We start from the raw sequence: 72,089 nt of genomic DNA on the forward strand, positions 1-72,089 counted from the left end.
TAATCTTGAGCAATACACACCCCTATTGCATGCCCTGGTGATTTTTGTTCAACATCATAAAGAAAAGTTCATTTCTATACACCTCACTTTTCTAATTTCATGTAATTTCGCTACATCCTTTGTTTATGATTTTGACAATATCTGTATCTTCTAATTAAAACAATTATAATTATGAAATGACATCCTAACTTCTTTTAAGTCTCAATAAGGATACAAGAAACCTTATTTCATCCATAACCATCTTGTTCTTTTCTTTATCATGAGCAAGCAACCTCTGAAATGAAAAACAATCAAAATAAATCTCACAACTTGCTGTTAAGTTGGTAACTATGAATATGGTAATAATCCACATGAGGCTCATAGGCCATAGTGCTCAGCTGTGCCACCCATCTCATACAAGGTTAAGGGCCAACAGCAGACATGGCTTCAACAAAATTGAATCTAAACTACAGGCATATAAATTAGAACAAGAGATATTTGTAAAACATATATATGCCCCCCATGGTGCAAAATTGAAAAGGGTTATACACATGCATCATTTAATTGATAGTATCACCAATTCAAAATATTGAGCAGACAATATCTTCCTATGTTAAGAGTGGATTGACCATGTGACCTAAAAACCAATAGGGGTCATCTACTCCTTATGCTGTACCAGTGTACCAAGTTTGGTGTCAATCAAGCAAATAATTCTTAAAATATAGGAAACAATATATTACTATTTTCAGTTTAACCCTTGACCTTTGACCATGTGGCATCAAAATCAATAGGTGTCATCTTCTCCTGAAGATGTACCACCACACTAAGTTTGATGTCTATCAAGCAAAGGGTTCTCAAGATATTGAGCGGACAGTATATACCTATGTCTAGTTTGACCCTTGACCATGTGACCTCAAAATCAAAAGAGGTCATCTTTTCCTAAAGTTATACAAGCTTACCAAGTTTGATGTCTGTCAAGCAAAGGGTTCTCAAGATATTGAGCAGACAGTATATACCTATGTCCAGTTTGACCCTTGACCTTTGACCATATGACCTCAAAATCAATAGGGGTCATCTTCTACTGAAAATATACAAGTTTACCAAGTTTGATGTCTATAAAGCAAAGGATTCTCAAGATATTGAGTGGACAGTATATTCCTATGTCCAGTTTGACCCTTGACTTTTGACCATGTGACCTCAAAATCAATAGGGTTCATCTTCTCCTGAAGATGTACCAGTGTATCAAGTTTGATGTCTGTCAAGTAAAGGGCTTTCTAGACATTGAGTGGTCAGTATATTCCTGTGTCCAGTGTGACCCTTGACCTTCGACCATGTGACCTCAAAATCAATAGGGGTCATCCACTTCTTAGGATGTACCAGTGTATGAAGTTTGATATCTATCAAGCAAAGGGTTCTCAAAATATTGAGCAGACAGTATATCCTAGGTCCAGACTAGATTGACCCTTGACTTTGACCATGTGGCCTGAAAAACAATAGCAGTCCTCTTCTACTCATAACCAACCCACATGTGAAATATCATTATGATCAAGTGAATGGTTCTCAAGATATTGAGCCGACAACATGTGGTCTACCAACTGACCGAGTTACAGGCGCAAAGCAATATGCCCCTCTTCTTTGAAGGGGGTATAAAAATTGAACCCTTGTAGTTCTTAAGAGGATTAAAAAGATTTCTTTAAAATTCTATATATTCCTATTTCAAACCCTTAATCCACCTCTTGTGGCCCCACCCTAGCTGTGGCAGTCATAGTGTGAACAAACTTGAACGTATATTACATAATGATGCTTACCTATGAATTTGAGGCATTATAATAGTCTGACAAACTCACCTTGAGGGCATAATCTTTCCCAGTCACTACATCTTGTGCAACATATACAAAAGCATAGCCACCTGAAAAAAGAAGTTTTATTCCAATTTAGAAATGCACCAAGGATTGTGATCACACTGTAAAATATTACATATTTAAGATTGATTGATTGAATCTTGCTAAAACGTCTCGCTCGAGAATTTTTCACTCATATGGAGACGTCACCAAGACCGGTGAAGGGCTTCATATTTAAGAAATGTCTTTCGGTTTTTGAAAGTTTATGAGATGATATACCTTGAACCTTTTCACATCAGCATATTGAAGGGAGCACATTAGCTCAGTCACTGACACCATTCAATGTTTATACACAGTCATTGTAAATACAAAGATTTGTGACCCTTTCAGACCCTGGGTACTCCTGGTAAATAGCACCGGGTTCCAAGTCATAAAATAAACAAGCTAACTTTTGACAGTCACCTTCTAACAAAAGTGAGCTTGTTTTAAGTTTCATTACCCTGACGTCTTTGCTGATTTGGCTACACCTGCTTCTCAATATTCCTACATTTAAGATAAATATCCAGACCACATCTTAATATTGAAAACTCTATAGATTTCTATGGATATCTTGCATATATATTTATTCTCAGGGATATATAATATAGGTGACTCTTTCAAATATATGGGACCACAATAAAACTTTGAGAGACTGAAAGATTTGAGTTTCTAAATGTCCAGAAATCGATACTTTGATCAACCAATAAGGGACAAGATCAAAAGATCGATGTCAGATAAATATCTAAATTCAATTAGTTAGGAAGAGGGGGGGGGGAGGGGGGGAGATAAAAAATTCCCGTAAGTTTCTGTGTCATCTGACATCAATTACACTTTAGTTGAAAAAGAAAAAAGACAAGTGACTTAAAAACCATATACTAATATTACATTTTGATGAACATTTAAGTTTTAATTTACACCTTCATTTGTGAATAAACAGTAGAAAAGGTATACAGAGTGTTATTCATACTCGTATGTTTTTACTTGTTAACTGAGTGGATTTGACATTCATCATATTTAGTTTTAAGGGGGTGGGGGTGCCTTGGTGAAAACTATGTGAATCTATTTTTTTGTCAGAATAAAAGAAAATTGAAGTGGGCTACATTATTGCAGCTACTTTATGGAATGTACTTTATTCTCATGATTTCTCGTAAGTCCAAAATAGTAAGGGGGGGGGGGGGGGGTTGTCACCGTCAGGAGTAATATACTTAACTTTTGAACATCATAGAAAATTGACAAGTCCCTTATTACTCGTTATAACAACAACTAAGCTAAAAAATATACATCAACCCACGCATTCATATTTTCTTTATTTGTATCAAGTTTCTTAATTTTTATATCACAGGGTTTGACATTTACTTTTTTGAGCACTAGATCAGTCAGGCTACTTGAAATGATTTTACTAGACCTGACTTTACATCCACTAGTCCTGACCAACTTTCCAGAAAAAAATGATAATTTCTCCATATTTAGATATTTAATTCAAATGACAAACGCTAAGTTTGAACTAAAATGTATTTAATTGTCTCAAAAAAATCTTTAGTCTCATCATTCGATTTGATGCTTTTATTTTCAAACACATTTTCTGTTTCTTTAAATTCTACCCAGCACGGAAATTTTTGAGTCCATTTAGAATAAAATGACCTCAATCGTTTTTTTTTTTATTTATATTTCATAAGCCCTGCTTTGTTTTTTCCCAACCTTTTCCTTTTTTTCTCTTGGGACATCTTTCCTTGAGGACCAGAATTCGTATTTAAATATAGAGACATTCCCGCACATATGTCAACCAAAAAAATGTCTGTTTACAACATAATTTATCAATTTGATAAACACTCTCTTATATTTAATTCACATAAACTGGTGGGTTTTTTAAAAATGAAAATAAATTCTATTTATATCTATTTATCCGAAACATAACTTTACACACATTAACATTGGGTAGATGTCGTAAAACATCACTTCCGACCGCGACTTATTTATAAGAACTACAAATAGAGATTATGTCATCACACGGTTCAAGATAGCTCGCAAACTCTTTACAGTTATTTTATAGTCAAGAATAAAATATCTATGGTTTAAAGTAAAGTTTCTCGTTTGTTTTTTCAATACGACCAGTCAGAGTAATAAATCGACATTTTACCCTACCGGACTGATCATTTAGTAGACTCAGTCGGTCGGACGTGCCTTAGTGTCAAATCCTTTATAAAATTCTGTTGTTTGGTTTGACAGGTTTGAAACAACCAGTTTCAATCAAACTATTTGTGTGTGTGTTTGTGGGATTTTTTTGTGTGTGTTTTTTTTTTGGGGGGGGGGTGTTATTTAGTTTTGTTTGTTGTTGCTGTTGTTGTTTTTTTAATGCATGTTTTCAAACTTACAAGCTGGGAACAAGCCCGTCTACTATACGGTCAAATAGATCTGTTATTTACTTCAATTCCACGAAGTTCATTGAACGTGTGATAATGTTCTTGACGCGCAGATAACGTTTCTTACGCTAGTTGACGTGGTATGGATATTACTTTAAGCCTAGGGGATGTATGGTGACTTGGTGGGAGGATTTTGATATCATTACGGGCTCACCTTCCGCTATAACTCTCCGTACTCGAAGTTTCTGTTGTCCCAGTTCCACAGTTTGACCAACAAAGTCATTTTCTGCTCCAGAAGTATTTCCGGTAAAAACACCTAAAGCGGATTTAAAGAAATCAGTCATTATTACATGATATCATATCCCCTTATCGATGTCGTATAGCCTAATGCATAAATGACGTCTATTACCGGAAGTTGATGTTACTTCGCTCACAGAATGGCAAGTTGATTTACCCAAATGAACCTAAATGGTACGGTGGCTGATTTATATATGTAACAGGTGGAATATATATATATATATATATATATATATATATATATATATATATATATATATATAATTCCTTCCCACGAAAACATCAATATGAATTTTCCCACAAGTAATGGAAATTAAGAACGTAAAACATGTAGCCTGCTCTTAATTTACTAAAAACGAATTTTTATTTCGAGGAAACAAATTTAATTTCGAGGAAACGCTTTTTACTTCGTGAGAAAGAATTTCATTACGATTAAACGAATTTTATTTTGTGGGAACGAATTTTTAACTAAAAAAAATTATTCCACCTGTTTTAAACCAGTCACCGTAAATGGAGAGGAGTTACTATTCGTTATTGCAAAGATCAAAGGAATGCCGCGGTCATTGTTCTGCGATATACCGATATGAACAAGCTCTTGCGTATCGAATCAGTTTGAGAGATGAAAACACCATATGCAGGTGATAATGGAATATTGATACATAAATATGGGAAGTTGACGATGGAGAAGCTGAAATCATCCCGTTTGTCATAAAGTTGGGTTGTCAGTTGGCCGTTAATATTTACTTTCAATGAAATATCCAAGTATGAAAGTGGACGACTCTGTGGTGTCTTTTATTTCGAGTTCTCTGGGATATATCGAATCGACATATGAATGAAAATTATCATTGTTAGATAATATGTCGTCGAGGTATCTAAATGTCGAATTGAAGGTCACAGCAAGATATTTTTTCTTCTCAGGTAGAAGTTTTTGAATAAATTTTGCTTCATAGGAATATAAAAAGGGTAAGCTAACAAAGGAGCACAATTCGTGCCCATGGGAATTCCAACAGACTGTCGGAAGACCTGATCACCGAAGATCACGAAGATATTGTCAGTGAGGAACTCCAGCATATTTTTTATTTCAACTTCAGAGTCCTTGTTCGTGGAATCAGAGTGGCGTTTAACAAAGTATTTTTATTTATTTTTAATTTTATTTTTTGATGACTGATCACTAGATAGAAATGTTTCCGTTTTCCTTTTTTCTTTTTCTTTTTTTTTTTTTTTTTTTGCGGAAAGGGCAACTGCCTATGACGTCAAAGGGTCTAGTCTTTAATTTATCGCGAGGAATGGTCGTGTAAAATGTTGAAAAGTCATACGTTTTGATGGTGTTGATTTGAGAAAAGTTTTGCGATTTCAAGTTTACTAAAAGTTCTTTAGATTTTTTTAGAATCCACAATTTATTTACATCACTTGTGGCATATGTAGTCGCACATTACGTTTGAAGTTTCTCCTTTACAGCTGTTAATATTTTCGCGAGGAGCAAAGATAGGGGTTTGGTAGAGCATTTACTCGATCTAGCAATGTATCTTTGTAAGGGTTTTTATGAAGTTTAGAAATCCAGTATAAGTACGGTAACTCATATTCATCCGACCCACTGACTGGGATATTAAATGTGTCGAAAACTGAAGCATGGTTTTGAAGAATTTCATCTTTTGAAAGGGTAGTTGGTGTATAAGTGCGATTACCAGAAGTGGACTTAATGCCAAGTTTGTATTAGTATCTCACAAGTGGTCGTCTCAAAAGCGTACAGGAGGTATATACTGACTATTCAGAACGACTTATGAGGGTGATCGGGTGGGGGGGGGGGGGTAACATATTTTGGATAAGTTATTGGTTCTGTATGAAAGGTGATGATAACGAACAGTGGTCAATCTCGTAACTCCTATAAGCAATACAAAATAGATAGCTGGGCAAACACGGGCCCCTGGACACACCAGAGGTGGGATCAGGTGTCTAGGAGGAGTAAGCATCCCCTATCGACCGGTCACACCCGCCGTGAGCCCTATAAATGGAGTTATCCGTAGTAAAAATCAATGTGCTAAGAACGGTCAAACAATTGGTATGGAACACGTCAGACAGCATTTGACCCAATGATAGGTGGTATTGACGAACTATAACGTTATAACGACCATAGAATTTGCGAAATGCTGACTTCAATCGAGACTGTTGAAACCCCTGTACTATCAACTTGTTTGTTAGTAGCTTGCCTCGATTTAAAAACTGACTATACGCAGAACAAGCTCTTGCGTATTGAGAGATATAAACACCATATGCAGGTGATAACGGGATATTGCTACATAAATATGGGAAGTTGACGATGGAAAAGTTCGTAACTGTATAGGCAAACGATCAGCTCTATTTTGTGGGTTATGCAGGTTTCAAAATGTTGTATGAAATAAAAACCTCGGCTTTTATATTTTAAAACAACATTTTTCGACCTCTTAGGTTATCCAGCAACATCCACGAACGCCATGGTTAAAATGACAACATAATTCGTACTTCCTAATCACACGCACTTGTGTCTGTAAATACGTTCTGACTATATACAGATGTATCTAGTGATCGGTCATCCAAAAATTTATACCACTCTTATTCCAAGCACAAGTATTATGAAGTTGAGATAAAAAAAAACATACTGGAGTTCCTCATTGACAATATCGTCGTAGTCTTTGTTGATCAGGTCTTCCAACAGTCTGTTTGGTATTCCCGTGGGTATGATTGTGCTCCTTTATTTGCTGACCTGGTTTTTTATTCGTATGAAGCAGAGTTTATTCAAAAGCTTGTACCTGAGAAGAAAAAAGCTCTTGCTGTGGCCTTTAACTCGACATTTAGATATATCGACAACGCTTTATGTATTAACAATTTAGTCATTTTCATCCGTATGTCGATTCGATATATCCCTGTATCCTCGGAATAAAAGACACCACAGAGTCCTCCACATCTACTTCATACTTAGATATTTTATTGAAAATAGATATTAACGACAAACTAACAACTCAACTTTATGACAAAGTGGATGATTTCGGCTTCTCCATCGTCAACTTGCCATATTTATGCAGTAATATTCCATTATCACCTACTTATATGGTGTTTATATCTCTCAACTTATTCGATATCCAAGAGCTTGTTCTACGTACGATCAGTTTTTGAATCGAGGCAGGCTACTGATAAAGAAGATGATGCTACAAGGGTTTCAACAGTCTCGTTTAAAGGCAGCATTTCACAAATTCTATGGTCGTTATAATGGTCTAGTTTGCCAATACAACCTATCTTTGGGTCAAATGCTATCTGATATGTTTCATACCAATTGTTAGGCCGTTCTTGGCTCACTGATTTTGACTACAGATTATTCCATTTATCTAATCAAGGTAGAGGACTCACGGCGGGTGTGAGCGGTCAAAAGGGAATGCTTCCTCCTCTTAGGCACCTGATCCCACCTCTGGGTCTGTGTTTGCCCAACTCTCTATCTTATATTCCTTAAAGGAGTTATGGGATTTACCACTGTTCGTAATCTTCACCTTTCATGTTGTAATTCTAAAATATTCTATGTGTATATTTGAGCGTAATTCTATTGGGAAAAAATTATAGACCAATGACTCGCGATAGCAAGATGAAAAATAGACATCGCTACATATCAACTCAAGTTGAAATGAAAGCTTTAAAACCGGATACTGAGTAACATTCAGAAAGATCACCGATCATACTGTTGTAATATTAAATACGTGAATTTGAGTGCGGGTCTCAATATTGGATTCTTTATTCGCTCAAAACTACATATATAAAAAAGGGTTACAGGTAAGGGTAACAATCTAATTAGATTGGTAAGGGTAACAAAATTTACAAGACTCAGTGAGCATTGTAAGATAAATAAACATAGTCATGTAGGTACATGTAGTCCAAGAAGAGCGGGCAGCTTGCCACATTGTTTGTATTCATAATTAGCTCATTAAACTTAATAATGTAGGGATTCTTACAAAATCGTTTGTAAAGAAATATTTTGCTTTCGTCTGAATATGTACAATTCACGACATAGTGAAATACATCACCAATACTATTGCATCACATATTGTACATGTCCTTAATTTGTTCATCTTCCAATTTTTGTTAGAAGACGACAATATTACAAGTACCGTTAGCCAGGTAAGGCTATGACATCTTTGATTCATCCATATGTAAGACAATCCGCAAGAATTAAATACCGGTATGTCTTGTATTCATACATTTTATCCCTAAGTGTATGAATGGTCCGTCAATATAACACCCACAAAACCACCACTAGATGACATTTGTAGGTTTATTCTCAAAATATAGGGGGGGGGGGGGGAATCCCTATACATAACCTTTCTTAAACATAACTGTCTTATTCTTATTAAGTTATCTTCCAGGTCATCGATAAACAATGAAAACAGTCGGGGTGATAAATTTCCCCCTTGTCTAATACCAACATTACGCATGGAAAATTTTGATACGTATTCATCTTTATTTGTATTTTTTATCAAATACCAATGTATAAATTTGTTATGAATCTGAAAATTTGTCTACCTATTCTATATATATATTTTTTAATTTTGCTCCATATAGGCCATTTCTCCAAACAGTATCGAATAATTCGAAATTACTTCATTTGAAGTCTCTAGACGAAACCTTTCTTACGTGTGAAAACCATATCGCCAGTGAAATACATATAGTAAGTGGTCCAAAATAGCTAGACAATCTCCATGGAGATCAGTAGCATGTTTAGGAATAAAACAGTTCTTTTTTCACACATAGTACTTTTATATCGTTTGCATATCATTTACGATGTCAAGATAGACAGTTAGAGAAATATATTTTTCGTAAAAAAAAAATATATATAATAATAATAATAATAAATAAGTCAATGAAATAACGATGAAAATATTAAATATCTTGATATGAAAAACAAATATTGCGTTGTATTTTGATGAATGTGGGGGGTGGGGTGGGGGTGTTTATTATGAATCGATGCATAGCGAAAGTATATATGTATAGTTGAGCCATTTTCAAGATTATTTTAATATATATGTACTTAGAATCTTATTCGGATTCCAATTTGAATATCAGAATTATCGTAGCAAATTTTATGTAGAATATCAAAATAAAGGTGTGACTTACCGCTCCTCTTCACGTATGTTGAATCGACACCATTATTTAGATATCAATAAGTAGTATCTAGAGTTCATGAAAACTGTACAAGGATCGAGGCAATGTAAAAATTAATAAACTGTATTGAAAACAATAAACGATAATCAAAATCTGAAAGACGGATATTTGATTTAATTTAGAAAAATAAATCACATGAAAACAGGATTCTTATGGAGAAATGATTATTCAAGAACAACCCTACATGTATTCCGGTCTGTCACACTACTAACATTATCATAAGCCCCTGCACCCAAATTCAGCACGATTTTTTACTGAATGGAAAAACGGTGTACTGTATACTGAATTAGTGATAGCGACTATGTTTACTTTCTTGTATCTCGCTGTGTATATCCATTTCGTCGTTTAATGCCTTCCAAGGGGATCTTTTGGGTAAATCGACGGACCCGCACACAGATGAGGAACGCCTCCACTCCAGTCAGTAAAAAGTAAATATTTTTAATGCTTGATGTTCGAAAATGACTTAAGTTTTTTATTATTTTAAGATAAACTAGAGGGGAGAGGACATTTAACGTTATCACATCTTGGTGTTAGAACTTTTATATTTTACGCTAGATAATAGATTTAGGCTAGATCTATATTTCATCAGAGACAAAAATACGACTACAGTAGATTTCACCAGGAAAAAAACCCCAAAAAACAAAACATGTTAAAAATCACATGTTTTATTTTGTGGGGGGAAAAAATATTTTGAAGTGGGTTTTTTTTCCAAAGTGTTAAATGTTGATGTTTTCGAGTGTTCGTCAAAACTTTTAGTAAATAAATAAATAAATAAACTGAAGAATTTATGTCCAGATGTTTCAAGGTGCTAGAACAGTTATGCGGTTATGTAATTATTGCATATGGTGTACGATTTAACCAATATTGTGAAAGTCATTGCAAAAAGTGGGGATGGATTCTTATTAGAAATTTTTGAGCAACATTCAACAGCATCAAATTTTAGCACTCTTTAATGTAATTAAGAACTTCAAATTATTTAATTTTCATAATAGGCGTATAAGTTGTTTTTCAATGGCATAAGAATTTTTAAAAAAAAGTCTTAACAATTTGTTAGGGGCGAGAACAAAAGTTCACCCCCCCCCCTCCCAAGAATGATGAGCCAAATTGATTATCATGTGATCATCACAACAGTACTAAATAACACTCTATTGTGTTTAATAACAAATGTAAGTGTAGTATGTAGGAGATAAGAGAAAATCTTTGGCTGGACTGGGAATCAAACCCGGGACCCCTGCATTACTAGTCAGGTGCTCTAACCACTGAGCTACCCATGCTGATACCCACGATCTGTTAGCCCTTAAACGACTACATTCCTTCCCTCCTAAATTTGTCTTCGCCCTCAAAGACACACACAACCCAGGTTCTTTTTGCCCCTGGCGGGACAACCTGCATTGCAGGAGTGGTCAACAGCACCAAATGTAGTATAGGAGAGAGGAGAAAATCTTTGGCTGGATCGGGAATTGAACCCGGGACCCCTGCATTATGAGTCAGGTGCTCTAACCACTGAACTACCCAGGCCAATACCCACGGTCCGTATAGCCCTAACTACTACAGCATTTTTTGAATATCACTTTAAATGTTCATTAAAATGTAATAAAATTAATGTTATTTCTAAACATTCAGGGAGTCACTTCAGTAATTATTTGTGTATTAAAATAAATTAGATGTCTGTTGTACTGAACAGCTTGCAGGAGTTTTTACCCACCCACACCCTCCCAAACTGTTTGAATTAAGTTTGATCTTTATCCTTAGAAATGTTACAACATTAACTTTTAGTACTTGACTATGGCATGTAAAATGTTGCAATATTATATACAAATCTTGATTCTTGATGTATAGGCCTATTTGATAATCTTGTTTTTTTATATTCGATAATCTTGTTATCTATATGCGAAAATTTGATTTATATTCTATAATCTTGATATTTATATGGTAAAATTTTGAATTGTATTCGATAACCTTTGATTTCTATTTGATAATCTTGTTATTCATATTCAATGTTCTTGTTATTTATATTCGATAATGTAAATTTGTTATTTATATTCGATAATGTTAATTGTTATTTATATTTGATAATTTTAATTGTTATTTATATTTGATAATGTTAATTGTTATTTATATTCGATAATGTTAATTGTTAGTTATTTTCGATAAATCTTGATTTATATGCGATCAAACTTGGTTCATATTCAATAAATCTAGTAGCATATATGTACATCAACACTGTCAAATATGAATGAAAATTTTATCAAATATGAATAAATAGATTATCAAATTGCATATAAATAAAGATTTATCATATATAAATCAAAATTTTGCATATAAACACCAACATGATCAAGACTATCAAATATAAATGAATCTATATCATTTCAGATGGCTATAACATACAGCTGTATATCTAGGGGGACTACAATCCTCTGCAGCCATCAGACTGGCGCTGGTTCCTTTGAGAAATTGGTCCAGTCAGTTCTATCAAATATTCCTACACGGAATGATGGCAAAACAACATACCAATCAGAGAGGTAATGTGGAAAATTCCCGTGTAAAGTATTAAGGCTAGGAGTATGTTAATTCATTCAAATGATAGTGAATCATCTCATGGAATCCATGTTCATATCAATGAGATATTACTGCAAATTTTGTTGAGTGTGTGTGTATGTGTGTGTGTGTGTGTGTGTATAATCATGGAATTTGTTCATTGTACATGTTATAATTGTTATAAAGTAAGGTATCATGTTATTGTTTTTTTTAATATTGCAAATCTCTGTACTGCATGGAGATCGAGTACTGAAAAAAAAATTATATTGCTATATTGCTAGGTTTATTCAAACCCTTGGTAAACTTTTCATATGTTGTTTGGATTGGATTGGTATTGATTGCAGTTCCTACAACGATTGATTGATTAGAAGCAACACCCTTGATACTTTGAAATAACTAATCTTTTGTTGGGGTTTTAGTATGTTCGATAAACTTGTATTATAATCATCCAAAGTAAGTAAAGATCTGAACATTTTCAAGGATTGTGAAAGTTTGATATATATAGTTTACATAACAGGATCTAGAAATACTCAAAAGTGAAACTTTCTGAGGTAGCTTCAGATGGGGTAGGAGGTCTGGGTTTATAATAAAACTGAAGTTATAGACAGACATAAGTACTTGTATATACACACACACTCTTTCTCAATCTCTCTCTCTCACTCTCTCTCTCCAGAAATTCTAAACCAATTTGGTTTCAATTTATAGATCAGTAGAAAGCTACAGTCTTAAAAGAGACTTAGAACTGGTTATATGACAATTTCATTGAATAGTATAATCAGATTTCATTCCTATCACAATTTCAAAAGTATTATTGATTCAGAAATAGAATTTTAATCAGACCAGACTTTATAGAAAAGATTTAGTTCACAGATTTTTCATCCATTATATCTATTAGATGGTTAAAAAATAAGACTAGAAAAAAACTAGAACTAATTTCAATATATTCTTTTAAAAGTGCACTTTCAATCTAACTAAATTAGCTGTTTTAAATTCCCTATACCCCTTCTCAAAGTTTGAGAAGCGGAAGCGGATTCAAAACAGCTAATTTTAATTAGATTGGTGCACTTTGATTGTGAAAGTATACACAGTAAAAATATTATTACATGGTTTAGTATGTGTTAAATAAACTTCTAAATTTTCAGAGAAGAGGGGCATATTGCTTAGCACCTGTCAGTATGTCGGTCAGTAGACCACATCTTGTCCGCTCAATACCTTGAGAACCATTCACTTGATTGTAATGATATTTCATAAGTGGGTTGGTTATAAGTAAAAGAGGACCCATATAAATTTTGAGGTCAAAGGTCAAGGGTCAATCCAATAGGAAGATAATATCTGCTCAATATCTTGCAAACCCTTTCCTTAACAGACATCAAACTTGGTACATTGTAAGGAGTAGATGACCTATTGATTTTGAGAACACATGGTCAAAGGTCAAGGGTCAAACTGGACATAAGAAGATATTGTCCACTCAATATCTTGAGAACCCTTTGCTTGACAGACATCAAACTTGATACACTGGTACACCTTAAAGAGTAGATAACCCCTATTGATTTTTAGGTCACATGGTCAAAAGTCAAATGTCAATCCACTCTGGACATAGGAAGATATTGTCCGCTCAATATCTTGAGAATCCTTTGCTTGACAGACACCGAACTTGGTAAACTGGTACATCCTAAGAAGTAGATGACCCCTATAGGTTTTGAAGTCACATGATCAAAGGGCAATCCTCTCTAGACATAGGAAGATATTGTCAAATGATTTTGTACTATCAATGAAATGATACATGTGTATAACCCTCTTCAATATTGCAACATGGGGGCATACGTATATCTGAAACATTTCTTGTTGTGATTGATTTTGTATTCATTATATAGGATTTATGAGATTGATCACTTTTTGTTATCTTCACCTTTTCATTAGAATTGCATGTTGCATCTGATAGATTGAACATGTTTTATACTGCTGGATATTCAATTTAACAAAACCTGTTCATGTAGTTTATTGTAGAAAGTAGCTTTAGCTAGTCTAGTGTAGAAGTAGTGCTATTTTTATTGTTTTCATTACTTTTACATGTTCTAATTAATTTCCTGAAAATGTCCTGATGAACAGATGGGTGGTCCTGGAAATTTGTCTGTTTTCATTGTTCAAATTAGTGTTTAGAGATCTAGGTAGAAGTATTGAAGATTTATAACACTACAGTTCAATATTCAGAAAAAAAATATCAGAATTCCTTAGGAATTTTAATCAGCACTTTCACCCATAGGGCTCTCCAAATTATACAATGCATGTGAATGACAATGGTTAACAAAGTAACATTTAAGAGTTCTTTAACACGATACCACCGTGATATAGTGTATATTACAGTATTATAATTGCATAGGAAATATGACTTCAGAAAATAGTATTATCAAATTGTAAATCTATCATACAGCTATTATCATAAACTGCAGTGTTATAAGGTAAATACAACTGGGACCGCAGATCTACTATAAAATGCCCTGGGTATTTGCCATATCCTAGTTTGAGATCAATACTGAGGGGCATTTAATGTATATGTATCATGTACCCGGTGTTGCTTATATATAATTTTGCATCTGCAAATATTTATTTAGAATTTTTTGGTTTATTTTTGTTTGCTTATTTTCAGTTATTCATTCCACTGTGTGATTGAAAATGGTATGATTTATTTGTGTGCTGCAAATGTAGATTTTGGAAAAAAGCAACCATATGCATTCCTTGCTGAGGTAAATCTGTTTTATTAAGTGTATGGTATAAATATGCAATCAAAGAGGAATAGCACTTTGTCAAAATGGCCAACCTCCTTTCCAACCATAAATGGAAAAAATAGATACAAGCAACATATTCCTTGTCCCTTTAAATCTTATTGTTTTGCTGGATATCTGGATAGCTCAGTGAGTTAAACTGTAAATCTGCTGATCTGTAGATAGTGAGTTCAAATATAGCAGGGGTTTTAATTTTCATTATTTAGGTTATTTTATACTAAACTGTATTTTTCACTAGAAATTGTAATAATTTTTTTTAAAGTGTTCAGTTTGGAAAACATTCATTTCAGCAATATTTCAACAATCATTGATCATTTAGACCAAGGTCTCTCAAGGTCATTTGGAAAGGTCAAGGTCACTCAGAACATATGAGGAAAAAATTCCTTATTTCAACTGCTTTTGAACTGGTATTGATCATATATCACACAAATAAGTAATAGGCAATTGATATTCAGACAAAGTTCACTCAAGGTCATTTTGTAAAGTTCAAGGTCACTCAACATATACCTAATGAATAAAAAAAACCTTCATTTCCTCAACAGTATTTCAAGAGTTATTGATCGTCGTGCAAGTCATTCATCATATGAAGTAGCTTATTGGTTAGTTGCAGTTCAGGGAGCATTCATCACCTTTACTGATATTCTTGTGGTGAAGGCCTGCACACTTATTACTACTCGGCACTCTATTTGGTAGTGTAATATCCAGGAGTGTTGAAGAAGATATTCAGACATGTTATGATAATTAATGTCAAGCTGAATAATTAACAACTACCAACCTATGCTCAGTGCTGGAAAAGTTTAGATGAATTTTCAGTTGGGCATGGATTAAAATTGCTTTGTCTATGTAATATTGAAATTAACACATTGGCTTGAAAATTTCAATAATATTATGTTCAGTCAGACAAACGGTAAAGACATATTTGTTGAAGTAGATTGCAGATTTTCAATGCAAGTGCCAGACATGCCAAGTTCTAAGTTTAGGGAAAACATCTTTTTAAACTGTAGCTTCTTTTGACCCGTGTGAATATCAGGAAAGACTGCTCTTGTGACGGTCTTCTCACTTTGGTAAACAATGGAGAAAAATGCTTTCACAGACATTACATTTTGTATTTGAACTTTTCCCCGCTTATTCTCCTAATAGTTCATTGTCAATACCTATGTCCTCGTCACAGAACCTAGTATCTACACTAAAATTAATTGTGTATTTGTGGTAAAAGTTCCGACAAAAGACCATCTGGATTTCCACTTTATCAATGCCAAGGGGAGGATCAGACAATTATAGATTATGACCAAATACAGTGAAGTCAATCATATTTTTCACACTTTGCAGTTTCAGCATGTTCAAAGGATTGTCGGCTTTGAAGAATCATTTTTCATTGTAGCATTCATGTACTAGTCTTCATATAGACAATGGCAGTACATGCTTGAAGGAGTTAGTTTTCTTTTAGCGTCATCTAACCCTTTTGAACATGCTCTAGTTCGTTTCTTCATACCAAAAGGGTGTACCCCCTTACATGAGCACATAATGAAATTATCATAAGAGTAGAGAAATAGAGAATTCTCTACCAAGCATACTGGCTGCATACAATTTTTTAACACACATCATTTGAATACTACTAACATTACTAAGGAGCAGTAACATTATATGATTGGGAAATTGGGTATATTTCATGGCAACCAGCTTCTGATATTTCTTAATGCTGAACAATTTTTTTTAATGATTTTCTTTTTAAGCTTTCCAGGACAAATGTCCAGGGAGCTGTTAACAGAGACCCTTGGTGTCACCAGTAGCATTGGTGTCATACTTTTAGGGAAATTATATAACCTTGTCTATATCTTTTGAACCAAGGGGGATAGGCCTTTTGTATTTTATATATAGATTCCTCATGACCAAGCCTTTCTATTGGTAACAAGACTTTTGAGCTCGTGACCTTGGACTTTGACCTGTCAGCATCAAGTGTAATGGTACATCTCACAGTACATATGTCATCCATTAGAATCACTTCATTAGAATCACTTCTATGAACATTATTAACATACATTTACATCTTCTTTATCAGGGAACATGGAGGTGAGCTCTTTCAATATCTCTTTTGTCTTCATCTTTAGATAACATTTATCAGAATCTGTTTAATTATCTTTTATTTACTCTCTCTCTCTCTCTCTGCCAAAACTTTGTATTGTAGAGACTCATGCTTGGCACAGGTGATATTTATGAGTCTTAATGTGTAATGATCATGAACCAAAACCTGAACTACGTAAAAGAGAGACTTACTACAGAAGAGCTTGGTTTCTGGATGATACATGTTTCTCAAATATCAGTTGAGCTTTAGCAATGAAACTTTACATAAAGAGTCTTTATGACTTTGATCAAAGTCTGCTAGCAATGTTTTATGACCCTCAGAACCAATGTCATTTGGGCAAGGCCAATGTCACTGGTAGTAGAAATTGATACTTGTTGCATTAGCCTGCTGATGATGATACAGTGTATTGTGACGTTGTCTGAAGATAAGTTTGTAATTTCAAGGTCATGGGGAAAATATCAAAAATATCTTTTCCAGGACACATCTTTGTAATGAAGTGACAGTAGAAGCTCAAAATGGTTTCTCACAACCAGATGGTGTGTTGTGACTTTGAACCATAGCCATTAGCGAAAGGTGACAGTCATCAATAATAAGAATACAATTAAGTAATTGTCCAGACCGTAGTTTTGATATGAAGCATAAAAAGTTGTGTTATACCATAGTGATCATTAAGGCCCATGGGCCTCTTGTTTCAATGTACATCCTGCAAAAACATGTGCATGTTGTGTTTTACATTAGATTTTATTTTACATTAAATTGCTGTAGTGTAGGTATATAGCAGTCATACTGATATGTCCAATTTTAGATCAAGCGAAAGTTCCAGAGTGGCACACTTGCAATGAAGGCTGTGAGTGCTGGATCGCATGAGCTGGACAGCGAGTTTGGATTCGTCATGGCCCAGGATATGGTAGATATCCCATCTGAGTTGTGAGAAGTTTAAGTTAAATGTTTTCCCTGTTTATGTCAGTCTGTCTGACACAGGCTTTGTCTAGTAAGTAGTTATATGCAGGCCTTTATACAGTAGGTAAGTTGTCCTGATCAGGTTGCATTTTTTCTAGTAATTAGGTTCTGCTTGTAATTGATTTCTATTAGTGATTAGGTTCTGCATGTGATTAGGTTCTACATGTGATTGGGTTCTGCTAGTGATTATGTTCTGCATGTGATTAGGTTCTGCATGTGATTAGGTTCTACATGTGATTGGGTTCTGCTAGTGATTAGGTTCTGCTGGTGATTGGGTTAAATTCTGCTAGTGATTAGATCCTGCATATAATTAGGTTCTGCTAGTGATTAGGTTCTGCTGGTGATTAGGTTCTGCTAGTGATTAGGTTCTGCTAGTGATTATGTTCTGCATGTGATTAGGTTCTGTATGCAATTAGGTTCTGCTGGTGATTAGGTTCTGCTAGTGATTAGGTTCTGCATGTGATTAGGTTCTGCATGTGATTAGGTTCTGGTGGTAATTGGGTTCTGCCCAAAGAACAACATGGAAAATGTGGGAGTGGGGGGCCTTACAGGATGGGAGATAAGGGACATAACTGTGGTTGATGTTGATACATCTATTATAGATATGTAGTGGTTTCAGCTATTTGGACTGTGAATATGGGTTTGAATAGCTCAGTAATTAAAGTGCCTGACTAGTAGTGCAGGTGTCCCAGGTTCATTTCCTGGTCCAGCCATAATTTTTCTCCTTTCCCCTTACATTCAGAACAGCTCGTGTAAGAAATAAATTTATTGAAAATTACCACATGAGTGATTGAGGGTATGAACTGCAATGCTTCTTAAATACATGTACATGTGCATTTTTTATATCCATCTTTGGCCTCAAACATCACAACATTTGTGTTTGTGGTGATGTTGTAAACTAACTGAACATTGCACTCTACTTCTAATGCCAGGGTGAATTTTTAATGTACAAAATAGGACATAAAGAGACTGTTCGTACTGAATTCATGTATTGCAACAAAATGTTTTTATTCACTGATCTAATTATCTTCAAGAATCTCAAAGTGTAGAAAATCAAAATTTTAAAAGATACTCAAGCTGAAGTGATAGAATGAGAATGGGTCACAGAGAATTTTAATTGTTAATAAAAATGTAACAAAATATATGTGATATTTTACATTACTATGTGAATTAATATACAGTTTATCATTTCACAGGAAAAGTTCTCCAAACCAGGTGCAGGGGATCATGTTACTGCTTTAAGGTCTCAAGTGGATGATGTCAAAAATGTTATGACACAAAACATTGAACGAGTTTTAGACAGAGGGGAAAGGCTAGAAAATCTAATTGACAAAACAGAGGAGCTGGAGGCCAGTGTAAGTTGTAGCCTTGATTGAAACCTTTTTTTGTAACAGGGGTCGGTTTGGTTAAAGAAACCACAAATTGATTTATATGTTGAATGTACATGGTATTACATGTACTAAACACCAATTTTGACAAAACCATGATGAAACATTGATAAAAAAACATTATAACACATCCAAGTCATGGTAACATTCTCAAAGAGATTACACAGTAAAATCATGGCCAAACTACACAATTACATGTGATATCTCCCAAGATCAGCCAGGAAGCTCCCAGAATCCGATCTCCTGGATCTCCTCACTAATACCAAAACTCGAAAAATAATCCTGATAAAATTCCATTTCTAAATTAATCCAAGCCCTGTGTTAAGAACATTTGATACAGAAAAAAAAAAGAATCCATGGGTTGATATATAATTTTTCACATACATGTAGTTTAGTTGTAATTAGTACAAATATAAATTTTCTTAAAAAAAAGATTGACTTGTAGAATTTCTATTATGTTCGAAAGTTGAAATATATTACCCCTCCCTATATACCTATACAAATATTCCCCAGTTTTGGACTCCATTGAGAAATCATGGGAATAAATACATTCCATATAGTAAATTGTATTTATTGCACCTATAAAAAATATAAATAGATAGTTTTCATTTTTGGAAAAAGTTTGTAGCAAGACTTTAGTGTTGTTAATTTGTTTTATGGGATTATACACACTTTAGTGTTCTCAAGCTGGTATAAAGCGACCTCCAACACAGTCTGATTGAAGCTGTGTAATAATCTATAATGGTTGAATTAACTAAAGTGATAAAGTGAAATTGATAATGATACCCATATATACACAATTATCAAACCTTTTCTAAGCTCACCTGAGCTATAATCGCAAGTGAGCTTTTCTGATCACTCATTGTCAGTCTGTCCATCAGTCTGTAAACTTTATATTTACATTTTTTACTTCTTCTCTAGAACCATTGGGCCAATTTCAACCAAACTTGGTACAAAGCATCCCTGGAAAAAGGGAATTTTAATAAAGATAAAACTTATGTTTAAATCATGGCCCCAGAGTATGATGAGGGCTCATATTTATATGCAAGCATCCTCAGGTAGTGCAGATTCCAGTTTATTCAAATCGTGGGTAGGGTGGGGCCTCCATAGAGGATCAAATGTAGATCAAGTTTGTTTAATCTCGACCTTCTTTGGGGGGGTGGGTGTTAAGATAGGGCTTCACTTAGGGAACGAAGTTTTACATAAGAATATATAGGAGAAAATCTTATTCCCAAGAGCATGCAGGGCTAGAAAGTGGAGATTCAAGCTGATTTAATAAATTTCCAGGAAATAGGTTTGGAACAAAATATAGATTCAAAGTTTTACATGGGAAAAAAGGGGGATTTTTAGGAAAATTATGAACCATGGGTTCAGAATGGGCTTACACAAAATTTTCTGTGGAAAGCATCATAATTTCTCCAATAGCAATGTTTAAAGTAATTACAGTTTGTCAAAATGTAATGCAAGCATCCCAAAACATGGAGAATATAGATACTTACTGACATGTTTTCCTTGTGTTCGGCGACACTTTTTAGTACTCCAGTTTATGAATTGCAGCTCTGTATGATCTAGCTTTGGGCATCTTGAATTTTTATAATGATTTTCAAACTTAAAGCGTAAAGTAGCGGTTATGTTTTTATTGAAGTGGATATTCATTTGTGATTTTGGAATATACATCTCTTTGTAGTCATCACAGTTCCAGAAGACTGCCAAAAAAATTCGTAAGAAATACTGGTGGAAGAACACGAAGATGATGATTATCGTTGGCATAGTGGTGACTGTTGTCCTCATTGTTGTCGTAATGTTAATCCTTTATGGATCAGGTGTGTTTAAAAAAGATGATTCAAAGGACACATCAAATACTAAAACAACTGTTAGTATACATTGAATTTGACACAATCTGACTATGATTCCTGTGAAATATGTTGGCTGTGAATGTAGTATTGAAAAGTAATAAAGTCTAGACAGAATATATTCAAACTGTTTTTGCTTTACTAGTTCCAAGAAAATGTGTTTTAATTAAAGGTCACTAATGTGATCTAAGGTATTATGAATATATGAACTTTTTCAGCTTTTTAAATCCCAATATGAAATCATCAAACAATTCAAACCTTTTTTAGCTCACCTGAGCTAAAAGCTCAAGTGAGCTTTTCTGATCACCTGTATTCCGGCGTCCGTCCGTCTGTCTGTCCGTCCGTCCGTCTGTAAACTTTAACATTTTTGACTTCTTCTCAAAAACCAATGGGCCAATTTCAACCAAAGTTGGCACAAGGCATCCTTAGGTAAAAGGAAATCTAAATTGGTGAAATAAAGGGCCAGGCCACCTTCCAAGGGGAGATAATCAAGAAAAGGTAAAAATAGAGTAGGGTAATTAAAAAATCTTCTTCTCAAGAACCACTAAGCTAGAAAAGATGAAATTTATAGATAAGCTTTATTTGGTAGTGCAGATTCTAAATTGTTAAAATCCTGGCCCCCGGGGGTCGGATGGGGCCACAATAGGGGATCAAAGTTTTACATACAAATATATAGGGGAAATCTTTAAAAATCTTCTCAAGAACCACTGAGCCAGAAAAGCTGATATTTACATGAAAACTTTCTGACATAGTGCAGATTCAAGTTTGTTTAAATCATGGCCCCTGGGGGTAGGATGGGGCCACAAGGGGGGATCAAAGTTTTACATACAAATATATAGGAAAAATCTTCTTCTCAAGAACCATTGGGCCAAAGAAGTTCACATTTACATGAAAGCTTTCTGACATAGTTTAGATTCAAGTTTGCAAAAACCATGGCCTCCAGGGGTATGTTGGGGCCATAATAGGGACTAGGGTTTTACATGCAAATATATATGGATAGTCTTCTGATATGGACCAAGGTGACTCAGCTGAGCAATGTGGCCCATGGGCCTCTTGTTTCTTTTTAACTTCTATGTGGATTTTGTGGAGCATGCAGAGTAGTTTACTTTTACATTTTTATCAAATAATAAAATTTACTCCAACGGTATTTATCTCAATGGACAAGGAATCCATTATATATTCCAGTAAATAATGTGTTTGAAAAGCACATCTGAAATATTCCAATATTAGTTCTGAGACAATACATGCCCTTACCTCAACATCCATATCTGAAAGTTAACCCTAATTGGCATATATGTTTTTATATCCCCCGAACGAAGTTCAGGGGAGTACATAGGAATCACTCTGTCTGTCTGTCCGTCTCTGTCTGTGCAGATTCGTGTCCGGGCCATAACTTTTTTGTTCTTTGACTTAGGCATACCATATTTGGCACACAGGTGGAGCACCATGAGACGATGTGTCGAGTACCTTCATGACCTCTATATGACCTTGACCTCAAGGTCAAAATTAAAGGTTTTTTTACAATGGATTCGTGTCCGGGCCATAACTTCTTTGTTCTTTGACATAGGACCATATTTGACACATGAGTGTATCACCATGAGACGATGTGTCATGTACCTTCATGACCTCCATATGACCTTGACCTCAAGGTCAAAATTAAAGGTTTTTACAATGGATTCGTGTCAGGGCCATGACTTCTTTGTTCTTTGACATAGACATACCATATTTGATACATGAGTGTATCACCATGAGACGATGTGTTGGGTACCTTCATGACCTCTATATGACCTTGAACTTTGACCTCAAGGTCAAAATTGATTATAAGGTTTTGACGTCATACCATAAGACATGGGTGTATCACAAGGAGACTATGTGTCATGTACATTCATGACCTTTTTATGACCTTGACCTTTGATCTCAAGGTCAAAATTATAGGTTTATGCCATGGATTTGTGTTCAGACTATATCTTCCATTCATACCATATTTTTACACTCAGGAAAGAGGTAATTTATACCTATTAACAACACCCTTTGGGAGATTGGGGTAAGCGGGGGGTATTCTTAGTGAGCATTGCTCACAGTACCTCTTGTTAAATTTTGAGGAAAGACATATTAAATTGTAATTTATGAGCAATTTTAAAAACTGACAATAATCCTAGCATGTTCTTTTAAACTCTCAAATTCAGTATGATGAATTTTTTCATATATCAGGTATAAAAAGATCATTTATTTTCAATCTGCTAGTATTAAACATTTTCATATCTGTATTGTTAGAAGAGGTGAGTATGTATTAATTTCATGTGATTGATTTGTGTTGCATATTTTGTGCAGACACCTACTTATAATAGTTTATGTGAATAAAGCAAAAGTAATTAAGTGCAAAGAGTTGAAGTTTAACACACTATAGCTAAATAACAAGCACTATGACTCCCATTTTTTCATTGTTACTTTCATAATTCCCCTTCAACATAGAAATTAACAATACTCTTCCAAAAGGATTGACAATACTACAAAACTCCTGATTGGAGTCTCTTTAAATGTTTTTTAATAATCCAAACAAAGTAGTCTTAACCTAGGACTTTTGATGAGGTTTAATTTGCACACGAGATTTGAATGTCAATTTTTTGGGAAGTGCATTTTTGATTTCTACATTGAAGGAGAATTAGGAAATTAAAAACAAAAACTGGGGTTGCCATTTGTTATTGAGCTACAGTGTTCTAAGCATGACCTTTTTGAACTTAAAATTTATTATGCCCCCCTTCAAAGAAGAGGGGCATATTGCTTTACACCGGTCGGTAGACCACATGTCTGCTCAATATCTTAAGAACCATTCACTTGATCGTAATGATATTTCATATTTGGGTTGTTTATGAGTAGAAGAGGACCCCTATTGTTTTTCAGGTCAAAAGGTCAAGGGACAATCTACTCTGGACATAGGAAGACATTGTCTGCTCAATATCTTGAGAACCCTTTGCTTGACAGACACCAAACTTAGTACATCCTAAGGAGTAGATAACCCCTATTGATTTTGAGGTCACATGGTCAAGGGTCAAACAGGACATAGGAATATACTGACCACTCAATGTCTAGAGAACCTTTTGCTTCATAGACATCAAACTTGGTACACTGGTACTTCTTCAGGAGAAGATGACCCCTATTCATTTTGAGGTCACACAGACAAAGGTCAAACTGGACATAGTAATATATTGTTTCCAATATTTTAAGAATTAGTTGCTTGATTGACACAAAACTTTGTATACTGGTACAGGATATATAAGGAGTAGATGACCCCTATTGATTTTTAGGTCACATGGTCTTGACATAGGAAGATTTTGTCTGCTCATCATTTTGAATTGGTGATACTACTTTCAGTTAAATGATGCATGTGTATAATTCTTTTCAATTTTGCACCATGGGGGCATATATCTCTTGTTCAATAAAAAAAACTTGATTTGTCTGTTGGTGTCAACACAACATAAGCAACACAAATCAATCAATACATAAAATAGATACATAATCATGTATTCTAACACTACAGATAAAAAAGTTTAATACTAGTAGTGGAAATAAATAATGACCTTTTTGCACTTGATCTACAGAAAAATTCATGATATCAAATTTGAGAGTTTAAAATTATACATATTAGGAGTAATGTCAATTTCTAAAATTTCACATAATTTTCAAGGTCTTGTATCAAAATTTAAAATGGCATTTTAAAAAGTGGGGACTGGAGACCAAAATTTTTAATTATTGGCAAAATTCCTAAATTTTGATACAAAATTTCAAGTAAATTCATTCAAACTTTTGCAAGAATCTGTGTTCTTTTTGGAAAAATATATCTACCAAATTAATAAATTACATGTACAACATTTGAACTAGTTCCAAGTCTCCACTAATTGTAGCATAAATTATAAAACTGAAATACACGTATAGGAATATAAAAATACAAGATATATTGGATATAACAGAAACTAATATCACGCAGATTTAAAACTTTTTGATTAATCAATCCTTCCGCCACAAAATATAGTCCCTGCAAAACCCTTTCAAAATTTGAATTGACACAAATTTTTTCAATTGGATAGGGTTCAGTAATAGATGTGCAATATGTTTGCACCAATGGGATCAGTATTTTGAACCAGTAAATACTTAGTTGTAGCATCCTGCGCAGTTGTGCTCAAAAGCTCAGGAGCTAACTTCCACAAATTTCAGTAGTAGATTCAGATTAGTTGTGCGATATCTAGGAATCAAGAGGGAAATAACATATTTTCAAGAATACTTGGTGCTAATTGACCAAGTAGTTTCAAGAAGAGGTTGTAAATGTGATGCTTAAGAAGACAGGCAAGGAATAAAAACTCACTTGAGCCTATGGCTCAGGCATACTAAAATGGCACCAAAATTTATGCAGCGGTCAGACGGGTTCGAACGCCAGTGGCCCAAATAGATCAGTTAATAGAGCACCTGACTTGAGAGTCAGGGGGGCCAGTTTTGAATCCCGGTCTGGTCCATTGCATTTTCTCCCTTCCTATTACATTTGGTGCCGTTGACCACCCCTAGACTTGCACTTGCAGGTGAAAGTTCTGCCAGGTGTAAAAAGAATGTGGGTTGTGTCTTCAAAGGCAAAGACAATTTAAGGAGGGAGGAATGTAGCAGTCAGATGGGTTCAATCACCGGTAGCCAGATAGCTCAGTTGGTAGAGAACCTGATTGGAGATTCAGGGGTCCGGGTTCGAATCCCAGTCTGGCCCGTTGCATGTTCACACTTCCTATAACATTTGTAAAGCTGAACATAAATTATAAGACTCCTAATCAATCTTCAAAGTTCATAGTGCAGGGTAAACCTGCAGCAAAAAAAAGAATTCTATCTATCAGAGACTTAACTATTGTAATTAGAGACTTAACTATTGCAATTATAGAGACTTTACTATTGTAATTAGAGACTTAACTATTGTACTTAGAGACTTAACATCCCCAATTCCTCCTCATGATTTATTCCTTTTCTTTTGATGCTAAAAGCATATACTGTATAGTGGGGTTTTTTCCGCGGATCTAAAATTTGGCGATTTCCTGGCTCAAAGGTATGTTAATAATTTTAGCAGAATAAATTTTAGCAAACAAGGAAGAGTTATCTCTCTTGCAAATACTGAAGTCGCAATTGGGTGCATATTTGGCAAGTAAAATTTTGGCAGAAAGTTATCTAACTGCGGAAAACCCCCACTATACGGTAAATACAGAGCATATATATACATGAACAAATAAGTCAGAACCTACATATATAAAAGTCAAAGTTAACTTTTGAATGGTTAACATACCAAACAAAGACATACAAAAGGCAAAGTAGAAAGCCTTTTCAGGACTATGTAGCAACTATTAATGATATAAAACCACTTAAGATACAATGTTGCTTCAGTGAATATCAATAAGCACCAAACCAACCATTCAATGTAGTTTGGATTATCCATCTACCTGGTTACAGCCCTTTTCTTCACAAGAATATACCAAACAAAGATAATGTATTTCTCATGTTTAATTACACAATATCTGGTCATTTCATTTGTAGAAAATAATGTCATCAGCTATATAAATATGTGCTACTGTCTATCAAACCAAACATGCTGGAAAGTACACAGAACTACGATAAGAGTTATAATAAAAAACTATAAATAACCCTTCAAATACAGTCATGTTTTCCTTCAAAATTAAGTACTCTTTGTGCATGAATCCCAATATAACTCAGTTTTTATTCCCCCATAATTACCTAAATTCAGAATTTAAAATATTCTGACATAAGATGGTTATTTTTCAGTAAACAAGTGAAGGCTTTCATATTATGACAAAGGTTCTCTTTCTAGTACACTTCAGTGACAGAAAATTTTTTGCTTGTCTATAGCTGCACTGACGTTTTCTCAAAAATTAGTTTAAATATTTCTTTCAAGCTTTGAAATTGGAGATTCACAGGACCGAAAATGGCCTTTATCATGCTTTTAAGGATGGATTCTTGTCATATTATGCAGACAAAATAAAAGATGTGCACTGTATGTGCCTATACATGTAGATGTATATATTTTCTTCATTCAGATTTCCCCTCTAGAGGACAATCTATTTCTTAAATGATCTGTTAATTCTACTTTATGTAGTTATTACATATATGTATTTTATTACACAAGCATTGCCATACAAAAACCTCTGAATTTTTTAAGCAAAAGATTGAAATACGACAAAATTTCATAGCTATCAGAGGAAATTTGGAATTATATCTTAATGAATTAGGCTGTATATTTGTTGCTAAGTTCTGTAACAACAGAAATATGTTTATATATAAAGTTTCTGGTGCACATCAGCAGAAGATTTGTAATAAACCACTAGAACATGAACTAATGTCTACTCTAATGAAATTCCAGGATCCTCTAGCATGACCTTGAACAAACCTTGACACTGAAACATCAACGGTGACCACCAGGTTTTGTGTGTCAAAAGAATGTATTCTAAAATGTTTGCATGCAAAGTATCACATCTCAACATCTCCAATAAACAGAAGAATCCATCTTTAAAGCAGAAAGCGTACACTTTTTATTTTTGGTGGGGGACATAACTCTTAAACTCTCCCTTTACATTTTATTACTCTAGCATGGGGGAAAGATATAAATTTGTATAACAAATTTACAAAGGTCAATGTTACATTGACATGCATATACAGTATGTACATTTGATTGTAAAAAGTACATTAGACATCAGGAGTCACGATCTTGTTTGAATTTCTTCTTAACCTTTTTGCTCCTTTCATATCGTATAGTTTCTGCCTCAAGTGCACTAAGTTCCATCAGTCTCTGTTGAAAAGATGCTGGAGCACCAATAACTGGATCAATGTACCTCGGTTCAACTGTGTAAAAAAAACACTAGATTTTAGGCTTCTGTCATGGTATACAATTTTGTTTAAAGTTTCATACTACAAACAACAGCAAGCTACGTGAGCATCAGACAATCACAAGTGTTGCATGTTGATGGTGTAACTGTAACAACTATACAGTCTGTACCTTTCAAACCTCTGAGAACAAGTTGTAGTCAGACCTTTATCAAATCCTTCATTACAAATTTTTACCTTGATCTTGACCAAAAGTATCACTTTGCCAAATTGTAATGATTTGTTCTGATACACCTTTACTCTCAACTTTAGCTTTGAAGATGTGTGTGAAATTTCTGTGCTCAGAGGCAAAATCACATGACACTGATTTGATGATTTCATGATAAATCTAAAACTACTTCAGATACTGTATGTGTATTTTGTACTTACTGTAAATTAATTATATAAACACTTTCATCTCTGGAAATGATTATAAAAACATTTGGCATCAATAGTTTACGCTTACACGTGGACTATCATATACCTGTGATTATTATTACATTATCTAAGCCACCACCTGTATACAAGTGATTTATATACACACAAGTCCATGATGACTATGTCATCTAATTTTAGGCAAATTCTCTACATAAAAATATACATATTTACATCTACTACTGATATTGCCTCAGTGTAATGAGACTGGGCTCGGTAGAGATGTTAATGACTTCATGCTGCCATGTGTATTGTACTTTATCATGCATCCGAAAAGATATCATTTCTGTTCATTGATACTTTTATGCTGATCATAAATAAACCCATTTGCAACTTTGCCAAAATCACCAAATTTTTTTAAAATGCTGCTAATATAAGTACACATTCAGTATATAATGAAACTAAATGGTATCCTTGTACTAATGAAATTATTTTTATCTGCTTTATACACATGTATGACCTTTTTATATTCAATTCCAATACAAAGTTAAATGGGCAAAACGGGAGGACCCCTGATGTGCAAGTTTGGTATAGAAAAATCTGAAGGGTACAGTGGTTCTTCATCAGAAGATACTTTCAGTGACTACAATATTTCTATAAGTTTTTTCTTTTTAAATCATCTCTCCATTATTTAGGATTATCTCCTGAATTCTTTTTATAGTATCTGTGAAAGCCCTTGGCTAACAAATACTTTGGAACAAATTCGATTAAAATTGGTACAGAGTTTTGAAGATATTGTCCGAATTCAGACAGTTTTCACACTATACAATGCACCAGCTTGTGGACTGCTTATATTAAGTTCATGAAGCCTTTGGTTTAGGTGAGCTAAAATATGTATGTATGTTATAGACAGAACCACAATGTAAACTAGTTTATACAACTAATTGTGCAATCCTGTATAAATAAAGGATATTATTAAATATCTCTTATCAAATTCAAACACATTACATTAATGATTCTGTAGATTCATTTTTTAAGGGATTTCCAATATCAGAATTAGGCCATCATTAAAAAAAATTTTGTTTGATGTACTCCGACCAACATTTTTCAAGTCGGGTAGGTAGGTCGGTATTTTTAAAAAAAATTTTTTAATGTCATGAAAATCAGATTTACAAACTTACTGATGTTTTCATTAAACACGTAACGCTGCCAGACAGAATATAGTTTAGAACATTCATTTTGTACACATTGTATATGATACACGTAAATCTTCCAATGTCGTCTGAAATTTTCTCAGGACATTTTGTATTCGTCACGGATGAGGACCTCTACAGTTGTTAATAAATAAATTAACACCCCTTTTTATTACCACCAATTGATTCTACTATTTGTGGTTTGACATTCATAATAGTAATCACTTAAACACTTTAATGTGATCCATTAATATCCAAGTGAAATACATGATGACGGCAATTTACAATCAGTTTTAATATTGCCCAATATAATTTTAATGCCAACTTCCCCGCATCGTTCAATTTGTTGTGATGATCATGTTCCATTCATGTGTCTCAGTTTAAGAGCAAAGTAAAAGTGCCTTTCACCTATTAAATCGTCATAACATTTAAATAATCCCATATCAAAATCTTTTGCGTGCTTTTTCAGAAATATATATCACGCAGACTCGTGGTCCGCCATAATTTCGGTGCGCTATCTCACGTGATTTTTTATTTAAGTAACATGGCTTTCAAACTTTTGTACACAAATACAATCAGGCCTCGACGGGGGAGTTCGTAGCTTCTTGCTCTATCTTGTTGGTAGATAATGTGGTAATTTGGAGCAGGGATGCGGTATATTTGATCGTTCATATAGAAAAGTGTTTGAAAAGTTCCCGGATTAACAAATGGTCATTATCAAAGTGAAAGTAGAACCAAAAGACACCCAAAGAACATTTTGATACAGTGTAACAAAAATTCTGTAAAACAACTAGTCAAAAAAAAAAAAAGGCATCAACTTTAAAACTAGTTTGAAGAATGTCTACTTTCCAGGGAGCAAAAAAAAAAATTAATTAAAATTTCTAAGTGTGGAAAAAACGATTGGGTCGGGACAAATTTCACAGGTCGGTCGGAGTACATCAAACAAATCAATTTTTATTTTAAGCCTTACTTTGTCTTGTATCATGCATGTATTATGATTGTTCATTTAACTTGCAAAGAATAGCATTGTAGGCCCTGTACAAAGCATGTAAATATTTACCTTACACCTTCACCTTTAATTTTAAGGAACTTATAAAGATATTTGTGTAAGCTGGTAAGTACACATGTCATTGAAAACAGATTCTACAAAATCCTTTACAATTACAGCAAAATCCCTCCCCAGTGTAGACCTTTACATTTAACTTAAAAACCAAACGAAACATGAAAGACAGCACTCGTAGGAAGTTTGATAAAAATTTCATGTTTAACATCTTTACATAACACTAAATGAATTAATACTAGACATACATGCATGTGAAATCTTACATGCCAATTGCATTTAGAGAGAGAAAAACAGAGAGAGATACCATCTTTCATATTGGAGATTTTCGATGATTGAACCAGAATTGGTTTCATCCCAGCTATATTGTAGCGCCCTCTGTTAGTCTGAGGTAATCCTGTAGAATTAGATGTTCCTTGTGATGTAGAGATGTGCATATTTCTGCCTGTAACATTGGTGATGGAATTGTTTGTAAGAGAACTAGCACTACTTGTGCTACTGTTCAACTGCTTAACAGAAGTTTGAGCATTTGGACTCCATATTGTTCCCATGGCAATCAAATCCTCCGTCTCTCTTCCTGTAAAGGCAAATGAGGTTTTTAGAAATACTAACACTGTTATGCATATGCATTCAATAATTAAGTAAAACTAGATTCTACCCTGTCAGGAGAAGTAAAAACTCAGATTTGGTGAAAACAGGACTTTTCAGATGATTATTTTCCATTAACATTAAACATAACCAGTAATTACAATACCATTATTGCCAGTCAGGGTGAGGCAACAACAAAACACTGGCTGTATCAATATTGCCAGTCAGTCAACACACTGGCTGTATCAATATTGCCAGTCAGGCAACACACTGGCTGTATCAATATTGCCAGTCAGGAAACAGAGATGACACAATGCTGAGAAAAAGGAAACCCTGCTGTCTATAGACAGATTAACACGTGAAGGACGAATTACCAACACAGAACTAAAAATCACTCCACATAAAATGAGTCCAAAATTGAATGTGCAAACCTTCCAAGGTCATTTCTCTTTGTTAATTATTTTACAAAAGGTTTTTAGGGAAGATTTGGGTCGGTAAATTGAAATGAACAAAAAGTTAAATAGCAAATCCGTTTTTAAATCTAAAGGATACCACAGAAGTTACAGAACAATACACCATACAAATCAATGTACTGAAAGTTGATAGATTTGACCTACTGCTGGGATTATTTTATGGAGTTTATACTGTATATTTATTAATGTACTGAGATATGATAACAAGAATTCCAACTCCCTTATTACTAATGTCATGAAGACAAACTTCAAAGCTTTTTGTCCTATCCCTATAATCAGTTTTGAAGGGAAAAATGGAGAAAATCATTTCCTCTTGAATGATCTGATACCCCTGCTTTACTTTGTTTCTTTATGTAACTACACTGGTTATCATATCAAAATGTAAAAAAAAAAAAAATAATAATTAATCACTACAAGTAAAACAGAAATAATGAGCAATCTGCAAAACTTAAAACTTAGTCGATTATTGAACTTGTCAGTGTTTGTTGGTTCTGCTTTATAAAAAATAGAAATATGTTGATATATATTGTCTCTGTTACAAATTAGAAAATGTTTATAACAAACCAATAAAAGATACAACTAGTGCCTCAGTTTCAAGGTCCTCTTGTATAGATAGATGTGAAACAAAAACAAGGAATGCAACAAGCAAGTTTTTCTGTGTGTCAAAACAATGTATATAGAAGTTTTTGTACCCACAATAAGACATTTCAATGCATCAAATATATAAGAATCCACCCTTAACATAGCTCACTATACATAAAGACTTATGCATTTCATGACACCACATCACAAGATGGCGATTCAAACGTTTTGTAAAAAAATATTTGTATCGATTGATTTGTATACATATATCTACGTAGCTCAGTGGATACGCAGCTCAGTGAATAAGGTATCAGGTTGATGACTCGCAGATCCTGAGTTCAAATCTGCCAGTGTCTTTTGTTTATATTTATTGAAATCAATTTTTAAAATAATGTTTTTTCTCTCCAAAATTGCAATTTTTGGGGGCCTTTTTTGACATGTTTTTGTTACATATCATCATACCTTTCATGATTAAATCATTTCATGCTGATTTAATAAACTCTTTCCTAGTGTAGTGAGCCACCTTAAGTTAATGATTTCATGTTGCACACTACAGAATTGTTGTTACCAACATACAGTAATGTATCGCATATTTTCCCTCATAAATTCTAAATCTAAAATTGGGGACTGCACACAATCCATTTGACTAAAAAAGATTTGTCAAGTCTTTCCAAGATGGTCATAGCTAGTTAGGTGTTTGCTTCATATGACACCATTACAGGCAAATCAATATTACTTGTAAAAATAAGATGCCCATGGGCAAAATTGCTCACTTGATCAATTTTAGATGCGATTGTAATTCTTATGTAAAATTTAAAAAAAAAAAGAAGACATACCCTACCTTGCCATGCAGAACATGTGTAAAATTCACACAAGCATTCTTGCATATTAATTTCATATATACATGTATTGTTCCTTAATCATTCTTGAAAAGAAGATTTTTAAAAAAAAAGTTTCTAAATATTTCTATGTAAAACTTTGAACCCCTTCTGTAGCCCCATTCTGGCCTTAGGCTCATTGTTTGAAAGATCTTTAATCTTCATTATATAAGGAAACTTTCATACAAGTCTTACATGTAGCTAGCTCTTCTATTTCATTATTTGAGAAAAAGGTTTTTTAAGCACCCCATCCTATTTTTACTATACTTAAAATTATCTCCTCTTAAACAAGTAAAAGAGGGGAGGTGGCCTTTTATTTGAACAAACTTGCATCCCCTTTACTTATGCACTCTGTTGCAAGTCTGGTTGAAATGGGTCCAGTTGTTCTTGAGAAAACAATCAAAAACAAGAGGTACTGTGAGCAATGCTCACTAAGAATACCCCCCGCTTACCCCAATCTCCCAAAGGGTGTTGGTAATAGGTATAAACTACCTCTTTTCTGAGTGTAAAAAACAAATGGCATGACAAACCGAACCATATTGCTACTTCAATATCCAGTCCGCGTGACCTGTGACCTTTTGACCCCAAAATCGATAGGGAACATCTTCATCCCATGGGTAGTCCATATGTATGATATGGTGACTGTAGGTGGAAAGGATAACGCTTTAGAGCCCGGAAACCATATTGCTACTTCCATGTCCAGTGTGCGTGACCTTTGACCTTTTGACCCCAAAATCAATAGGGAACATCTTCATCCCATGGGTAGTCCATATGTATGATATGGTGACTGTAGGTGGAAAGGATAATGCTTTAGAGCCCGGAAACCATATTGCTACTTCCATGTCCAGTGTGCGTGACCTTTGACCTTTTGACCCGAAAATCGATAGGGAACATCTTCATCCCATGGGTAGTCCATATATATGATATGGTGACGGTAGGTGGAAAGGATAATGCTTTAGAGCCCGGAAACCATTGCGTCTACAGACGGACGGACGTCTGGACAGACGGACGGACAGACAGACAGACAACCCGATTCCAGTATACCCCCCCCCACAACTTGTTGCGGGGGGTATAATAAGGAGAGATTACAACAATGATAGACAACTTTTAATCAGAAAAGCTCACTTAGAGACAATATGTCTGCTTTAGGGGAAGGGGGACAATATTTGTATTAGTTTTTAATATAAGTTTGATATAAAATTACAAAATGGGTGCAGATGAATCAGGTTATTATTATTCACTGGGACGTATTACACTGGCCCCAGTTCTATGTACATCTTGTGTGATGTAGCTGAAGAACTGTAGCTCTCTAGAGAAAAAACAGAATTGAACAGAGAGCTACAGATTCATCTGTCATGAAAAGCTTTGATTTACAACACAGCTTTTTCTACACATGATTCAGGTCTTAAATCACTTTAATTTTACATTGCTGTCACAAAATTTTAATGTAGAAAAATTCCTAACACATTTTCCAAATGCTAATATTTATTAAAGCCCATTTCAAACTGAAAAGTCACAGAAAAAAAAATTGAGCTGTAAATGGTTTTTATAATGGGTGGATCATAGCTCTTTGGTCTATTCCAAATTTTTCAGTTACAGTTCTGCAGCTATGTGCATTGTTGCACTGTAGAAATTTATAGTACAATGACATGTTAAATTAAATCATGTCAGCATAGTGTCATTCTGTGTGACAGCACAATGACATTTTGCATGAAAATGTGTGTTTTGTGTCAGCCCTAATCCTAATAAGCGTTATAATTTAATGAAAATAGTCTTCTGCAAATTCCATAGAATAAAGAAAGATCACGAAGTGTTGGATTAATAATTATATGAAAGGTTAAAATATTTATCTTTCTGGTTCAGAAGATCTTTTGTATAGTGTACCGTACATTATTTTCACTCATTCCCCTGATTATATCCTCTTGGTAAGGAGTATAATCCTGCATTAATTGGTTTGTGGCATTTATTAATTCTTAGGAAGATGACAGTGTGAATAGTTTACAGATGACAGACATACTGACAAACAATGGACAAACTTCTGTCAGAAAAAAAGCTCATGTGAGCTTTCAGTTAAGTAAACTATTTGTTAAAAGTAACTAGAATAAAAGACGATTTTTCTGATGACAACTCTAATAATCAGAAACAGAAGAGTATCTTAAGCAGAGTAACACAATATGTTTCCTCTGGGTGACAGAATAACTCACTTGAGTGTGCCTTATACCATAGAAGATGTTTAATAACACTAGCATTGATGCGAGGCAGATGAATCTCATCATGGTCCTCTAAATCCCTCAACACAATTCGAAAATTGGCCATATTACACACAAGACACCAAAACACATGTCCACAGAAAAAGAGGTTTCTTCAATTAGTAAATACTCTTGTTCAAATTTGGAGGGGAACCAATACATAGTTAAACTTTGATGATAGACTAGATTTCTTTGTTATTATTCAGTTAAAGCTAAATACACATCTTAATAAATCAGTTATGTATTGACTAAACTATCAAATTGAATGCTCTCTGAGAGATAAATCAACCACATAACAATTTAAAATTCTCAAACAATTGAATTGACAACTGTCATAGGGTATTCCATGTATAATAAAGGACATTTCAACAAAAGGACTATGTACAATAGGGCCTTAATATGTCCTTATATAAACTGAAATATTTCATATTACATGTCTTTATGAATGAGTACACATACACTCATTATTAGTATGACTAGCATTATAGAATAAACATAAGTAGGTGGAAGAGTGTGGCACCTTTTTAGCTTTTTTTATTCATTGGTTCTTGAGATTTGAAGAATTTTTCTTCACCACACCCTATTTTGCCCTCCATCTGAACAAACTTTGTAAGGAAGTGAATGGACCATGGAATGGGTTTCATTCAGCTCAGCCAGTGGGAAAATATTCAAATCTACACAATTACATGTTAATTTGGCAAACTGTGCTGCTGTTGGTCTTATGATTCATCAAAATTGTTCCTCTAAATCCAACTATTGATAATTCTACTAAAAGATAACTAAAACTTCTCTCATTTATTGCCTGATGCTTATTGTGTGATATCGGCCACTTTGAAAATTCACAAATACTCTTGCTATGATGCTGTACTTGGCAGAAATAACTACGCAGTTAATTGGTTCCCTTTTTGTGGTGAATAACGTGAATGGAAATTAAATTATATACCCGAAGGAAAACTGTTTGTCCTCATATTGTAAGTTTGTTCTCCTCTGTGAATCCCGCTCCGAACTCCATTTGTTCTACAATGTAGATGTTTTGGGGAGGGATACAGTTGATGAGGTCTGTGGTTATCTTCACTCTCCTTATACAAATTCACTGTGAAATGGAAAACAAAACGATAAGTGCAATCTATAAAAAAAAGAGTTACAGAAACTCAAACAAGAGGTCCATGCACCAAATATGCTCACCCAAGTCATCTACCCTATACAGAGATCAATTATTTGCTTGGTTTTGTTTGTTTGTTTGTTTTTGTTTTATTTGCAAATTTTTCTCGCCACTAGAGACATCACCAGCTTATAAATGTGATGTGCCACAAATTTAGACCTATGCACGGCACTCTAGAACAATTTAGTAGTGGGGACGCAATTCTTTATCTTTGGTAAGGATGACAGTTACAACGAAATCAGTTTATAGCGAAATTCTGCTTAAATCAAAGTAACATTTCCGTCCTCTTTGTATAAAACATTATTTGATTGGATATAACAAAATCCCAGATCACTATGTTCCATCACATATGATAAGTTCATACAACAAACAGGTAAGGTATGGATGACAGTGTTTATAGTACCAGGTGAATTTGATAAGAGCTTTGTAATAAGAAATCAAGTTTCAAGATAAGAGATCTTCTGTGTAGGAGGTGCATTTAGTTTACTCTGAATGCATAAGTGGGACAGAGTGCACCAACAGTCAGTGAGGATGAGGATGAAAAAATATTCAGCTTCTGTTTAAAGATGTAAAATTGATATACGAAATACATAATACTATTGAAAGAAATGTTTCACCAAAATTCAAAACTAAATCAATGTCAAATTGCAAGTAATATCCAAGATTTATAGTATATATACGAGTAATGAAATAAGGTGATAAGAATTTCATGTGTTATATTTACTTCCTGAATACTTATTACTTACTTGGTTTGTGTTTCAATCAAATTTGGGTAATGGAACTGCGTATGAAAAACTTACTGTGAATATTCACTAGTGCAATGATGGGCACTTGTCCCACCCCGGAAGTAAACAAATTTGTTTTGCACCTAGTTACTGTATACAAGAGTTCTTAAAAGAGAAATAATGTGGACACATATTGAACTCCTATTGTTTTTAAAAACATCCTTTTCATTTATTTTGAGCTATTGCTTGAAAGAAGAAAAGACCATTTTCTTGAAAACAATAGTGCAAATATCAACAATGTTGATAAAAAGATTAAATAATCAAAGGCTATGCAACATTTTGTTGTTTGTTGACAAATACCTTGCTCATCCATTTGTAAAAGCTTTGATATTTCTAACCCCAAATTTAACTTAGATGTCGATACAGCTATGTGATCTAGAATTATAACGCTTTGTTAATTGTTTAGAACTATTAGAGGTAAATACTAGATTATAAGATAGCCCGCTGAAAGAATTAGAGAATTGAATGGTTTCTTCATCCTATTATGTGCTCACACATTTCTGGCATTTAACGATTATCTATTCTAAGTTGACTTTTGAAATCTTGGATGAAGCATGCGGCACATGGAGCAAACTAATTCATCTTAAAGCTGACATGAATTAATAAATACGTACACATTTCTCATCTTATCCGCCATATTTCTCTCAGGTAGCCTAATTTACTATACCCGTATATACTCCAAATGTGATTGTCACACCTGAGTGATTTTTCTAGGTGGACTCGACCAGTGCACATCTCCGATAGTAATATATAGGGAATGCGAAACAAATAAAATCACATTATAAAATATTATGCTTTGCTCAAAATTACAAAATATTTATTGTATACCAATGCAACATTCCGAAAGTTTAGATAATTTAGAAAAAAATGCAAAAACAGAAGCTTTTCTTGCATACATCAAGTGCATGCAAGTATTTGCAGTTTCTTATGAAATAAATGCGGAGAAATCATTCGCCAATTACATACTGATAGAATGGAATAAGCAAAGAGCATAAAATATATTATTTATATCAATTCTTGCAAAATACAGGTCCGTGCCATATGCATAATATGTAATGCACATGGCATATTCGCCCCCAAAAAAACCATATCAAACACGGACGTCTATTTAACAGGTATCGGAGATGTGCACTTACCGAAAATATTAGATTCTCTTTATTCTGATAAATCCACGAAACAAAATGATAAACTCCATTTGTATCTCGTTAGAACTTTACAACACGTTGTCATTCCATTATACAGACTGCGACACACTTCACCCGTGCCAAACAGGGTGTCTTCAATCAGGGGAGATATCAGAGTAAAAAAAAAATTCTGTATTGCATGCTTGTCTGGTCGAGGTTTTGCAGTTTATAGAAATCGGGAATCTAATCATATACACTGAGCATCTGGTTGGATATATTGCGTGCTCAATTCAAATTTATTGATGATCATATACAAATTTGGATATACAAATAAGGGAATAATGATCGAATATATACATCTGTTTAAAAATGCGGGTATTACATTTGCAATACATAATAAACAGTTGATTACACAAAGACACATATAAAAGGAAATGTATAAATGAAAATATAGTTTTATTGTTTCTTTGGGAACCACATAATTATCTACGGTTTCTGTATGTCCATATTCATTGATTGAACGAGAGAGAGAGAGAGAGACTGTCCTACTTCGATGTACAATATATCATTTAACAGAAGGAAAGAAAATTGATTACTGATATAATGGTAAGCTTATAAGCATTAAAAAATTCCAGCTATTTAAAAATTTGTTATTGACAATATATTAAAAACTTACAGGAGTTGATGCTTATAATTGAATTAATTACAAATTAAAAAAATATATATCAGTTTAAACTGCATGTAGAAAATACTGACTTTGTATGTTAGAATAGCAGAAAAAAGTAAATTGTCAAAAAAAAGGGGGAGAGCAGACCAGCCCAGCCTCCCTGTCCACCCCAACCCCCTGTATACATGCCTGAAACAACATATCAATTCGTGTTGAAACAAATGTGCATATCTGCATTTCATTAAATTCCAAAGGAGCTCTAATTTACATGTTAATTATTTTGTATGCAAGATTCGTTCCCGAATTTAGAATCATGCTTTCAGTCAGACCAGAAATGAATTCATTTTGAAGTACATCTAGTTTGAATGCAAATGTGGGGTTCCTTCTTTTAATTTCATCAGACTCATTAGAACCCCCTCCCCCAAACTATGCAGCTTTGTTTTTATTGATATCTAAATCGGCATATGAATCCGGATATAAATTATATATAATGATTTTTCGTGATCATATAGATATCGATACTATAAAATGTTTATACTCTTGCCTTTTGCATATCCTACTAATGCATTACAGTAGATTGACACTGTATCATACCAAATAAAACCTCAACACGAATTTTACTGATTTATGAATTCTAATATCTTATCGAATACATTTGAATTTGAAATTTCGACGTACAGCGGTGTGTCTATTTTCAGAATACATGTATATTGATTGCGCCAGATCTACGAAATGAAAATAATCATTATGGCATGTTACAGAAACGTTAAAACACACATATGCTGTAGTCCTGCAATGCATGCATGTGATTTTTCTGAATACATGTATTTATGTATTCGTGAATGAAGTTCCTACGCTTAAAACTATCTTGGCCTTTATGCATTTTGTTTTGTGATTTTGGTTTACCATTCCTTACACTGTGTAAATGAAGGAAAACTTGGTAAAGGGTGCAATTCTACACCATACAATTAGTATGCATGCATGTGTTGAAAAGCAAAATGTACATGTAATAACTAGACATGTATCGTCATTTTTCATGGGGAGGGGTTACACCAGGAAGAAAACAATGGAAAATTGGATTCTTCAAAATTTCTTGCCATTCAAAATAATAATTAAAAAAGATTAACAAAAAAAACCAATAAAATAAAACAAAAAAACCCCAAACAAACCAAGATGTTTTATCCGATGTTCAAAGTCCTAATGTGGAAGCGAAGGGTTAAAAGAGTCTTTTACTTTGACTGCCTCAATAATTTCCCCCTACACTTCATTTTCTTCCATCTTTGGGGGTGGGTGGGATGGGGTGGTTAGAGTCCTCTACTATGAGTGCCTCATAATATCTTCATTTTCTTAATTGGTGGTGGTGTGTGTATCCTACTATTATATCAGAACTTTCAAGCTGGGGTCAAGTTTGGGGGGGGGGGGTGTCACCCAATATATTTTTTACTTGCATTACAAAATACGGCCTCTCACTTCTGTCGGCGCGGGTTTGAAACCCGCTCGCGCCGGTAAGTGAGAAAGTTTCCCAGTTTACTTTCGGAAGGTCGGTGGTCTCTTCCCAGGTACATTGTATCTGGTTTCTCTCTTCCACCAACAAAAACTGGGCGCCACCAGATAACTGAAAAATTGCTGAGTGTGGCGGAAAACAAAAAAACAACAACAAAATAACAAAATAAAAATGGATATTGTTATCAAAGGTGGGGGACAGACACTCTTTCCCCTCCCCTTGATTCTATGTACCTTTGTATTTGGGAGAGGACCTACATAAGCTATATTGCCTGTTGCCCAATCCTGTTGAGTTTCTCAATAAAATATGTTTAAATAAAAACAAAATTCTATGTGCTTGATAACTATGCATATGATAAACTCAATTATTACACTTTGCATTACTACAATTTGCGTCGAGTTCAACGCAGAATGTAATAAAGCAAAATGGCATAGATATATAAGATCTATTGAGCGCCGAATTAGCATAAACTGAAGTAATTGAAAATAACATTATTTAAAGGTATGTTTAATTTCTAATTATTGCGTGCTTTAAATGAATCAAATAAATCTGTATTATCAATTAATGAAAGCAATATTGAGTTACTGTTCTTTTATATTGAATTAACGATATCATTTGTCTTAATAAGAGCTCGATTATTAGAAGATCATCGTTTGAATCCCCCCTCCCCCCCCCCCCCCTCTCTCTCTCTCTCATCCCATACACTCATACAGTGTTGTATATGCAAATTATCTATGCAGAAACAATTTATGTACCTAAATGATTTCCTGATTTATAAATCTGCAATACTCTGACCAGTAAATCATACGGTATAAGGATTCATGCACAATACAGGGTAAATATTATACTCTGATACTTCCCCTGATTGAAGATAGCTGCATGATCGGCACAGGCTAAGTGTGTCGCAGTCTGTACAATGGACAATGTTGTTTGCTGTTGGAATACAAATGGAGTGTATCGTTTTGTTTCATGGATTATGCTAATAAAGGGAGTTTTACTGGGAGTTTTACTACTACTTTGAGTATTTTCGACAAGTGTACACGTACATCTTCGGTCCTTTACAGATATTACGAGTAGACCCAGGCAACTAGTCATCCGCATTCGATGCTTTTTCATGGCGAGCATACATGACCATGTCTTCTTTATACGTACAGTAGCATTTATGTATTTGCATTTTGCTTGAAGTAATTGTGAATGGTATAGATTTTATACCCTTTGCTTATTCCATTTCATCAATAGATCTAGATAATAGATGATATATTTCTCCCGCGTTTTTGTATAGTTTTGACATATTTATTGCAAATGTACGCACATTCACATAAAGAAAAGGCATTCTATATTTATTTATCCAAAGCTTTTAGAATGATTTACTACTGTACGATATGTTTATTGTAATTTTGAGCACTGCATGGTGTTTCAAAATGTGATTTCATTTCTTCTTGATGTCCTATAAATTAGTATCGGAGATGTACGTGTTACCTGTCGAAGCTACCCGCACAGGTAAATCGAAGACACTGATGTGAAGTGAAGCATAGCAAAACTCGTCCCCTTATATACCATGCGAACCCTGATACATATAACAATAGAATATCCAACTAATATGGCGGATTAGCAAAGAAATATGGCGGACATATAGAATTATACTATATTTATTAATTCATGTCAGCTTTAAATCATCTACCTTTGAGAGCAAGGCTGAGGTCATTGAAGAGGCTAATCATACAAAACATGCCCTGTAATGTCGTGTCATTCCAATAGAGAAATCCTTGTAATTATGAGATGCTGTTTTTCTACTTTGAGATAATCCCAACCATTCATAGAAAAGACATTTGCCAAGATGAACAAAATTCACTGCATGTGAATTACATAATGACAGAGATAGTGATAAATTTGAACATGACAGGACAGAACCACAACCTGTTTCTACCTTAAATACCACTATAAATGTGTTTTTTACAGCTCTGATATCTTAATATAAGATATTTCAATTGCTAGAGAAATTCTTATACCCATTAGACAAATTAAGAAAAACATGTTTCTGTATTATTCCACTCCATACAATATGGTTCAAAATTCAAAGTGTACATGTATTTCTCTATTAGTAAATAAGTGGGTAATCAGTTTATCTTCTAATTATTGGTAAATCACAGAAAAAAATGAAAGACATGCAGATATAATGAATTATTTCCCTTGAAAAAGACTATTTACAATAAAAAAATTCCTTGTGCTATATCTAATTAATTATCAATGATAACTAACTTCTCTGGGTAATTCCCCAGTATGGTTTGGAGCTATAAAACATCTGTGAGCTTCTCAAAGGTTTCTCAATACATTTTAAGAGAAGTTGAAAATGGAGTCAAAGTCAGAACTTTTCTAACTCGTTTTCAAGCATGTAGGTTTAAATGAGATCATCAAATGTCCACGAGCAGATTCATCTCTGTCAGATACTTTACAGGCTGATTGAAGCAAAAAGCTGCATGAGACAACATTAAGTCCTTTGGAATTCAAACAACACCAATGGACAACTCAGTTACATGACTGTTGACTTTTTGGTATGGGATAACTATAACACATTAACATCGATGCTGAAAATTGATTGATTACGGTATCATAAATAAATTTGGCTGTGAAAAAAAAAGTATGCATACAGTAGTACAGTACGTATATCAAAATAATGGTGACAGAAATTCAGAAGACCTTGTTGTGTACACTGCACCAATTTCTGCCACTGCCATACTTCGTAAAATAAAATACAGTATATCCAGCACTCATTATAAGGTCAGTTAGCTAACCTTAAATATATTATACAGTATCCTTTTTGGGGGCCTAATTCAACACATTTTACCCTTGTGGACCTTCAGAAGATAAATCATTATATGCAAACAGCCTCATGTATCAATGTAGATTCAGGTTTGTTCAAATCATGATCCACATAACCAGGATGGGGCCACAAACAACATTCAGTTTTGGATAGAAATTATGAGAAAAATTCTTTAAAAATTGACACACTGTACATTTGAGGTTCTTAATTTTATATCACTTAAAACCCTTTTGCAGCCCCCTCCTCCTGGGGTCAAGGTTTAAATCCTGACTGTCAATATGTAAATAAATGTTGTGTGAACCTCCCAAAAAAAAAAGGGGGGGGGGGGGGGTAAACAGACTTCAATCCTTATTACACTGTATAATGAAGCTTTCATATAAAGTAATATAGTTTTGCTTTCTGACTCAATGGTCCTTGAAAAGAAGAAATTTTAAACACCCAGCATAAAATATTTTCATTGTTTCTGAATTATCTCCTTTTGGAATTAATCTTGAATCAAATGTATTCAAGGATACTTCGTGCAAAGCTCATCAAAAAGTGTCTATGTGGTTCTGGAGAACAAGTTGAAATATGAAAAGTTTATGAAAACATGTAAAACAAAAACAGACAAGTTTCAATTAGGAAAGCTCACCTGGGCCTATTGCTCTAATACTGTAACATGGTCAATCATGTGTAGAACAATTTATGTCATATTTGGCACCCGAAGAAAGCATGATGCTTAACATCCAATGATGTATCTTCCATGCAAACATCTTCCAGAATAAGGGCCAATAGTTACTTGATCAAGTCTAAAACAATGCCTTCTCCAAAAACTATAACCTAATTAACATTCAGACACTGCACCAAATCTGAAGCTAGATGGTAGAGAACATTCATACATGCAACTTTTCTAGGAAGGTGCATCATAACTTGGAAATTGAATAGAGTCCAAAAAAGTTAACCAGGAGGCAGCCATTGCATGGTGTATCACAAAAGCCCTCTCCTACTTCATCAAGATGAGCTAAAAATAGCATATCCCAAGGTCCCAAAGATGATTGTTTAGAGGATTGAATTTGTACCTTTTTCTGTGGATACAGATTTTCTTACACCGCCTCTGTCACTGGAATGTCGAACGTTTGAATCTGTGTTTTCTGAGGATGAAATTCTCGATTCCTTTCCACCTACATCAACACAGCTGTTTTGTGCTCCTTCCACATCATCTGATTGGCTGTTTTCAATTCCATAAACAATATCAGCAGTTGAGTAGGGCACAGTGTGAGTAGAAGAAGAACTAAAATTTATAACAATAGAGATCTCAAAATATTTACCTAACGTTCTCATTCATGACTGTTATTGTTCTCCACAGTCTGAGAACACAGAGAAGGTCATCCTAACAGTGCGTAAATTTCTCAATTTGTTTTAATTGCGCATAATGAAAGCCGAAGGCATCCATTTTCTAGGAGAATCTGGCAGGTCCCCTAGAAATTTTTCCTAAAAAAGGAAGTAAAATCGCGTGTTCTGAGGTTTCTGTATCACAATGTCATCCTTGATTGTTCTCATATTCCTGGGTGGAATGACAAGCAAAAATAAAGAACAATTAAATCATCAAACTTTGTAACAGTATGAAAAAATCAGGAACAAAATCTAATTCTTATAATATTTTATATACACCAATATTCACTAGAACAAAACATGAAATCTGTCTAAAACGTTTGATGAATGTACTGACAAACATGTTGTTTTGAATTCTGAAGATCCCTGAAAGTTCTCTTTAAAATATCTTGCAGTGGGAGGGAGGGGGGTTCTGAAGAACAGAAAGGGCCAGTGTGTGTGTTCTGCCCAGGTGTTGTATCTGCACTTAATGAGGATATTTTCATATCAATCTAAATAAATTGAACCCATGTGTTTCTTCATCATCGCAAACCACGGGTTATTGTTTCATTCTATTTCATGAAACAATAACCCGTGGTTTGCGACGAAGGTGTTTCTTAAGATGAAAATTTTCAAAAAATAATTAAATAATTATAGGTATTCCTATTCGAAATTTGACTGCCTTTATGACCTGATCCTGCACTTAGGGGTTATGAATCAAAAGTACATGAGGACGATTGTATTTCAATTTGAGAAATTGTACCCTTATGGTTTTTGTTGAGAATATATCTTTGCCACCACACCTTCATGCTTGTAACCAAGATGTAAATAAATCTTAACATAGGCTATATGAGAATGCTTGCATATCGGTTTAACATAATGTAACCTTGTGGTACTTTAGAAGAAGAATATTATAAAATGTTCCTAATGTATTTCAATGTAAAAACTTTCAATCCTTCTTGTGGCCTCACCCTATCCCTAATGGCCATAGTGTCAACAAACACCAATCTACATTATGTAAGGATACTTACATATGAATTGGACAAATTGTATACTTCTGGTTCTGAGAACATTTTTTTTTAAATCCCATATACATGTATTCCTATATGGAATTTGAAAATTCCTGTTCAGTGTCCTGCTCTAGCCCCAGGAGATCAGGATGTAAGCAAACCTGTATCTACTCTACACTAGATAATGCTTGTTGTATCGTTGTGTTTCTTGAGAAAAAAATCTTTAAACAGTTTTCCTCTACAATCATGTAAATTTATGAATCCTTCATGTGACCCCATCTTATTACAGGGCTCGAAATTAACATATGCCCGCTAGTCCATGACTGGTTAAAGGTCTGGTGGACTGATTGACATTTGTTTTAGTCAGTTCCATGGGACTGGTCAATTCTTTAAAACATCAATTTGGAAAACATGCTTATGGAATCTTATTATTAAACACTCATTTAGCATTCCTCTGTAGATATCAAACGAACCCGATTAGTAAATATAAATCTCACATTTAATTAGTGTTACAATATTGTCTGAGGCATATCTGACAAGTTAAATTCCATTATTTTATTTTAATAACATTAATGAAATATGTTTAATTATTTCTGGAAAACTCTGTGGGATCGGTAAATTTTTCTTCGGACTGGTTGAAATTATACCCTATTAGTCCGGCTGGACTGGTGACAAAAAATGTTAATTTCCAGCCCTGTATTATCAGTGGTCCTTCTTGTGACCTCACCCTATTATCAGTGGCCCTTCTTGTGACCTCATACTATTATCAGTGGCCCTTTTTGTGACCTCACTCTATTATCAGTGGCCCTTCTTGTGACCTCACCCTATTATCAGTGGCCCTTCTTGTGACCCCATCCTATTATCAGTGGTCATGATGTTAATAAACAAGAATTTACAAGTTTAAAATTAAGTGAATATACATGTACTCACTAAATGCAATAAAAAAAATTCTTTAGCAACTGTGTTATCTTAAATATGCTCGCACACTTTATTTTTCAGTGACAGAGACAGACTGTAATAAAGACTTAAATATATTAATTCACAACACTGTTTAACTGCCTCTATAAAAAGGAAACGGGGAAAACAAATATAACTTATTCTGTTCTTGAATTTGTATAATAAAAGGTATTTACATTATAGAAACTACTTTATTGAGGTCTCCAGATACACTGCACACCAGAAATAAAGGAAATGTTTTATCTGTTTTTGGTGATCTGCCCTTAATTTGCATTGTTATCAAAGTGACTAGTCAAATTTCTTTGGTAGTCAAGAGATGTTACCAACTACAGGTCGGTAATGACAGAGAATCTTAGCTGAATCCTGTTGGAGACCTTTGCTCTTCTTTTATCTTCTACTTTGCAAGAACTGAACTTTTTCAAGCATTTCTTAAATCCAAATCCAATATGAACCTTTCCATATCATTATCACTTGAGTAACACGATGGGCATAAGTTTATTGCAAAAAATAGAAGGTGGGGAAAGGGGGGGAGGGGGCACCCGGAGGACCATAACTCTCCCAAAAGTACTTGACCTGTGTATTCTATAATATATCTATATTCCAAATTTTAATTCAATTCAAAATGTCCATACATGATTGATATAATGAATGGAAACTATGAATTGTTTGAAACTTTATAAATCCATTTTATAAGTCAAAAATTATTCAACCAGAACCAAATAGAAATTTGACCAGAATATTCTCATCATGTACCTAGATACCAAATTCCAATTCAAAATGTCCATGTATGACTGAGATAATAAGCAACAAGGGTACTGAAAACGGTATATAATATGCCAGTGAGAAGCTTATATAGGGTGTTTTTCTTAAAATATGATTTGTAGAACTTCGGGTAGTATTCGCCATCATAAGACTGTGGCATACTTTCTTTCAATCATATGAATAAAAAGTCCTCCTAGCTTAAAAACTGTGACAGGAGGTAGATAGATAAACCAAGAGTTCTGTGTGTAAAACATTTCCTAAAATTTGACCAAGTTCAACAAACTGTAAATACATGTATTTTAAACATCAAAGAAAACTTTAAAAATTTGATAATCAAAATCCTTGCACTATATGCACATCTGCGAGTTGTTTACAAGGGCCCTAGCTTCAAAATTGTGAGAGGAGTTAAAAGGACAAACCATGTCCTTTATTTAATATAATATCTCTTCAAAATGGACTAAGTTAAACAACCAGTAATTTTCTCAGAAATTTAAGAAAATCAAAATCCTTGCCACATGCACATCTTCCATACCCATATAAATACTCTGTAAAATAAGATAGTTCTCACTTGCAAACTGTGGGAGAAGTTAGACAGACAAATCATGTACTCTATGTAATGTTTCCACAAAACTTTTCTCAAAAATTGAAGAAAATCAAAATCCTTGCCACATGCACATCTTCAATTCTAATACACAAACTCTGTAAAATAACAAGCTCCTTGAAAACTGTGGGAGGAGTTAGCTGGACAAATTATGTAGCCTCCATATATCATTAATTTTCAAATAAAGGGGCAAAACTTTTGCAAGAGAGGTCGAAATGGATCAAATTTACAATGTGATCTAGAGTGACTCACAAAGAAGCTCTATAACAAATTTCAGCTTGATATGTGATAGAGAAATGAAAATAGAAACAGACTGAATGGACAGATGGAAGGACGAACATACATACATCACTGTACCATAATATGTCTCATCTAAAGACAGGCATACATATAAAAACTGAGTTGTTTGAAATTTTCAAAGTCCAAGGATCACAACTCTGTGAAAACTATTCAACCAAAACCAAGTAAGGACTTGACCTGGATATTCTCATGACGTATCTATATACCAAATTTCAGTTGAATAAGTACATCTGCAGCAGAAATAATGAATGGAAACTTAATTATGAAGGACAGAATGATGGAAAAATGGAAAAGGGTAACAAAATGGTGGGGAAATAACAAGCTCACATATTTTGTACAAACGTCCTAAGAAATCAAATTTAAATCAATGTGAACATTTTGACATCTATTATGCTGATGATATGCAATATGGTGCAGAAATATTTTCATTAAGCCAGTGCCTGCTAAATTAAAGCCACTTGGTAAAGACAGACCTAACTTTTCCCTCTGCTAATAAACCTTATTTGAGATCTAAATAAATTCAAATATCACTGATTTTATTCATATCTTGATTTCATTTACTTTTTTGTTAAACATTTTGTTTTTGCTATATCATTTTTATATTATTTAAACTTAAGTGTTAGATACTTATCATTTACAAAACTTTTCTTTCATTTATCACTACAACAAATTGTACAAATCGCAGTAGCTCAATGGTTACAGCATATGATTAGTGACCAGGAGATGCGAGTTCAAACCCCATTCATGCCATGTCTGTGTCAAACACAAGACATAAAAATAGGTCCCAATTGTTCCTTCTCTTAATGCCTGGTAATTTCAAAGTGAGAGTTATGGGTCTTTTGGATATGACTTTAAAACGGAGGTCACTTGTCGCAGCAGGCATTAGCACTTTAAAGAACTTTCGCTGCTACAGCCCTGAGTACTATGCACAGGTCTAAATTTGTGGTACTCCACCTACAACTGGTGATGTCTCAATATAAGTAAAAAATAGTCAAAGGGGTGTGTAATAAACACACAAAATAAAATTTATACTGACATTTTCATTTGGAAGTGTTGACCTTAGTTCAGGAATCCAATTTCCCAAGCTGAAACTTTGCAGAACAAAACTTATCCATGTACATACAGAGAGATCAACTTTTTGAATATTTGGAGTTAAGATACTGCTTCCACGTTTAGAAAATGTTGTTCGGATCAAAATACATAAAATTTACTGTGCACTAGTCTGGCGCATGCCTGATTCAATTTCCGCTATGCTAAGGGGCAAGATCAAGAGATTAATGTCGGATAAAAATCTAAATTCAAATACAGTAAAATATCTGTATCTCGAATATGGTTTATCTCGAATACCCCGCTTGAGTCGAAGTCGACCGCCGGTCCCGGCCGTTTTCCCTATATAAATGATTAAAAAAACTTCTGATATTTCGAACACGGTAATCTCGAATACTCCGCTTATGTCGAAGTATTTTCAAGGTCCCATACCCTAAATTCACCTGGTTTATCTCGAAGAGCAGTCAATTTTCTGCTCTGCTTACCATACCTGGCGTCGTTAAGTCACACATTCACACCCGCAGCTATATCAATTATAATTAATGACCGCTAATCCACGCTCGCCTTTTCCGAGTAGACCCAGGTCGCAAGAAATGGTTCAACAGCTTGAGTGATTAGTGAAGCCTTTCAACATTATGGCTAAAGTTCACCGCCAATTATGAACTAACACACCCGATTCCAGGGATGGTGTTTTGAAAGACACACACTCTATCATTAACATGTGGGTTAGATAAATGCACAAAATCGTCGAAGTACGCTTGAAGGTAATGCTCTTAATAACGATAATGCATTTAATAATACACGCTTCATCATTAAAACTAGTACAGAGAAAACACGAAAATTTCTTTAATAAACATTTAAAAGTTTGGTTTTTTTTTAAAATCCGTCTTTTTTTGTTTCTTACATGATAAGTTCTTTCATTACAACGCAATAACTACATCCCAGTCGAGCCTGGACATCAGTAAACTTAAAGTAAGCATACAGGCATGATCATCTTAATTTTGAAACACATTGTGAATTCAATTGGATGTTTATATATATTTAAAAAACGAAATGTTTGTCTTTGAAATTCCACAATATTAATTTATTAACTTGTATTAACTATAAGAAACGGCAATGGGGTTTTTGTTTATAATGCAAATCCCATACTATGCATCAAATATCCTCCTTCAAAAAAAATATATCCAAGATTGATTTTGGATATCTCGAACCCCCAGATATCTCGAAGTTTTTTCGAAGTCCCTCGGACTTCGAGATAGAGATATTTTACTGTAGTTGGGGGAAGGGGGAGGGTAAAACTTCCATAAGTTTCTGTCATCTGATATCAATTACACTTAAGTGGAAAAAGAAACAAGAGGTCCATGGGCTTCATCACTCACCTAAGCAGCAGTTCCTAGCAATAAACAAGCTTGAGCAAACTTATCATTATACAAGCAGCTTGGTTCAGAAATCTTTTTTCAAAGGTAACGACTAAAAATTTATTCATTATCAACCTTAATTATCAAATTTGACTACAAATTCATTAATTATCACATGCCCTTGTAGACAGGCATGGCCTTTCATATTAACAAATTTCATCTAATTTAAGGATGCTTTGAGCCAAGTTTGGTTCCCTACACATTCGCATGTAAAACTTCGATCCCCTATTGTGGCCCTACCCTAACCCAAGGGGTCATGATTATAACAAACTTGAATCTCCACTATGTCAGGAAGCTTTCATGTAAATTTCAGCTTTTCTGTCCCAGTGGTTCTTGAGAAGAAGATTTTTAAACGACCCCACCATATTTTTGCATTTTTGTGATTATCTCCCCTTTGAAGGAGGCATGGCTCAGGTGAGCTAAATAGACAAGTGACGGTTAAAAACCACATAATAATATTTCATTTCAATGAACATTTCATAGCAAGTTTTAATGTACACTCTCATTAGTGAATAAACAATAGAAAAGGTATGTACAGAATGTTCTTTATAATTGTATGTTTTTACTTGTTAATCGATTTGTTTCAACATTCATCATATTTAGTGTTAAGGGGTGGGGGTGGTGGGGTCTTGGTGAAAACTATATGAATTTAGTTTTTCTATCAGACATTGAACTTTTGATCTTGATCCTATAATGTATCTGCACTTTTTGATACACAAATGTTTTACCCAAATATTTATTGAAAAGAAGGGTATGCAAAATATGGTTAAAGTATATTATATTTATATCGCAAAGTGTACACAGAAATATTTGAGTGTGCATTTTGCAATATCATATTTAAAGTTTTTCTATGAAGCACAAAAAGATCTTTCTTACATAAAAATTTGATATTTGGAACAGGTGAAACCAAATATTTTCATACTAGCTTCTCCCTCCCTCCCTCCCTCCCTCCCCGATCTCTTTCTCTCTCAAAAATGATTCAACACTTCTTGAACTACATCATATATTATAAAGATGAACTGTGAAACTCATGGGAACCAATAATTTTGTCTGTAATAATAATAGTAGTATGGGTCTGTAACATACTACCCCCTAATAATAATAATTTTAAAAAAAAATATGTAGGGGTTGGTATGGTATAGAACTATTCATTACTGACACAATTACCAATTCCTATGCTAAAACTAGGCTTATTTAAACATCAAGTTTCTAAGAATTGGATAAAAAAAAAAAAAACGGTTTCAATTCAATATATCGTGAAAAAAAGAGATCATTTTGCATGAAAGATATAGTGAAACTTTAGGCCTAACCATCTCCTTATACTTTAGTATATTAGCCTTGCTGTTTGTCTATATGTAAATAAACAAATTCATAGTATTTTAATCAACACAATTATTTCACGGTATTCTCTCTCCTTCACACACATACACACCGAAACTTTAAGAGTGTTAGGTAGATCTATCATAAAGCACAAATTATCTCACATGTCAAATTGGGAATGATATATCTAGATCGATCTAAGTCTACCTTGCCAACAAATGTTTACAGTAACTACAAAATGGGGTTAACCTACGCATGGCGACAACTGTACGTGACAATATGTACAGTACTTTATCGTTTATGCCATGGTTTTTAGCATCTATATATAATCAGCCTAATTTAAAAATACCTACATGAATTTAATTCTTAATTGCATTTCCTCTAGTAGAATTCTACGGTGGTACCACGTACGGGTCGATCCAACAATAAATGGGGAGAGACTAAACGCCGAAATCGTACCGGAATGGCGACCCTACTATCTGACTAATGAACTGAGTAATATTTATGAAATAAGATATCATTGATTTCTTTTTATCGTATGTACTTTGAATAAACATCTCTACCACTCAAACAAAAGGTTTATGGGTCACAAGGCTCACTTGAACCACCTTCTTCATAGGTGGGATATATTACATACGCAATTTTCATTTTCAGAATTATTACGAACTTCAAAAATGAAAAAAATAAAATAAAATAGAAAATCTTACTTTTAACCAGCACTTTTTAAAAAAGGTAGTCCCATTTGAAGGTGAGTCCCTGAGTCCCATTGCAATCACAAGAAAATTGCGTTTTATTCGCTTTTATGACACAGAACACAAATGAAAAACATTCAAAATTCCTTTTTAAAAAGTGATTCTCTATGACCTATTTTATCACAGCACTTGGTGTCTGGAGCGCCAAATCAACATAAACTCAAATACATTGAATATCATCTAAAGTTAATTATTTGAAGATATCATCAATTCATTTGATGCACGCAACAATTCAATTAAAGATCTCTTCAAATAATGAATGATATCTTCAATTCTGAATTATTGCATGCTCATATTCTGCTGAATATGGTTTCGAGATACATCCGAGTTATTTCCCTTTGGAGAACTCTTGTTCATAGGAAGGCGCGAAACAATTTGTTTTATATGCGGGAATGGGACAAACAACAAGTTTCTCGTATAGATCTACATGTACCTAGTTTCATCACCCGAATTCGACTGATACAAGAACTAAGTAAATGATAAGTATTCAGGAAGTAATTAAATACATGGAATGCTTATTTCATCACCTTATTTCGTTGGTCATACGTGATCATATCCAGGATATTACTTGCAAATATTACATTGTTTCTATGATTTCACTATAGGATTAAACATTCTTTTTGAAGAATTTATCGATGTGTAAACTCTGGACATTGTACTCACAAATTGAATAAAGGTGCTTAAGTTTGTGAGTAAATGTCTAGAGTTTACACATCCGATAAATTCTTCAAAAAGAATGCTTGATTCTTATAATTCCAATTCGTTCCCTGTATTATCATTTTGACTTTGAAAATTTGAATGGTTTCCCCGCACCATGTTATTTGTTTTCAGGCGCGTATGTATACATAGTGTTTTTGGATTTATGGATGTTTAAATTCTCGTTTAGATTTCTTTTTGTCCAATCAAAACAATTGTAATAAATAACATTGCAATTGTTTTAGTATAACATTTCTTTCGATAGTATTTCATACATTATTTACATATTTATTAAAGAGACCACTTTTAATACATTTTTCGTCTTCTTCAATGACTGTAGCGCCACTCTGTCCCACTTAGACATTCAAAGTTCCACCAAATGCACCTCCTACATAGAAGAGCTCTTATCTCGAAACTGGTGTATTGAATTGTTGCTCTCTTAAAATGAATTGATGATATCAACGCAATAATTCTTGAATATGGTAGCGCGCATCAATTCAGCTAATGCACACAATAATTGAATTATTGCTCTCTTCAATTGAATTAATGATATCATTGCGCACAATAATTTTTATAGAGAGAGCAGCTATCTACTTAGAAATATTTTCAATTCAACATATCCACAAATGAATTAAATTTAATTGAATTGTTGCTCTCATTAAAAGAATTGGTGCGCGCATTAATTTCTTATCGTAAATAATTAAAAGTATGAAAGAGATCATCAAGTTATTTATACCATATGGTGCGCCAAATTAACATAAACTCAAATAATTGAAGATATCTTTAATTATTTGAAGATATTATCAATTCAATTATTGAGCGCAATAACTGAATTGATGCACGCATCAAATCAATTATTACTCTCATCAATGGAATTGATGCGCACATTAATTCAACTATTGCGAGCATCAATTAATAATTGCTCTCATTAATTCAATGGATGCGCACATCAAAGTGGTGGAATTATTGCTTGCAAAATAATTTGGAGCTAGGTATAAATGATTTGATAATCTCTTTAATTCAACTGAAGATATGTTTTATAATAATTATCTATAATACTTTTGTATAAGGAATCAATGCGCAAATCAATTCTTTTAAGGAGAAGATCAATTTAAAGTAGGGGTCTAGTAGCGTGACGTCATGTCCGGATCGAACTCCGGTATTGGTTCACGTACTATTATTATCAAATGTATTTTTATATTTACCTGGATGTTTTTTTAAAATTTAGTAAAATGAATACAATAACACTCAATCACTTATATTTGAGTAGACTATGGCTCCAATATTCTTTCCATTTTTTGTCATCTAATTCACACATAAAACCAGAGGTACATATTTGTTTAATTGATATACAGGGGTATTGCATGTTAAAATTATCTGTAAATAAAAAAAAAATCATGATATGCAATAATGCACTTGTGGAATTAAATAAAACAATTCTGCACTTGCTATATATTTGTTATGTTGGTATATATTTGTTATCTTCTATTATGTGAAAATCATCTTCAAAATGGCTATTTTGGTCAAAAAATGTAAATATAAATTGAGATGCTGTGAAAATATTATGCTGAGAAAGGGTAGATTTTTTAAATGTATTTTAACAAGCATTCACATGTGAACATAATATGTGAGTTTGAATGAAAAATCACAAGTCAAATTTTCAAAATATTCATATTAGTGGTGTTGCAGTGCCGTATTTTTGACTGCCGAGGGCCTGTATTGGGTTCAATTTTGTACCACCATTATTAAAAAACATGAAACTGTGTTAAAATTTCACTTTTAATTATTTAGTTAGACATATTTATGTCATATTTGAGGAAAAAAATTGCAGCATCATACCTCAAACAAAATTTTATGGACATATTCTAGGACTTCTTCAATGAATTATGATATTTCCGTTTGACATGTGGGGGTACACGTAATAAAAATACCATAATTTACTCATTATACTGACAACCCCCCATTTTTTTGTTTTTATCATACCCTCAAAAGAACAATCTAAGTATTTAAACTCAAATTTTTGAGAAATCACAAGTAGGTCCTGGACTAGGGACCTACCTTAATTAAAGAGATCATTAATTCAAGTGTGGATTATGTTGAATTGAAGATACATGTATTTCTAATTTATATGGTTGCACCCTCTAAAAGAATTGCTCTCTTCAATTGAATTGTAGCGCGCAACAATTCAATACTTGATACCATCAATTCATTTGAAGAGAGCAACAATTCAGTCATAGTGCTGATCAATTCAGCAGAATAATTAATGCTATCAACAATTCAATTAATGCGCGCAATAATTCGGAATTGAAGATATTAGTAATCATTTGAAGAGATCTTTTAAGCTGTATGACCCGATGTTCATGTATTATTTTTGTACATAATTACTTTAAAGCTGATTAATTACTTTATAAAGTTATTAACTTTCCCTTAATTACATGCTCGAAAACATCTGCATGTAAAAGAAAACAGTGAGAATATTGTTTAGAAAGTAAATATAGTGGGTACATGTATAAATCATCCCATAATAGACGTCTATAGGTAGACCCACGCGCGTCAGGGGAATCCCAACACGATGTATTAACTCATAAGCAACTGTCTAGTTTTAAGGCTGAAAGAGCGTAAAACAACGAATTACTAAGAGGTATTTGATATTTTTATTTCTATTAAACTTATGGCACGGTACTGTTGAAACAAAATACACAGATAAGACCACCGATGATCTGAAAGTTTGAACTGGTCACGTGACTGTCACTTGAAATGGCAGAGTGACGCGGTTGTTTGTAAACATCGATTCAAAATCAAATACTAGTAATTTGGGTTAAAACAGGTGAAATAATGTAGGATATGTCATATAGCCTCATAACTACAATACGTGCAATGATTTAATAGCATTTTTACGAGATGGAAAAAAATATTGTAATTCGGACCATACAGCTTTAATTGAATTGTTGCGCACATCAAATGAATTGATGATATCTTCATATAATTAATGATATTTTAATATATTTGAGTTTATGTTAATTTGGCGCTCCATAATACTGAGCTCCAAATTAAAATTTACGATTAATTTTTCCACCCCATTGATGCGCTTATCAATTGAATTAATTATTGCGCTCAGTAATTGTTTTCATGCGTGCATCAAATCAATTATTGCTCTCATCAATTCAATTGATGCGGTATTTATTCAATTAATGGGCGCGATAAGTTATGATTGAATTGATGCAAGCATCAATATTGAGACACACACACACACACTGCGACTTGTCAATCGGAGCATCGCCAGTGATCATATGACATGCCGGACAATCCGGGGAATCAGAAAAATAGTTTCTTGCTATTCCATTCCACTTATAAAATATATGATACATCCATTGAAATTGAAAATCTAGTTTTACCTAGATGGCATGCCATGGCTATTCAACATTTTAGAAATCAATTTAGCTTCTTAATTGCAAACTGATCTATACGCACAGAAGTAGACCTGAAACTTTATTAAAAATCTATGTAAAGCACTTACAGAATTTCCTGGTGATGATTTCTCGAGATACATCCAAAACACGATGTAGATACGAAATCGACAATCAAACATGATATCATTCCGATATCGGTAAGTTCCACTCTAATAATCACATACCTTTACTGACTGTCTCGATATCGAATCATCATCGTTTTTCTAATGGTTGTATGAGGACTACTAGTAACATAGGATTGATTTCTCTTTCTGTCGATATCGAATCACAGTCGTTTTGCTTAAAGTAGTGTTAGAACTGAAATAGAAATTATTTCTCTTTCTGTCGATATTGACGATATCGTGTCGATATCGAGTCACGATCGTTTTGCTTAACGTAGTGTGTACATTATGCTGTGTAGACTAAGACTATTAATTCAGACACATTTAAAATAGAAATTGTCGATATCGATATATTATTGTGAGAACGTCGATATCGACATCGTAGGCAGACATTATGCTTTGTATACTAAGCCTATTAATTCAAACACATTTAGAATATAAATTGTCGATATCGATACGATATTGTTATAAGAATTTTAGGTATTGACGATATCGACATCGTAGGTAGACATTATGCTGTGTATACTAAGCCTATTCATTCAATCACGTTTAATATAGAAATTGTCGATATCGACACGATATCGTTGTGTGAATGTTGATATCGACGATATTGACATCGTAAGCAGGAACGACGATATCTACTCAAAATCAATTTGATATCGACGATATCGAAATCGGATTAGATCTTGGACATGAAGGGATTTCTCAGGTGTTTAAAAATTATCTTTCTTTTGCTTTCATTCAAATTAATTACACCTGAATTCCCAAACACCTACATTTATTTGTCATCTGAACAAAAAAAAAGAAGAAAAACTTCCATACTGCATTTAAACATGCTTAAACGACATTTCACACAAGTGTTCTTACAATGATAGTATCACTTTGTGTTTCGTTTTTAAAATAGTAAAACTGTCATATAATAGTTCACGTGTGTTTCCTTAGAAATGCTTAAAATACAAATGTGGATCCATTTTAAAAGAGCAATTTTTTCCTGCGCGATTTTTCTCATTTTCTCTTCTTTTCTCTTCTTTTTTGTACCCCTGGTTAAGAAATTTTCTGTAATTTGAAGAAATAATCAATTGTGTACAAAGGAACTATTTGATGTTGGTAGCTGAGGCTACTTCCTAAGGTGCACTCAGGCTGTTTACACAAAAATGAAAAACATGTGGATTTGAGGGTAGTCTCGTTTGCGGGTTTTCGAAAATGCCGCGCCGGATGTTGTTTTTCCGGTGTGGGCAGACGAGACAGGCAGCATACAACATTTCCGATTGTGTTATTTGGCATCCATTTCGGAAACTGGTTTTTAATGACCCACCCCCTCTATATAGTAATGTATAGTAAAAATAATTACCGGTGTAATACCTTAACCGGGCAAGTCCGATTGAAACCTAAATGGGCATATATACTTTGTGATATTACAATTCCGATTTGAAGAAATTACATATTTTTGATGATATTCTGATGGGTGGTTTGTTTTTGGGTGGTTTTTTTCCGGGTATTAATTTACTCCATGAAAATTCTTAATTAAATTGAATTCTGATGAAGAATTATAATTTTATTAAACTCTACAAATGTTAGGGGCGGGTGTGTTTCCTTCACCCACCCTCCCTCTTTAAATCCACCAGTAGTGTCTAGTATCAGATTTAGGATTAACTTACAATGATGGGCCTTTGGGTGGTATGTATTTGGACTTTACGTCATAATAAATATACGTCACAATTTTAAACATCACAATGCTCATTACGTCACAATTTCTCCCTACCTTACAACCAACCCAAACAAATAAACAGTTGGACTCTCTATTGCATGAAAATGGAAAATCGGGAACCTATGGTTTATCAGATTTCTAATAACACCACTTTCAACACTAGTAGTAGTAGGACAGCGTCATGTGAATGGGACAACAGCGCCATGAACCTGGACAGCTCCCAGACAGTGGACCAGAGCCATAGCAGTAAGGTTGTGACATACCTTTTAGATACACGCCAGATATCACGCAAAGAACTAACTGTTGTGACAGACAGCTTGGATACACGCCAGATATCACGCAAGGAATTTACTGTTGTGACAGACATTTTGGATACACGTCAGATATCCCGCAAGGAATTTACTGTTGTGACAGACATTTTGGATACACGTCAGATATCCCGCAAGGAATTTACTGTTGCGACAGAAATTTTGGATACACGTCAGATATCCCGCAAGGAATTTACTGTTGCGACAGAAATTTTGGATACACGTCAGATATCCCGCAAGGAATGTACTGTTGTGACAGACATTTTGGATACACGTCAGATATCACGCAGGGAATTTACTGTTGTGACAGAAATTTTGGATACACGTCAGATATCCCGCAAGGAATTTACTGTTGTGACAGACATTTTGGATACGTGTGAGATATCACGCAAAATATTAAGTGTTGTGACAGACATTTTCGAAACACGCGAATTATCACGCAAAGAAATAACTGTTGTGACAGACATTTTAAATGTACGCGAGATATTATGCAAAGAATTAACCGCCCAAACATTAGATCTGAAGGACAAGGGTGCAGCGCTAGAATCAAATGCTCTGAACATTTCAGACATGGGACGTCATCACGAGAAGAGAAATGATTGGCTGGAGAAACATAAAGTACTAATGAACTCTGTTTTGGAAGAGTTGAAGCGAAAAACTGTCACAACCAAGGCACTCCAATGTAGTAAGCCATGCAAAGAAGCAGAATTATCGAAATTGAATCCAAGTAAAGCCTGCAAGTTTATTCCAAGAAAGCTGTTTCTGTCAAGCATAGAGACCTTCAAGCTTACGACAGAACCCCGGGAATTATCCATGAGGAAACCAGAGGAGCCAACACCTGCGAAACCGCACCTTCTACAGAATAAATTTTTATGCATAACGGGTCTTTCTCCTGTTGAGGAACCAGCCTTTGGAGTGACGGCACGGAGAACCTCGTGGAAGAAACGCATCCTGAGGTTCTTCAGGTTTAAATGATAGAGTTAACGTTGAAAGTTGATTGTGATTATAAACGATTTTGGTTATTCAAGTAACATAATACATGTTACTGATTTTGAACACGGAATAAATTTTGTGATAAAATCTTACAGGTCTTATTGTTGTTATACTCTACTCGTATTGTGAAGCCGCGGTACAATACTGTAGATTCCTAAATATCCGCGAGGATTTTATCATCCTGTAATTTCCCGAGAGGAATGCCTCGCGAAATAAAATTTCTCACTTTTAATTAACTAGTGCTAAAATACATGCAACAACTCTTGATGAATGGACGACTCGCGAGTTCATGTTCACGCGATTTAACGTATGCAAGTCATTTTGCATTTATTAGTACTCGCGTAAAATAAGAAATCTACAGTATGTAATGATGTATATAAACTTTGTATTGTGAAGCAAAGCACAGTAATACAATATGTAATGATTTATACACTTTGTATTGTGAAGCAAAGCACAGTTATACAAGATGAAATGATATATATACACTTTACATTGTGAAGTACTGCACAGTAGTACAATGCGCAATGATGTACACTTTGGATTGTGAAAATAATTACCGATGTGATACCTTAAGCGGACAAATCCGATAAAAACCTAAAGCGGCATATAATCAGTGATAATACAAATTCCGATTAGAAGAAATATCATATTTGTGAAGATAATGTAATGATGTACTCTGCACACTGATTTAGATTATACGGATAACTCTGTTTACCTGTTCAAGATATAAACCTCACGATGGGTGTGACTAATGTGACCGGTCGACAGCGGATGCTTACTCCTCCTACGCAGCTGATCCCACCTCTGGTATATCCAGAGGTCCGTGTCTGCCTAGCTCTCTATTTTGTATCGCTTATAGGAGTTATGAGATTGATCACTGTTCGTCATCTTCATCTTTCATAGAAATGAGGTAACCGCAAATCAGAATTTATGCAGAGACTGCCTCTCATTACACACATAACTGGAGCCAATGTGATGTCCGTAACTGCACCTTTCTAGATTTTGTAGCCCTTTAGACTAGTAATACTTTAAACTAATATCTAGGTGACCGATAAGGCATGTATGTGTCAGTAGAATATTTTTTTATTCATAACATGTATGAACATTCTGAATAAACAACTTTTAAAAATATTTCAATGAAAGTCTTAATTGCTGATTTATCATGTTTCATTTTTATTCATTATATTAGATATTATTGATTTGCAATTTTATACGAATTTTTGCAACAAGTACTCTACGGAAGAGCAGTGTGTAAGATATAAAACAACTCGAGTTTCTACGTGCCCTTCACCCACCCTCCCTCTTTAAATCCGCCAGTAGTGTCTAGTATCAGATTTAGGATTAACTTACAATGATGGGCCTTTGGGTGGTATGTAATTGGACTTTACGTCATAATAAATATACGTCACAATTTTAAACATCACAATGCTCATTACGTCACAATTTCTCCCTACCTTACAACCAAACCAAACAAATAAACAGTTGGACTCTCCATTGCATGAAAATGGAAAATCGGGAACCTATGGTTTATCAGATTTCTAATAACACCACTTTCAACACTAGTAGTAGTAGGACAGCGTCATGTGAATGGGACAACAGCGCCATGAACCTGGACAGCTTCCAGACAGTGGACCAGAGCCATAGCAGTAAGGTTGTGACATACCAATTAGATACACGCCAGATATCACGCAAAGAACTAACTGTTGTGACAGACAGCTTGGATACACGCCAGATATCACGCAGGGAATTTACTGTTATGACAGACATTTTGGATACACGTCAGATATCCCGCAAGGAATTTACTGTTGTGACAGACATTTTAGATACACGTCAGATATCACGCAGGGAATTTACTGTTATGACAGACATTTTGGATACACGTCAGATATCCCTAAGGGAATTTACTGTTGTGACAGACATTTTGGATACGTGTGAGATATCACGCAAAATATTAAGTGTTGTGACAGACATTTTCGAAACACGCGAATTATCACGCAAAGAAATAACTGTTGTGACAGACATTTTAAATGTACACGAGATATTATGCAAAGAATTAATCGGCCTAACATTAGATCTGAAGGACAAGGGTGCAGCGGTAGAAACAAATGCTCTGAACATTTCAGACATGGGACGTCATCACGAGAAGAGAAATGATTGGCTGGAGAAACATAAAGTACTAATGAACTCTGTTTTGGAAGAGTTGAAGCGAAAAACTGTTACAACCAAGGCACTCCAATGTAGTAAGCATGCAAAGAAGCAGAATTATCGAAATTGAATCCAAGTAAAGCCTGCAAGTTTATTCCAAGAAAGCTGTTTCTGTCAAGCATAGAGACCTTCAAGCTTACGACAGAACCCCGGGAATTATCCATGAGGAAACCAGAGGAGCCAACACCTGCGAAACCGCACCTTCTACAAAATAAAGTTTTATGCATAACGGGTCTTTCTCCTGTTGAGGAACCAGCCTTTGGAGTGACGGCACGGAGAACCTCATGGAAGAAACGCATCCTGAGGTTCTTCAGGTTTAAATGATAGAGTTAGCTCTGAAAGTTGATTGTGATTATAAACGATTTTGGTTATTCAAATAACATAATACATGTTACTGATTTTGAACACGGAATAAATTTTGTGATAAAATCTTACAGGTCTTATTGTTGTTATACTCTATTCGTATTGTGAAGCGGTGGTACAATACTGTAGATTCCTAAATATCCGCGAGGATTTTATCATCCTGTAATTTCCCGAGAGGAATGCCTCGCGAAATAAAATTTCTCACTTTTAATTAACTAGTGTTAAAATACATGCAACAACTCTTGATGAATGGACGACTCGCGAATTCATGTTCACGCGATTTGACGTATGCAAGTCATTTTGCAATATTAGGGCTCGCGTAAAATAAAGAATCTACAGTATGTAATGATGTATATAAACTTTGTATTGTGAAGCAGAGGACGATAGTATGTATACACTTTGTACTGTGAAGCAATGGATAGTATTACAATATGTAATGATTTATACACTTTGTATTGTGAAGCAATGGACGGTTGTACAATATGTAATGATGTACTGTGAATATGAATATACCCAAATATTAAAAAAATAATACATTTTTTGCCAAGGCCAAATGGAGTACAACACAGCGCCTCAACTAGAGGTTGTAAATACGATATCACCAAGGTATAAAAAATATCGGCCACCCTAGGCCTTAAAGGAACCACTAAATTCCAGCTACCAAGACTACATGAAGTAATAAAAATAAAAAACAAGAGAACCATGGGCCACATCGCTCAACTGAGTCAGCTTGGCCCATATCTGAAGACTTTCCATATATATTTGCATGTAAAACCTTAGTCCCTATTATGGCCCCAAACTACCCCTTGAGGCTACGAGTTTTGCAAACTTGAATCTACACAATGTCAGAAAGCTTTCATGTAAATGTGAACTTTGGCCCAATGGTTCTTGAGAAGATTTCCCCTATATTTGTATGTAAAACTTTGATCCCCTATTGTGGCCCCATCCTACCCCCGGGGGCCATGATTTGAACAATCATGAATCTGCACTATGTCAGAAAGCTTTCATGTAAATATCAACTTTTCTGGCTCTGTGGTTCTTGAGAAGAAGATTTTTCCTATATATTTGTATGCAAAACTTTGACCGCCCCCCCCCCCCCCCCTTGTGGCCCCATCCTACCCCCGGGGGCCATGATTTGAACAAACTTGAATTTACACTATGTCAGAAAGCTTTCATGTAAATATCAGCTTTTCTGGCTCAGTGGTTCTTGAGAAGATTTTTCCTATATATTTGTATGTAAAACGTTGATCCCCTATTGTGGCCCCATCCAACCCCCGGGGGCCATGAGTTGAACAAACTTGAATTTGCACTATGTCAGGAAGCTTTCATGTAAATTTCAGCTCTTCTGGCCCAGTGGTTCTTGAGAAGATTTTTAAATGACTCCACCCTATTTTTGCATTTTTGTGATTATCTCCCTTTGAAAAGGACATGGTCCTTCATTTGAACAAACTTGAAAGCCCTTCACCCAAGGATGCTTTTGGCCAAGTTGAAATTGGCCCAGTGGTTCTGGAGAAGAAGTCGAAAATGTAAAAAGTTTACAGACAGACAGACGACAGACAACAAGCAATTAGAATAGCTCACTCGAGCTTTTAGCTCAGGTGAGCTAAAAACATTTACTGAATATGGAGAACGGCCATAAAAAAAAGACCCGCAGGAGAAAACATGTCCTACTTGCATGGATGTCTAAAAAAGACTAATGTGTCAATGTACCCCCCCCCCCCCCCCCCTCCCCCGCAAAGATGCTTCATAACAAATTTGAAAAGAATTGGAGTGGTAGTTATCAAGGAGTTAAAAATGTTCAATTGTTAACACATTTAATCACTAACCACTTTGACCCTACCTTTACACCAAAACCCCAACCCCTGGGGTCATGAAATTTACAATTTTGGTAAAGGGCTACCTGTTCATTCTAAATATCTATTTAGTTTCAATAGTCTTCAAGAAAATATTATTTAAATGTTTTACACATAAATACAATATACTAAGTTGGCCCTGCCCTGGAGCAAGAACCTCTACCACAAGGATCATGAAAATTACAATTTCGGTAGAGGCCTTCCTGCTCTATATCACTTGTATGCATTTAGTTTTTCTTACACATGCAGTTGTAGAGATTTTTGAAAATAAGTCCAGTTTTGACAGTTTTTGCCAAGACCTCAGGGGTGCAGATGTCCTGAAATTTACAATTTATGCCCCCCCCCCCCTCCCTGTCCCAAAGATGCTTCATACCAAATTTAAAAAGAATTGGAATGGTAGTTATCAAGAAGTTTAAAATGTTCAGTTGTTAATGCACGGTGGACGATGAACACAGACCAATTGCAATAGGTCATCAAAGTTTACTCAGGTGACCTAAAAAGTGCGGAAAACCTTGTGGGACAGACTGACTTACAAAAAGGAAATCTATAGTTCCCTTCAGTGATTAATATTGGATATCATAAAAGGGGGAGCTGGAACCAAAACAAAGTCCTTTCAAGCTCCTGTATTCTAACAGAATGTAGACTATTTTGTTCATCAAGTGGAATAATTCAGTTATAATAAATGTTTCAAAAAGAAGACATTCACTTTGAAAACATTCTACATATCTCTTTATTCCACATTCTCTTTATAAATACATGTACAAGGTATAGGTTTTTATATAAACCATTAAATCCCTGCACCAAAGCAACATTTTAAAGTAATTTTCTTGACTATCGCTCTTTCAAGACTTTGTCAATGAATGTCAACGTCACAACGTTATTTGTGGGGGTTTTTTTTCGTAAGAAACAACACTATGTTTAACCAAGTCTTTTAATGTACTGACAATGGCACATTGTGGTGGCTTATATATTTAATTTGATGAAATTTGAAGACAGGGTTGGTATTGATGCTAATTGTACCTAGCTCTTTAAAAGTCAAGAAAGGGTTTTGTTTGTAACATGTACATCTACTTTGATTTAATCAAAATACTCACCATTGTCATTTGATCCCAAGAAGACTTGTAAACAATGCCAATTAATGCTCAAATGAAAACACAAACAATGATTTGCACAGCAATTTTTTTTTTATTTCTAAATAAAAACAAGTGAAGGACTTGTAATTGAAATAAATCTAAGTTCTGTAAGTACATTGTATCTTAAATAATTTACAATGAATGATAAAGTAAAAAGAACTATTATAATTAACATAACAATTTGCATTTAAATTCAAATTCAATTAAATCAACTTTCTCTTGATTAACATCTAGAGAGCTGTCAGGTAGTGCATTCATTCCGACTGACTGTATCAACTCTGTCTCCAACATCATACCACAGACTGACTGTATCAACTCTGTCTCCAACATCATACCACAGACTGACTGTATCAACTCTGTCTCCCAACATCATACCACAGACTGACTGTATCAACTCTGTCTCCAACATCATACCACAGACTGACTGTATCAACTCTGTCTCCAACATCATACCACCGACTGACTGTATCAACTCTGTCTCCCAACATCATACCACAGACTGACTGTATCAACTCTGTCTCCAACATCATACCACTGACTGACTGTATCAACTCTGTCTCCAACATCATACCACAGACCGAGTCTGCTGTATCCACTTTCACACTTTTGTGTCTTCTTTGAGTCTGTTCTGTGTCTGCTATATTGATTTCCCTATAAATCCCTTCGTAAAACTTTGAATCTCTATCGTGGCCTTGCACAAGCCCCATTGTGTGAATAAACTTGAATCTACACTACTTATCAATTTGTCAAATTGCACCCTAGTTGTTATCAAGAAGATATTCCTAAGTAAAATTTTGAACCCCTGTTATGACTTGGCCTTGGGGCTCATGGTTTAAACAAATTTGAATCTTCATAATATACATGTAATGAAATTTTAAACAAATCTTAGCTTTTGTTTGATTTAAATATATCTTATTGTAGAAGTCAGTGCATATTATACAAACGGCTTGAACACAAGTTCCTGCAACTTGTGAGGTTCTCACCTTAAATATACAACAGTCAATATACTAATTAATATTATAAATAGACATTATCATTTCTTAGTTACATTAAATAAATATACATGTATTAAATGTCAGTTATTTGAATAAAGCATGGTGTTAGGTAGTAATAACAGTAGATCTTCCAGAATCTCTGATGAACTTTTGAACAGAGGAAAAAATATGTTGGTTTATTTCAACATGTTGGGCTTCGTCTCTCCATAAGAAGTAAGTGAGTATCAATAATAGATAATTGAGAAAAATGTAAAAGACTTCTAAATAATTGACTTCTGGCATTATTATATTTGTTACATACAAAGAAAAAATTATATTGCTTTTGTGGTTTTTGAGATGAAGAATTTTAAAACACTACATTCTATTTTCACTATTTCTTTATCATTGCTACATGTCCCTTGATTTGAACAAGTTTCAATCTCCTGTATTGAAGGATTCTTTGTTACAAATTTTGATGAAAACGGCCAAGTGGGGAAGTTGAAATTGTGAAAAGGTTATAACAACTACAATGACAAAAGATGCAAGATGATTGACACATTTAAACTAGAAAAGCTCACTAAAGTCCAGCTCACGTGAGCTATAACTGTTATTAAACAATGCAAAATTTACTCCTTTTTTGTGGTTTCAGGGGTTATGGGTTAAACAAACTTAGATCTAAACCACATAAGAAAGCTTGCATATTGACAAATTACAGACTTGTAGTTCTTGAAATTCTGAAGAAAAGTTTTAAAGACATTTCCTCGATATTTCTACGTAAAACTTCAAACCACTGTTGTGCCCCCATCCTGACCCCAAACTCTAATCTTTTTATATGAAAGCATTCAGTGGTTATTGAACATATGTTTAAACACCCTGCATTAATTCCAATATCAACTCTAAAGGATCCTTCAAGTCAAGATTGGAAAAAAAAACTGACTCAGTAGTTCTGGAGCAGTAATTGAAAATGTGAAAAGTTAATGATGTCATAAAACAAACAAATTATGAAAAGATTTTGATGATCATCTCACTCGAATCAAAATTCTTGTACACATTTAGAGTAGACAGAAAATGCCTTACCATTACATAAGCTTTTCAAATGACTTTCAGAAAAACCTATAAGATAACCTGTAAGATAAAAAGTAAGCAATACACACTACTTTGTTTTAAAGTCTATTCTACTAAAATCTAAAATAAATATACCTGCACTAACTACAAATTAAACAAAATATGAATAACAAATAAATTAGGTCAAGACAAAGTTTCATTGAGAATTCCTGTCTGTATAAGTTTCTCCTTAAGCATGTTAAAGACCTGTAGCTGTTCCTCCTGGGTTAGCAGAAGCACACTTTGAATAATTTTCTGTGGATTTGGTGCCCTAAAAATAAATCAAGAAGCTTATTAGCCACAAGGCCCACCCAAATCATATTGCTCATACACAAATGCAGATAAATTTTTATAATTTGATAGGGAAAAATTAATAAGAGAAAACCTGCCATTAAACAATGGGCAAATGATGTTGGTGGACATATATAGATTGCAATAGGTCACCCGAGTAATTTAGATGATCTAAGAATGCTCACACAATCATTTTTCAACAAATTGGAATAATGATATTATTGAGAAGAAATTTCCAAAGAAAATTTGAACTTGGAAAATCCATTTGAGAGTTAGTAAACTCAAACTATGTTTGCAACATTGTAGACATTTGTAACTTTATGAAGATTTTCAAAAAAAATTCCATCATATTCCTGTCAGGGCTAAATAACTTTCAGATTTATTTAGTCAAAAAATACAGTCTTAGTAGAAAGAAATCTGAAATTTTTTAAAGCCCCTCCTAGACTCGAACCCGCAATCTACAGTTCTGCAGATGACACACTAACCAACTCAACTACCCAGCAAGGCAATTACAATTAAAAGGAATAGACAAATATTGCTGATATCTACATTAATTTTTTATTCATGTTTTAAAAGGAAGTCAGTCATTATGACGATGTAGTATATCTCCTTAAGACAACAATTGTGGTTTGAATAAGAGGCCCATAGGTCGTATCAGTCACCTGAGTATTAGTCAAACGTATCACTAGCCCCCCAAGGGCTAAAAAATCTTTTAATAATTTTGCTGTTCTGCATATCTAAGCTGAATTTTATTATTATACCTCAGTATGAGAATTCTATGCAACATGTAATCTGATTGGTTTAGACAGTCATATGCCAGGGATGATAAAACTTCATATCTCCCTCTCAAACATCTTATCTCCCCATCATATTGCACCCCTTTGACAGCCTCGTGCATTTTCCATAAATTTTGCGTCACGGTAGACGTGGTTTATTGTGACGTCACAATAAGTCAGAGTCATTGTACTTCCATAGTTCGTAAGGCACAAAATATGTGGGTCTCTGATACACAGTTAAATCGCCTGATTTTGCAGGTTCATACAAAAACAAGCAAGTAAATCAGCATTCAAGGAGAATGGAAATACAAAAACTGGTTATCATATCAACGTATTTCATTGTTTGTACCTTCTAATACGTTGACGGTGAGATGTTACCGCTAGGGCGATCTCAGCTACATACAATGAGCAGACTCAAATTTCAAATGCATTTTTGTAATCTTGCTTTGTTTCGGTATAATAAACAATTTATTGCATGAATGTTCAGGAGATATGAAGATTTATTTATCAAAAAAAAAAATTATATTCCCCTCTGGCGTTGCCCTTGGGGAATATGACTTTTCCTGGGTGAATAAATCTTCATATCTCCCTCACTGTCATGCAATAAATGTATAATATTCAGCAGCGGTAGAAAACAATATAAATTCCTTTTCAAAAACACAAATGCCCCCAAAAGTGCCCATACGAATGACTTTACATCAGATATATTAACACTATACCATATGACTATTTGATATTCCATCATGTCTCCCCTTACCTTATAAAACTAGCATAATATACATTTACAAAAGTGGCCATCATAAACTGGCAGTCAAATCTATCCATGATTCCCCCATGGCCTGGAATCAGATCACCAAAATCCTGGAAAGAACAAAATTCAAAGATCATACAATGATGGCAACTTTACTCCTAACAAATACATAAAAATAAAATCTACAAGTATGTTGGATCTCATCAAGCGTATATGTTCAAGTTTGAAGCATTTTATTAAGGTGTGTTGCAATTTTCTCTGACATTCAAAAATCCATTTCTAATATCATGAGGATTCTGTAATATAATGTATAATATATAAGGTATAATTCCCCTTCCCCTAGTCTAGTAATGAAGTTTAATTTAAAACCTTTTAAACAATATCTTAGACTATAGAATATATTTTTCATCACATCTAGTGATCCATATTTAACACATCATTTACCATTAACCACCAAGTGCATTTAAAATTACACATGTTTGGATAACTGTATGCATGATCCGATGCATTTTACTTCCTTGATGCCAGATTAAGTGATCACGTATCACGAGTAGACCTCATCAAAAATCAATAAATCAAATGATCAGGAACTTGTTTACAGTTTACATAGTATTTCTTTTATTCCTTCAACAAATAAATACATGAGCATTATAACACATTATAATAATATTTTAACAGTCAAAAAACAATATTTCAACAGTCAAAACTTAGAAACTGTAACCGTAATAAAATGTTTTCTCCAATGTTCTTACATTGTAATTGATAGTAATTTGAAAGGCATAAAAATAAATAGTGTGAAAACTGATGTAAGATTCCTGATCACTTGATAAAGCAGTTATTGCCTATGATTCAGTTTACTCTTGGCTATACAGGTATCGGTCAACAGAGGCCTTAATTCTCAATCAACCAATACCAGACCAGCTCTGTGCAGTCACAAATATACTGAATCAAAAGTCAATACTTGTGTACACACAAAATATTCATTGATATATACATACAAAACTAATTGTTGAAATTGATGCACTAACCTTTATTTTAAAGGCTCTTTTAAATCCACTGGCAAAAAAACCTCCAAAGGGACCAATAACAGAGGCAAACACAGACATTGAGATCGAGTGAAGGATAAAAGGGTATATTTTCACTGTGGTCATTGACAATCCAAACTGAAAAAAAATTTACAAATTTTGAGCTTCAGCTCAGGTGAGCTAAAAAATCAAGGACCAAAACACTTGAGCAGTTATTAATCTTTATGCCTTCTCAGACAGCCCTTGCCCAATCATACAAAATGTGTATAACTAAAATCCCCCACTATGGCCCAAGCTTTCGCAACCTATAGGAATACTCACAATGCTGAAAAACTTCTGAGTCACAAGAGGGAGACTAAACTCTGTCAGAATAAAAACAGGATGACGGGTGCACTCCATTGACAAATTGTCACGGACATCATCGTATGAAATTGGACACACAAAGTAGTCAAACTGTACCAATACATACGATACCTGAAATATGAAATTTATAATTGTCTTTCATTAGTCTTATCATATTGCCTCTACATTATACAGCTGTCTTCAAAGAATAAGAGGCCCAAGGGCCTTGAAGTCTCACACATTGCAATACTTACACTATAAGAATATCTTTACTTTCATTTGGTCAAAAGGACATTTAATTATAATTTTTCTATACACCGGTACACGTATTACAAAATTATGGCCTAGACAAATATTTTATTTTGGGGAAGAAGGGAGGGTGACGTACGTTCATGGTTAAATGACCATCCGGGTGAAGGCCATTCACAACACACTAGTCATAATTTTTTTTATCAAGCATGACCTTCAACAAATAACAAATGTCTTTCTATGCCTGCAACAAATTATATCTCCCCCTCTTCCAAGGGGGGGGGGGGGGGGGGGGGGGGGAGAGATGGAGAGAGAGACATATCATTTTTGTACTTTCTGTCCATTTATCTGTTTCAAAATCTTGTGAACACTTCTCCTCCAATATGGCTTATCGGAACTTTGTACATTGTTTCATTGCCATTCATAGATGATTTTCCTAAAAGTTATAGCTAGTGGATCTAAGAGGAGTTGAGGATGTAAAATAGCTTGTGAACAGTTCTCCTATAATAGGCTTATCCGATAGGACTTGAAGCTTTGTAGAATGCTTCATTGACATTTGTAGAT

At 34.2% G+C, this 72,089-nt stretch overlaps 4 protein-coding genes across 4 annotated transcripts in view; 1 reads left to right on the top strand and 3 right to left on the bottom strand.

Moving 5' to 3' along the window:
- The window catches only part of LOC125668208 (cyclin-G-associated kinase-like), a 48,939-nt gene extending 44,289 nt beyond the window's left edge, over positions 1-4,650 (bottom strand). Inside the window, exons 1-3 of the mRNA XM_048902045.2 lie at positions 4,434-4,650; positions 1,827-1,888; positions 215-274 (exon numbers count right to left, since the gene is read on the bottom strand). Coding sequence (XP_048758002.2) covers positions 215-274; positions 1,827-1,888; positions 4,434-4,563 — 252 coding nt within the window. The 5' untranslated portion in view covers positions 4,564-4,650. The remainder of the gene's footprint in view (positions 1-214; positions 275-1,826; positions 1,889-4,433) is intronic.
- Positions 4,651-9,929: 5,279 nt separating this feature from the next.
- LOC125668210 (vesicle-associated membrane protein 7-like) lies at positions 9,930-21,426 on the top strand. Its single transcript, XM_048902047.2, has 6 exons — positions 9,930-10,125; positions 12,074-12,222; positions 14,886-14,982; positions 17,910-18,011; positions 19,261-19,419; positions 21,140-21,426. The coding sequence occupies exons 2-6, from the start codon at positions 12,074-12,076 to the stop codon at positions 21,338-21,340; spliced, it is 708 nt and encodes a 235-aa protein (XP_048758004.1). The 5' UTR covers positions 9,930-10,125; the 3' UTR covers positions 21,341-21,426.
- A 5,390-nt stretch (positions 21,427-26,816) lies between these two features.
- On the bottom strand, positions 26,817-53,078 carry LOC125668209 (uncharacterized). Its single transcript, XM_048902046.2, has 5 exons — positions 52,785-53,078; positions 44,725-44,936; positions 36,547-36,696; positions 31,141-31,410; positions 26,817-28,184 (listed from the first exon to the last, which is right to left on the bottom strand). The coding sequence occupies exons 1-5, from the start codon at positions 52,805-52,807 to the stop codon at positions 28,036-28,038; spliced, it is 804 nt and encodes a 267-aa protein (XP_048758003.1). The 5' UTR covers positions 52,808-53,078; the 3' UTR covers positions 26,817-28,035.
- Positions 53,079-66,045: 12,967 nt separating this feature from the next.
- The window catches only part of LOC125670746 (phosphatidate cytidylyltransferase, photoreceptor-specific-like), a 23,641-nt gene continuing 17,597 nt past the window's right edge, over positions 66,046-72,089 (bottom strand). The window contains exons 8-11 of the mRNA XM_048906097.2: positions 71,256-71,408; positions 70,938-71,072; positions 69,916-70,019; positions 66,046-68,362 (exon numbers count right to left, since the gene is read on the bottom strand). Coding sequence (XP_048762054.1) covers positions 68,236-68,362; positions 69,916-70,019; positions 70,938-71,072; positions 71,256-71,408 — 519 coding nt within the window. The 3' untranslated portion in view covers positions 66,046-68,235. The remainder of the gene's footprint in view (positions 68,363-69,915; positions 70,020-70,937; positions 71,073-71,255; positions 71,409-72,089) is intronic.

Source organism: Ostrea edulis, chromosome 4 (assembly GCF_947568905.1).
Source record: "Ostrea edulis chromosome 4, xbOstEdul1.1, whole genome shotgun sequence".
NCBI classification, from domain to species: Eukaryota; Metazoa; Mollusca; class Bivalvia; order Ostreida; family Ostreidae; genus Ostrea; species Ostrea edulis.

What these genes read in the sequence shown, in the direction of transcription:
- LOC125668210 (XM_048902047.2), top strand. Translation starts at nt 12,074, where the DNA reads ATGGCTATAACATACAGCTGTATATCTAGGGGGACTACAATCCTCTGC. An exon ending in CATATGCATTCCTTGCTGAG is followed by an intron (nt 14,983 to 17,909) that starts GTAAATCTGTTT and finishes GTCCAATTTTAG; the next exon opens with ATCAAGCGAAAGTTCCAGAG. An exon ending in TCGTCATGGCCCAGGATATG is followed by an intron (nt 18,012 to 19,260) that starts GTAGATATCCCA and finishes ATCATTTCACAG; the next exon opens with GAAAAGTTCTCCAAACCAGG.
- LOC125668209 (XM_048902046.2), bottom strand. Translation starts at nt 52,807, where the DNA reads ATGCAATTAAGAATTAAATTCAT. An exon ending in ATCTGTATCCACAGAAAAAG is followed by an intron (nt 36,697 to 44,724) that starts GTACAAATTCAA and finishes TCCATTTCACAG; the next exon opens with TGAATTTGTATAAGGAGAGT. An exon ending in AATCTCCAATATGAAAGATG is followed by an intron (nt 28,185 to 31,140) that starts GTATCTCTCTCT and finishes TTTTTTACACAG; the next exon opens with TTGAACCGAGGTACATTGAT.